The 60,948-nt window shown below is 40.1% G+C and overlaps 1 protein-coding gene across 1 annotated transcript; it reads right to left on the reverse strand.

Moving 5' to 3' along the window:
• Nucleotides 1-7,400: 7,400 nt before the first annotated feature.
• GUCY1B1 (guanylate cyclase 1 soluble subunit beta 1) lies at nucleotides 7,401-60,113 on the reverse strand. Its single transcript, XM_068989533.1, has 14 exons — nucleotides 60,051-60,113; nucleotides 59,349-59,422; nucleotides 41,816-41,916; nucleotides 39,952-40,070; nucleotides 25,964-26,161; nucleotides 21,630-21,860; nucleotides 21,075-21,191; nucleotides 20,216-20,349; nucleotides 16,888-17,085; nucleotides 13,681-13,918; nucleotides 12,516-12,656; nucleotides 10,561-10,715; nucleotides 9,945-10,071; nucleotides 7,401-8,528 (listed from the first exon to the last, which is right to left on the reverse strand). Exons 1-14 carry the CDS (start codon nucleotides 60,051-60,053, stop codon nucleotides 8,505-8,507), a joined length of 1,860 nt encoding a protein of 619 aa, XP_068845634.1. The 5' UTR covers nucleotides 60,054-60,113; the 3' UTR covers nucleotides 7,401-8,504.
• Nucleotides 60,114-60,948: the final 835 nt, after the last annotated feature.

Consider the following 60,948-nt stretch of genomic DNA (forward strand, 5'->3'; position numbering starts at 1 on the left):
AGGGACTCTCAAGAGTCTTCTCCAACACCACAGTTCAAAAGCATCAATTCTTCGGCACTCAGCCTTCTTCACAGTCCAACTCTCACATCCATACATGACCACAGGAAAAACCGGAGCCTTGACTAGACAGACCTTAGTCGGCAAAGTAATGTCTCTGCTTTTGAATATACTATCTAGATTGGTCATAACTTTTCTTCCAAGGAGTAAGCATCTTTTAATTTCATGGCTGCAATCACCAGCTGCAGTGATTTTGGAGCCCCCAAAAATAAAGTCTGACACTGTTTCCACTGTTTCCCCATCTATTTCCCATGAAGTGATGGGACCAGATGCCATGATCTTCATTTTCTGAATGTTGAGCCTTAAGCCAACTCTTTCACTCTCCTCTTTTACTTTCATCGAGAGGCTTTTTAGTTCCTCTTCACTTTCTGCCATAAGGGTGGTGTCATCTGCATATCTGAGGTGATTGATATTTCTCCCGGCAATCTTGATTCCAGCTTGTGTTTCCTCCAGTCCAGCGTTTCTCATGATGTACTCTGCATAGAAGTTAAATAAGCAGGGTGACAATATACAGCCTTGATGTACTCCTTTTCCTATTTGGAAGCAGTCTGTTGTTCCATGTCCAGTTCTAACTGTTGCTTCCTGACCTGCATACAGGTTTCTCAAGAGGCAGGTCAGGTGGTCTAGTATTCCCATCTCTTTCAGAATTTTCCACAGTTGATTGTGATCCACACAGTCAAAGGCTTTGGCATAGTCAATAAAGCAGAAATAGATGTGTATCTGGAACTCTCTTACTTTTTCCATGATCCAGCGGATGTTGGCACTTTGATCTCTGGTTCCTCTGCCTTTTCTTAAACCAGCTTGAACATCAGGGAGTTCACAGTTCACGTATTGCTGAATCCTGGCTTGGAGAATTTTGAGCATTACTTTACTAGCGTGTGAGATGAGTGCAATTGTGTGGTAGTTTGAGCATTCTTTGGCATTGCCTTTCTTTGGGATTGGAATGAAAACTGACCTTTTCCAGTCCTGTGGCCACTGCTGAGTTTTCCAAATTGGCTGGCATATTGAGTGCAGCACTTTCACAGCATCATCTTTCAGGATTTGAAATAGCTCTACTGGAATTCCATCACCTCCACTAGCTTTGTTCGTAGTGATCCATGCAATGTCTATTTTTTAAAAAAATATATTGATAAAATACTGTCACAAGGCATCAACGGTTTAAATTGATGTCTCTGTGTGTACTTATTTTTATACCATCTCCTCTCTAGATTCCTTAATATTGTGCTCAGAATCAAAATGACTCTCAATAAATGGCTATTTACCAAGTGAAAAAAAAATATGAGTTTGTAACTTTTATTATAGTGTTGCTGCTGCTGCTGCTAAATCACTTCAGTCGTGTCCAACTCTGTGCGACCCCATAGACAGCAGCCCACCAGGCTCTGCCGTCCCTGGGATTCTCCAGGCAAGAACACTGGAGTGGGTTGCCATTTGCTTCTCCAATGCATGAAAGTGAAAAGTGAAAGTGAAGTCACTGAGTCGTGTCCAACTCTCAGCGACCCCATGGACTGCAGCCCACCAGGCTCCTCCGTCAATGGGATTTTTCCAGGCAAGAGTACTGGAATGGGGTGCCATTGCTATTTTTAAAAGAATTCCTTTTAAAAGGGCTTTACATATTAGGAAATGCAAAGAGCTGTATTTAAAGAGTTTCTCAACCTCAAAAACTCATACATCAAGAGCAACTTTTTGATGAAAATCCAAGAGAAGGGCTTGTGTCAGTGTGGTAGAGACATTTACTACCACTAAAGTCTGAAGAGTCCCTATGGTTCTGGGACACTTTGCTGAGCACAAGCAAAGTAAAAACTGTTCATGTACATATGTGTGCAAAACATCTATTAGCTGTCTTTTGCCTGATTCATTTTTAGTTAATACTTGGGTAACATTCTTGTCAGTGCAAAAATAGCAGTTTTGGGGAGTTTGAGGTCAGCAGGGAAAGAACCATCTTTAACAGGAATACAAATGAACAGGAGAAATGGAGTGTGGGTGGTTCCCAAGTGATGAACTCGATCTTTATAAAGAGGCTTAGATTTGTCAAAAGATAATAGGTGCTGCTTTGTGCCTCATAATTGCTTCTTATGCAAAAATTTCAAAAGAATGATCATGTGAAAATGAAAGGTCCTTCATCATCTCAAAACATTAAGTTATTAAATGTTAGTAACTTATAAAAAGGTCCAATTTCTTATTGCTTAAATATTTTTCTAAAAATCTCTCAGATAGAACTACTTTTTTCTCATTTTATGTGGACTCTTAAAAATGATACAAATGAACCTATCTATGAAACAGAAAAAAATCAAGGACATAGAGAACGGACTGATGGTTGCCAAAAGGGAGGGATATGGGGGAAGGATGGATTCAGAGTTTGGAGTTAGCAGATGCAAGCTGTTATATATAGAATGAATAAGCAAGGTCCTACTGTATAGCACAGTTCAGTTCAGTCAATCAATCGTGTTCAACTCTTTGTGACTCCATGGACTGCAGCATGCCAGGCTTCCCTGTCCATCACCAACTTCCAGAGCTTGCTCAAATTCAAGTCCATCAAGTTGGTGGTGCCATCCAACCATCTCATCCTCTGTTGTCCCCTTCTCTTCTTGCCTTCAATCTTTCCAAGCATCAGACTCTTTTCCAATGAGTCAGTTCTTTGCATCAGATGGCCAGAGTACTGGAGCTTCAGCTTTAGCATCAGTCCTTCCACTGAATATTCAGGACTGATTTCCTTTGGGATTGACTGGTTTCATCTCCTTGCTGTCCAAGAGACTCTCAACAGTCTTCTCCAACACCACAGTTCAAAAGCATCAATTCTTCAGCGTTCAGCTTTCTTTATAGTCCAACTACATGACTACTGGAAAAACAATAGCTTTGACTAGATAGACCTTTGTTGGCAAAGTAATGTCTCTGCTTTTTAATATGCTGTCTAGGTTGGTTATAACTTTCCTTCCAAGGAGTAAACGTCTTTTAATTTCATGGCTGCAGTCACCATCTGCAGTGATTTTGGAGCTCAAAAAAATAGTCTGTCACTGTTTCCATTGTTTCCCCATCCATTTACTATAAAGTGATGGGACTGGATGCCAAGATCTTAGTTTTTTGAACCTGAGTTTTAAGTCAGCTTTTTCACTCTTCTCTTGCATCAAGAGGCTCTTTAGTTCCTCTTCACTTTCTGCCATAAGGGTAGTGTCATCTGCATATCTGAGGTGATTGATATTTCTCCCAGCAATCTCAATTCCAACTTGTGCTTCATCCAGCCCAGCATTTCTTATGATGTATTCTGAATATAAGTTAAATAAGCAGGGTGACAATATATAGCCTTGACATACTCCCTTCCCAATTTGGAACCAGTCCGTTGTACCATGTCAATTTCTAATTGTTGCTTCTTTACCTGCATATAGATTTCTCAGGAGGCAGGTCAGGTGGTCTGGTATTCCCACCTCTTTAAGAATTTTCCAGTTTGTTGTGATCCACACAGTCAAAGGCTTTAGATTAGTCAATCAAGCAGATGTTTTTCTAGAATTCTCTTGCTTTTTCTATGATTCAACAGATTTTGGCAATTTGATTTCTGATTCCTCTGCCTTTTCTAAATCCAGCTTGAAAATATGGAAGTTCTTGGTTCACGTACCTTTGAAGCCTCACTTGGAGAATTTTGAGCATTACCTTGCTAGTGTGTGAGAGATGAGTACAATTATGTGGTAGTTTGAACAATCTTTGGCATTGCCTTTCTTTGGGATTGGAATAAAAACTGACATTTTACATTTCTGTGGCCACTGACGAATTTTCCAAATTTCATGGCATATTGAGTGCAGCATTTTAACAGCATTATCTTTTAGGATTTTAACTAGCTCAGCTGGGATTCCATCCCCTCCACTAGCTTTGTCTGTAGTGATGTTTTCTAAGGTCCACTTGACTTCACAATCCAGGATGTCTGGCTCTAGGTGAGTGACCATGCCATTGTGGTTATCTGGGTCATTAAGATCTTTTTTGTTTAGTTCCTCTGTGTATTCTTGCCACCTCTTCTCAATATTTTCTGCTTCTGTTAGGTCCATACCATTTCTGTCCTTTATCTCTGCATTAAATATTCCCTTGGTATCTCTAGTTTTCTTGAAGAGATCTCTAGTCTTTCCCATTCTATTGTTTTCCTCTATTTCTTTGCATTGGTCACTGAGGAAGGCTTTCTTGGCTATGGATTTCTTTTTTTTTTTTTTTACTGGGGAATGTTTTGTAAATTAGTATAAAATGGGCAGTAAATATTATTAGTAATAATAAAAACCTCTATATATACCACTCATTGACACTTCTTGTCTTTAATTTTTAAGAGGTTATCTTCTATTCAAAAGGATTTCTGCATGAAATAGAGGTACATTTTCTCCCCTTATATTTAAAGAATCAAAAGTCCAACTCTTTATTAAAGAATTTGAACCTGATTAGGTAAATATTATAGGGCTACCTTATAATAGAAACACATGCATTAATACAAATACACTAATATGACCTAGTCATTGTGATTTTAGCTTGGAGTCAAGTCTTCAGCAGGTGTTTTCCAGAGAGCTGTTTATTTCTTAGAAACTTGCTTTAAAGCCCCCCAGTTGATCTCATTGTTCCTTGACTGTTAAAAAGAGTTCAGTTAAGAATCTGGATTGTTTTTCTGAGAATTCCCCAGCAGTCAGGCCAAAATCACAGCATCCCTGCTCTGGAACTTTCACCAAAGAAATGTTGGAATTTCAGAGCAAGAATCTTCTTTAGACATCATCTTGACCAGCTCTTTTCACAGATCAGGGATTTAAGAAGTTAGAGAATGTGGCAAGGTCACAGGGTTAGCCTTGTATTAACTGGATATGGGCTCTCAACTCTCTGTATAGTGATTTTTGTTTTAGTTTGGTTTTTAAAATCTACCCTATTATATGTCATCTCTCCAATATGGTAGAAGTAGCAAGACGCAATCATTTTAACATGAGCTACATACAACTTAGCTCACCTAAAATGACTCTACGAAATTATAGTTTCTTGAACAAATTGCTTGTTTTAACAAATTTTCACACCTTCCTACAGAATTAGCATGAAAATTGTGGGTGAAATTTCTGACCATGATACGTGTGAATAGATTTCAAGCTACACGAATGGTCATAATCGGGTAAAAACAATTATTTTTATGATATACTTTTGACTGTCGGTAAGGGACGGTGGGAGGGAAAAATTCGAGGATACACACAGGAAGTGCCCTTCAATGCTGAGCCAAGGTGAGCGAGCAGCACTTCCTGTGAGAGACCCTGTGTCCTCACTCCCCTATCCGGCCCTTAGATTCTAAACAGCATCCTCTGCTGCCCTCTAGCGGTTCTGAGAGCCATTAGCGAGGTTGCAAAGGGAAATCAGAGGTGAGCAGAGAATTGGTTCCTTTTTCCCCTTCAACAATCTGCACCCATTTATAATGTGGGGTGTGTTTTCTTCGCACACCACAGAGCAGTTCTCAGAATCCAGCTGGATGTCCTACACTTCAACTCAGTTCTGACCCCGTCGACCCAAAGATAACATCCAATTCCCCAGGTTAACGGCTCAGTACTGCAAGATCATCCCCCACTTCAGAGACCAAGGCAAAGTCACGCTGTCACCTGTGATTCTGACCAACTGGCTATAGGGCCAAGGTTCCCACACTCCCTATTTGGGTTTGATTATTCTGCTAGAGAAAAACAAACTCAGAGAACCATTTTACTAACTAGATGACTGGTTTATCATGAAAGGATGTGATTCAGAAACAGCCTGATGGAAGAGACACAGAGCTTCACACCCACCAGAAATTCCCCTTGCCCACCAGCCCAAAAGCTCTCCAACCTTTGAGGTTTATGGAGGCTTCATCACAGAGGCCTGGCAAGGATTTAAGCTCCAAACCTGCTCCCCTCACAGGGACAGAGGAGCGTGGCAGGCTACAGTCCATGGGGTCACAAAAGAGTAGGACAAGACTTAGCAACTAAATGACAACAACCGTCTCCCCTCCCAGAAAATGGAGATCAGGGTGGGATTCCTAGTCGGCTCACCTGGCAACAGTCACCTTCAGCCCCCACCCCACTGAAGTCCCAGAGTCACTTTATTAATGTAACAATAGGTGCCTTTGTCATTTTTCATCACTTAGGAATTTCCTGTGGTTTTCGGAGCTCTGAGCCAAAAATGAGGATAGGGACTAGGACCAATCATATAGAATTTTTATTACAAATCGCAACGTCACACCCTTCAATGACAAAGAAACAGAACACATCATCTGGTGAATCACAGATGCAAATAAAATGGAATAATGAATTGGTTCCAAAATATATTTGTGTGCGCTTAGTCCATGGGGTCACAAACAGTTGGACACGACTCAGCAACTGAACTGACTGACTGACTGAGTCACTCAGTCGTGTCCAACTCTTTGTGACCTAATGAACATTAACCCACCAGGCTCCTGTCCATGGAATTCTCCAGGCAAGAATACTGCAGTGGGTTGCCATTTTCTCCTCCAGGGGATCTTCCTGATCCAGAGATGGAACCCAAGTCTCCTGCATCTCCTGCATTGGCAGGCGAATTCTTTACCATTGAGCCACCTGGTAAGCTCCCCCACAAAACACACAGACATATATCCTCAGTTCAAAGTGAGGAACTCCTATCTTTACATAACATTTTGGGTCTTGGGGGGAGTTTTTTTGGTGGTACGCAAGAGGTCTGAACAGAAGGAAACCACAGAGAAGGGATGAATTCATTCAGCTTTAGACAAAACCATCACAAAATCCAGCTGGTTCCCTCCTCCTCCCTCTGATCCCTCTTGGTTCTCATTCTCCAAGTATTCTTTCTGTGTCTTGAATATGTTTTATCAATATGAATCATAGACTCAATGGATATGAGTTTGAGCAAGATGGTAAAGGACAGGGAAGCCTGATGTGCCACAGTCCATGGGGTCAAAAAGAGTTGGACATGACTGAGCAACTGAACAATAAAATCACAATGAATATCAAATAGTTACTTAGATACATGTCTTTCACTCCCCAAATGCGGGGAGCTCTTCAAGAGCTGATGTCACTTCCCATGTATCTGTGTATCCACTCCCCCACCACCCAGTGCTGGTCTTGCTGCTGTCACCGTGTTGATCCTAAAAAAAAGATATCATATGGGAACAGTCCTGAGGAATAGGAGCCACCCAGCTTTACCATAACAGCAGGGAATCAAAATGAAAGTCTATCAGAGGCAAAATGATAAGACATTTTCCAAAAATGGCACTAGTCAAAAGACCGATAAGAGCATTCACATCATTTTTATTGAATCAAAAACCATCTAGACAAGTGGAAAAAATAATTTATTACAGGTTCTCTTACACATGAACATAGAATATTTATACAAGTTATCAACGTGCTGATAGGAAATGCTAAATTTAAAGACAAACATTTTTACATAAAAGTAGTGGTCCTGTATTTTATAAAGATAGATATTAATAAATTATCAGAGATAATGAAGAACAACAGGTGATGATTCCAACAGGAATGCATTCTATGTTGAAATTAAAGTAACTTTTCTCAAGATGGCACCCTGGATAGAATCAAGTTCTTGTGAGCTAAGACAAAGCAGCTCATTTCTGGGAAGAAAGGGCCAAGATGGGCTCTGACCAACCGAAACACCCCAGCTGTGCTTCCAGCTTCATCCTTGGATGCAGTTAAGAGTCCATAACGTTTCCTCCAAACTAATGCAATAGCTCATTGTCAAACAGTGCTGCCTTCACCAACAGCTGCATGGGGTTAATGAGATTTATAACGCAAAGGATACAATGCAAAGGATAGCATTTTAGAGGAACTGTAACTGCCACATGATCTGAATGAATAACCTGATAGTTTAATAGCAAAGAAGTATATTCTCTATTTCTGAAGGGAAATTAACATAATTCTAAATAGACACTGTTTTCTTAGCATGATATATTCTTATCTGGGGAGTCTGAAATTATATTGCATTTTTCCCCTAAAATTCTGAATTCACTCCTTTAGAAAACGATTTCTATAATGATATGCACCAACACAATAAAACCTTTTTATATGTTATAGTCATTAAAATATACACATATAGAGACACTGAACAAATATGGAAAACCATGATATATATATATATTTATACACACACATGGCTGAATATCGTTCAGTTTCATTTAATTAAATTCACCAAATATTTATTGGGTGCCCACTACTTGAAAACCACCATCCCAGGTGATGCATAGTCGATCTGAAGACATGTGAAGCTCACATCAGCCACACTTTAAAACTTCAGATAACATACTAAACCTCAAAAATAATCAAAAGCAGAGCTAAAGTTGAATAATGAATAAGGAAAGAGATACACAGGAGTAAGGCTTGGGGAAACAGGAAAAGGACGGAGGGAATCACCGGTCCCAGGCACGGCATCTGTTAGGGGGAGACTGGACCTCAACCTGCGATCTTAACCCCACAGTCCAGGATTCAGTTTTCATCCTGCTCTGCTTCCTTTAAAAAGTGAAGTAAATAGGGGATTAGTTTTCAGTGATAAGAAAGCTTGTAGATAATTCAAAATATTTTCTTTCTTTTTTTTTTAAATAAAATTTGCTCTGCATTCATATCCACCACTTTTTTAAGCCGTTCCCACCATCAGGTTGGCTGAAACAGAGCCACCCAAACAAAAGGAACAACGCTTCAGGCAAACTGATTTATCAGAAGAACATCAGGAAGCATGCTAGTGCCAGAAGTAAATTATTTAAAGTGAAAAGAAGATAAAGATAAATATTTTACAACTTGGCATTTCATTCCTTTTACAACTTCTATTCTAAAAGCATTTTTAGGGACTGTGCACATCCAGGAAAATATATACAGTCGAAGAGTCTCTCCCCCTCTACAGAATCAGTACATCAACAGGGAACAGAGCATCGGGCTTGTTTCTGATGCAGGCCCCTGAAAGAGGGGCAAGGCTGGCAGGACCTTGGTGTCGTGAGCCACAGTGGACCACAGGACCCCCGAGCACACCCCAGTGCTACCCCCCAGCACATGGGTTCTGGCTGGAGTGCAGCCATAGCATGAGCATGAACCTACATCTTCCCTGAGGAAGTATTTAGATTCTGGACATGCATAAATCCCTCTTCTCTCGAGGTCAGCCCTGGTGTTCATTGCAACGGACTGATGCTGAAGCTGAAACTCCAATACTTTGGCCACCTCGTGCAGAGTTGACTCACTGGGAAACACTCTGATGCTAGGAGGGATTGGGAGCAGGAGGAGAAGGGGACGACAGAGGATGAGATGGTTGGATGGCATCATCGACTCGATGGACATGAGTTTGGCTAAACTCCGGGAGTTGGTGATGGACAGGGAGGCCTGGTGTGCTGCGATTCATGGGGTCACAAAGAGTTGGTCACAACTGAGCAACTGAATGGAACTGAACTCCAGGAAAGACTCACCAGGGATTAGTATGTCCAAAGATCCCCAAACACTCCACAAGGCGATGGCATGGCCTTAGAAGGATCTGGAGCTTTGTGGTTAGGAAACCACCCTTGAAGATGGTCGTGTCTCAGCCCTGGCAGTGACCACGTGGCAACCCAAGGCACTGGGGAGGGGGCCAGGGATGCCCCTCACCGCCCACTCACTTGTGGGGTTCCAGCCAGATTATGGCAAAAGAACCAAAACCAGGGCTTCTCTCTCCAGTGCTTTTGGTTTTAATTTCATTAGAGGACAAAACTGTCAGCCATCAGGTCTCCCCTAGAAGCTGCATTGTTCTAACCAGCTCACTAATGGGTCAGCGTTTCCGCTGCTGTACTTACATGTTCATGTAAGCAAGAATTCTTTGCAAATGAAACATATTTTCAGAGATTATGATTTAGCTCCCCATATTCATAGCCTGTCTTAAAAAAGGAATTATACTCTGATGAGTCATACCTCTGTTCCTGTATTTTTTCTGGATAGAAACCAAACTTGCATTGGCTCCTTTTTGCCCTTCATGGACACAGGGCCTCTGTGCTCCAAATGGAATTGCGGGTCTGAATTTTCTGGTGTCATGAGACATCTAAAAGGGGACAGGGAACAGGCAGAGAAGCTTGGTGTACGGTCACACAGAGAAAGTAACATACATCAAAGTTATAAACGGAGACAGGAATGACACACAGTAAATTATTTAAATGTACCTCAAGGCTTTAGTAACAATACCACAGCAGAAATTCCTAAGAGTATGCAGAATCATTTAAAACAGAAATAATGATACAATCTTCTCAAATAAAAAATAAATAATCCAAAGACTTCCCTGGTGGTCCAGTGGTTAAGATTCCACACTCCCAATGCTGGGACCCCAGGTTTGATCCCTGGTTGGGGAACTAAGATCCCACATACCATGGTGTGACCAAAAAAAGAAAAATGCACTATTTTTTTTAATTGAAAAATAATAGTAATCCTAAAAGCAGAGTTGATAACTCTAAAAGGTAATAAAATCACCCAAGGAATTAAAGCAGCTGCAAAGAGACATGTTTTTAGTCAGTAGATCCTAGATGTGTTCTCTGACCTGTATGTATATTCAGACACATTTATTTTCCCTTTTTCTCCAGTGGTTTCTGTCCGGCTTGTGAGGTTGACGGTGTTTCCAAAAAGACAGTAGCGAGGCATCCTTTGTCCTATGACTCCGGTAACTACCTCCCCCGTGTGGATCCCGATCGTTATCTGCAGAATCAAAGCTCTGGTTCAATACATTCAATAATAGGGGTTATTGCTCACGCTAGACTAAAGAATTCAGAGTCATCACATAAAAATCATAAGAACTCTCCAGAACTCCAAACATATTACAGACAAAATCCCTCACACAATCTGGCTTTCAAGAGAAACATTCTTTGAAGCTTTCAAAAGTATGAATCTGGACACTTACTTTAGATTTAGGAAAGAGATTTTAAAAAATAAACCAGAAGGGACAGGGGGTTTTAATCTCATCCTCATGACTTTCAGCACATGGAATAAAGAAGGTAATTTCAAATAGATGGACAGATTTCCCATTTCTATGGAAGAATATAACAGGTTCAATAAAATATTAGTCTTTGTTCATACAGATGCCAAAAGGCACATGAAACAATGCTCAACATCACTAATTATTAGAGAAATGCAAATCAAAACTACAATGAAGTATCACTTCACACTGGTCAGAACAGCCATCATTAAAAAGTCTACAAATAACAATGCTGGAGAGGGTATGGAGAAAATGGAACCCTCATACACTGTTACTGGGAATATAAGTTGGTGCAGCCCCTATGGAGAACAGTATGGAGGTTCCTTAAGAAACAAAAAATAGAACTGCCATATGATCCAGCAATCCCACTGCAGGGCACACATCCAAAGAAAACTTTAATTCAAAAATACACATGCACCCCAATGTTCACAGCAGCACTGTTTACAATAACCAGGACACAGAAGCAACTTAAGCGTCCATTGAGAGATGAATGGATAGGGAAGACATAGTACATATATACAATACAATATTATTCAGCCATAAGAATGAAATAATGCCATTTGCAGCAACATGGAGGGACCAAGCATAGTAAGTGAAGTAAGTCTGCTGCTGCTGCTAAGTCACTTCAGTCGTGTCCGACTCTGTGCGACCCCATAGACGGCAGCCCACCAGGCTCCGCCACCGCTGGGATTCTCCAGGCAAGAACACTGGAGTGGGTTGCTATTTCCTTCTCCAATGCATGAAAGTGAAAAGTGAAAGTGAAGTCGCTCAGTCGTGCCCAACTCTTAGTGACCCCATGGAATGCAGCCTACCAGGTTCCTCCATCCATGGGATTTTCCAGGCAAGAGTACTAGAGTTGGGTGCCATTGCCTTCTCCGGTGAAATAAGTCAGACAAAGACAAATATCATATGATACCGTTTATATGTGGAATCTAAAATTTGACACAAATGAACTTACCCATGAAACAGAAACAGACGCATAGACATAGAGAACAGACCCGTGGTTACCAAAGAGGAAAGGGAGTGGAGGAGGGATAAAATAGGAGTTTGGGATTAGCGATATACCCTACTATAGATAAAACAGATAAACAACAAGGACCCACCGTATAGCACAGAGAACTCTACTCAATATCCTGCATTAAACCATAATGGAAAAGAATATGAAAAAAATGTACATACATATGTATATAACTGAATCATATCGCTGTACAGTAGAAACTAACAGCATTGTAAAATATACTTCAATTAAAACATTAAAAATATTTAATCTTTGTTGTCAAGATGCAATTCCTTATGCATAATTAATGATTAGCTGGTCAAGAATATAAATCAGTCGTACAAAAGGTCTGCTAGCTGCTAAGTCACTTCAGTCGTGTCCAACTCTGTGCGACCCCATAGACAGCAGCCCACTAGGCTTCTCTGTCCCTGGGATTCTCCAAGCAAGAATACTGGAGTGGGTTGCCATTTCCTTCTCCAACAAAAGGCCTACTACTACCATTAAAATATGTGTTTTACCTACTAACCTGAACAGATTCACCATCTACTTGGACCTGGCCAGCAATCTCCATCATATCCAAGGCCAGGTGGCAGATGGACCGTGCGTGGTGGATGCACGGCTCGGGCAGCCCGCTCACCGTCATGTACTTGTCCCCAACAGTCTCCACCTGGTAGGGCACAGACTGGTTAGTACAAGCAGGACTGATTCATGTGCCACCCTTACACAAAACATGCTTTTCCAATTGCCATCAATAACTTTCAACTTTCCTCCCCTGAATCTCTTAAAATTCTAATATATTCGATGCCAAGAAGAAGAAAACTGGTCAGTATTTAAAATGTACACACCTGGCACTTGAAGTCTGATTACAGGCAGGGACAGAACACAGTATTATTTTTCTTTTAGTAAGTCCTAGTTTCTCACCTTAGACATCCTTATGACCCAGCAGAATAATTTACGACCCTATTTCCCCTTAAAACAGTGATGGTTTGATGGGCCCAAGCGCCACTTCCCTAAGTTCAGTGGTTCATCCTGGTCATTAACCATTTATTTTTATGATGTGCTCACACCATGTTACATTGTTCCTCAGGAATGGCCGTAAAAATAAATAGTCCCTGGGGCACTGCTATGACTCCAGATGCCCGGGGATGGTTTTAGATCACATTCTTGCCTTTACTAAGCAATATTCCACTGACTTCATTTTTTCAATGTTTTAATTCTTTTCTAACCGAAACCATGGGCAGAAATGCCTTATGAATGTTTATTTCCAGTTGATGTTATCTAAAAGCAGGTCTGAGTCCCTGGCACCCCTCCTATGCTCCCTGACTTCTCTACTGTGCAAATCATTTATACCTTTCAGTAAAAATATCTCTGGCAGAGCACTGAAACAAATGCTACATTTATATTATATGTGATAAACCACGTGTACAGATTTATTCACGTAAGTGCAAATAAGTTGCTAAATATTTTAACTAGGGAAGCATCTGCTCCATTCATTTGAGGAACAGGGAAGAGACTATTTTAGAACAAGAGGTAATTATTTAAGAAAATGGTAAACAATGAATGCATGAGAGCTGACTGTACCCAGGCTGCAGGGCTACAGTCAGGGACTGTGACTGCCGTGCCATTGGAAGACAGGGTCTGAAAATTCAGAGTAATGAATGGCACTGCATTCAGACAGGGCATGGACTTGCCTTATAAACAAATGGATTTTTCCGGGAGTCCGTCAGAGTGTCAAATCTAGTGTAGAGGTCGTTGAGGAGGTTGACAATCTTCATGGCCCCTTCCCCAGACGCGTGCTTGCTGCAAAAGGCGTTGAAGCCCACAATGCCGCTGAAGAGGATAGTCACGTTGTCATATCTCTTCGCGGGCACCGGACGCTTGTGCCTCAGCTCATTGGCCACAGATGGAGGGAGCACGGAATACAGCAACCTGTCCAGAGGGAGCAGGACAGAGCCAGCATGAGAGCTGCTGAGAGCTGCTTCAGTGCTTCTACTGCCCACTTTAGAGCCTCTGGTGCCGTGTGCACAGTGAAGGCTCTGCTAGGAGCCATCATTAGCCACATTCATAAGTCAAGGCTAGAAAATATAAATAATTGGTTTGTTTTAAACCAATCCAAACCTCTCCCAATCCAAACCAATTCAAAGTATATCAAAATAAGCCACACAAAACAAACAGACAAAACAAAGGACAGACACCAGGAAGCTGAAGTTGTTCTCTGTGCCTTGTGTTTCCACTCCCCATCTGTGATATTCATGGGATGAAAGAAGTCATTCCAGCACTTAGCTCTGTGGTGTGGTGGTGGTGGTGCAGTCGCTAAGTTGTGTCTGACTCTTGCAACACCATGGGCTCCCAGGGACACAGTCACCTCTCAGGGGCAAGCTGTCTGCCTCAACATTTGTCACCTGACATGAAACAGATGTCCCCAACAAGGACCTACTGTACAGCACAGGGAACTATACTCAGCATTTTGTAATAATCTATAAAGAAAAAGAATCTGGAACAGAATATACATGTATAAATGAGTCGCTGTGCTGTACATCCGAAACTAACACAACACTGTAAATCAACTAGACTTCAATAAAAGGAAGGAAGGACAGAAGGAAGAAAGAAAAGAAAACAGGTTTTCCTTCCTGCCTCACTTCTCTGTGGAAGAAACTGATAAAGCAAGTAAGAAACTGGTCTAGAAAAGAAAAGATCTCATTCTCATTGACGATCCTGAGACCAGGCCAATGGCACAAAAAGACACCGGCGTGGGGAGGAGAGGAGCAAGCACACAGGAGGTGAGAGCTGAGACCTGAGAGTCTCCTGGACTAGACAACCAGAGGAGCAAATGACACCTCCCAGCCTATTTCTCCCCAAAGCCAGCTGTCACTCAGGGCTAGGTTTAAGAAGCTGAGGTCACATTTTTTTTTTCTGGCTTCAGTGGAATTTCTTCAGTCTTTCATTCTCACTCTCAAACATAGAACATTTTATAAAATGCTTTAAGGCTATTTTGAATATTACATGTGAACAGTAGCATGACTTCGTTTCAATGAAAATTAGTAGTCAATGTTTATAATTAAATCACTTTGAAAATCAAAGATCAACAAAGAGAGAAACCTGGGTGATTTTCCAATTTAATAGCCGAGCAGGATCTGAGCAACTCAAACTTAACAAATCCAGACAACTTTGAGCCTCAGTTCTAAACACCATCTCACAATGTATTATTTTTCATGAAGGAAGCTGTTCCACATACTAATAAAATATACAATTTTGAGTTGTTTCTTGAGCAGTAGGAGGGATTTTGAGTACCTGCCTCATCCCGTATACTTGTGGAGATTTGAAAAATACCTGGAAAGACTAAGGGGTTAGGGCTTCAAGGAAAGTCAAGTGATCTCAAATAAACTATTATTTTCATCTTCAATTATACAGAGTAGGAGAAGTGAAGGAAGAGGCTAAGGACAAAGATAGACATTCACCTGGATTCTCTATCCATCTATGCTGTTGACAAACAGTTGACATGTTTACCTTGCATCCATCCATGGGCAACAACACATGTATCAGTGCAAGAAAGTCTGATTAGACATCAGACATCACAGGAAATGATTCTGCTACCAATGCTATGGTGTCAAGTAGAGTGAAATAGTCCTACAGGAAGGAAGGTCAGGTCAATTCTCTAAGATTGCTTCCTATTATCCAAATGCTAAAAATGAACACATAAGACCCTGCGTACAATTCTCTTATGCAAGTCAGTGATTTCGTGTATTTAATTAATTTTAATTAATATACTTCTAATATATCTCTATTCCTCAAGCAAGGCCAAGTGGTATGCACAATGTGTATTTGTTTAAATAAATTACCTGAAAATGAAATACGATCTTATATGTTACTTGCCCACTATTTCAAAATTTAAAGCACTGTTCATAGTTTTGTATAGTTTTGTGTTTTGATACTTTTGTTCGTGAATCAAATTACAGATGTAATCGTTGTCATCATAGACGACACTACAGTCTGTCAGATTCATATGTGCCAAATCCTAAAATAATTTGGCATTCAAGAACTCTTTGAAAATATAATGGCCAAATCTAAGCTCAGTGTTCAGTGTACCCCAGCACCTGGCAGCCCTGGCACAGAGAGGATTCTCGGTACACACTCCTGCGTGAAGAAATGGATGAACGGGCAGTCAGACTTGAAACACGCACTTGAGTTATTCTAATGATTTGCAGAGACATGATTTGTCGTATATTCTTTCAGCTTCGTTTGTAAAATTAGAAGACATATCCCCATTACTATTATGACTGATTTCTTTCTGTGTACCTGACAGATTTAAGTGACGCGGAAGAGTTTATTTAGGACTCCGTAACTGCGACAGGTTCCACAACTTGGAGTCTTTGTACAGAGAAGAACCCTTGTATGCTATTACTATTTAATCACTAAAGTGATGTTGCCTTGAAGCCTAAATTATATGTAATGTCCAATCTCTGGGCACTTTGCCTCCCAGGTGATAAGCATTAAGCTAAAATATCTTTATTCAGCTCACAGGAAATGTCCTGACAAGGCCCACCTGTGAGTGGCTGCAGGCAAGAAGAAATTAACACACCCTCTCTGGAGGCTGCTGGGAACCAGGAAACGCTTGGCTTGAGTCCCTCCCCTTTCAGTTAAAAGAGCCTGAATTCTAACTCGGGCAAGACAGGTCTTTGGAACATGAGTTCACCATCTTCTCCATCTGCTGGCTTTCGTAATGAAGTCTCTATTCCTTGCCCAAACACCCCATCTCTGGATTTACTGGCCTATCATGAGGCAAGTAACCTGAGCTTGGACCCAGTCACAGTCTGTCAGCCTTAACTACAGGAGAGCCACTGAATCCACCATGCAGGATAGCCCTGCCTGTCATCTGTAACCAGAGGTTACATTCTTACGTGTCCGTCTTTTTCTTTTCATCTTCCAGGGCTCGTAACGTGAGCTGCAGCCTGTCCGTAAGGATTTCCAGTTCCTGGGTCAGCTTGTACTCCTCTCTGAACTGCTCTCCTAGGAGCACGAGGTCCCGAGTGGCATCGTGCAGAGGGATGTCACTCAGATACAGCCCTCGCCGGGTCAGGTCATCCAGGTTCATGACACTGTCATAAGGAGAAGGACACACAGTCAGACCCCATGCTCCCACGGCAACACCACCCTGGTTTCCATCAAGGAGTCTAATCCTGCCACTGCCTGCCATTCAAAAGGTCAGGCTGAAGAAAACGCAATAAAAGCAAGAGGAATATGACTTCATTCTTCTTAATATGTAAACATCTATCAAAGAGAAGTGAACTTGAAGTGCAGTTTTGCCAAACTGCATTTTTTTATGTCGTCAGCCTAAATTGAAAGATAATGTGAAAAGTTGCTTTATGAAACCCACTCAGGTTTTTATCTCAAGGCTGTTTATATTGCCAGAGGTTTTCCTCACTATAAAAAAATGAAGAAAAAGTTATCTTGGGAATTCCCTGGCAGTCCAGTGGTGAAGACTTCGCCTTCCAGTGCAGGGGTGCGGGTTTGTTGGGAAGCAAAGATCCCACATGCTTTGAGGCCAACAAAACAAAACATAAAACAGAAGCAATGTTGTAACAAATTCAACAAAGACTTTAAAAATGGTCCACATCAAAAACACAGTCTTAAAAAACAGTTATCTTTCCTCTCTTTTACATCCAGGATAATAATGCTGCTTCTACAAAACTAGTTGATTGTCATCGTATGGCATCTACGATTCTTGTAACTAGTTGTTTTCTCTTTCAGACACAATGACTGGAGGTTGACACCAGATTTATGACCCACCTTCAACACGAATTTTCTGTACTCTTGACTTCTAACATGTATTTTTACACACTACTCTAATTTCTGGCTCCACTTTCTTCTGTTACTCTTATTTTCTTTGGCTTATTTGTTTCATCTATTTATTTTTGCTGAATTGTATGCGTCTTTGTGACTTGTCATTTTTAGAAAATGTAATATTTATTGATTCAGTGAAGATCTGGTAAATAAAAATTAGACTGTTTTTTAAAAATTTAGTCTTTGGTTAAAATATCTTAAGGTTACATTACTGGCTTTAATTATTTAAATGCCAAATAACTATTTCCAGTCATTCATAATAATAATTTCTCTAAACCGACATAATTGTGCTGTGAATTTACTAAAGAATTTTGGATTAACAAAATGTCTCCCTGAAATATATTCTCAGAATGTCCATTAAAAAGGCAAAAAATGAGCACACCAATAAAGAAAAATAAAAGAATCAAAGAGGCTATTGTTGACACACACCCCTCAGGAAAGAAGCCAGATCATCCACCAGTGGTTTCAAGACTGGCCAATTAGTAGAGAAAAAAAAAGTCTGTAAGTTTAAACTGAAAATCAATCATTAAAATGCTCATATTGAGAGAGAAAATCAAATCATGTCATTGTTCAAAAAACTTATTATTATCTTAATGAGCTGTGTGCTTAGTTCTTCAGTTGTGTCTAACTCTTTGCAACCTCATGGACTATATGTAGCCTGCCAGGCTCCTCTGTCCATGGGATTCTCTAGGCAAGAATACTGGAGTGGGTTGCCATGCCCTCCTCCAGAGCATCTTTCCGACCCAGGAATCAAACCTGGGTCTCCTGCATTGGAAGCAGATTCTTTATCAGCTAAGCTACCAGGGAAGCCCCAAACTATCCTGTCCTCCTGGAACTATACATTTCACAAGTTAAAGTGCTTTTAGTTGGTATCTTATGGAATGTGAGTACTAATTTTTTTATACACACGAGCAGTTCCCATATAAGAAGACTTCTCAGGTGACTCAGTGGTAAAGACTACACCTGCCAATGCAGGAGATTCAAGAGGCTCAGGTTCAATCCCTGGGTCAGGAAGATCCCCTGGAAGAGAAAATGGCAACCTACTCAAGAATCCCATGAACAGAGGAACCTGGCAGGCTACAGTCTACAGGGTAGGAAGGAGTCAGACATGACTGAGTGAACACACACACACACACACACACAAGTCCTATATAACAACTGGTGATTATATTACTATGTATCCTATTTCTGCATATGATAATTAGCAAGTAGACTCCAAATTTCTGCCTGTACTTCCAAAGAAACCATTCTCTCCCTGAATAAGAACTCTCTCTATTTAAAAGTTATCTTTCTACCAATGCTCAACTTGGAAAAAGGCAGAAGGAAAAGACATTTATTGATAGCAGATGCAGATACAGTTTGATTAATGGAGGTTATTAATAAAAAATATGAGTTTATATTCCCTAATTTTGTCTTTCTTATTTTCATAAAATATTCTCAGGGGAAAAACTCCATCATTAGTCTTATATAATCTTTAATACCAGATTTTTTATTCTAATAATTATTATTATGATATATTAATATATTTATAATAATAATTATTATTAAAATTTTAATAATTTTAAAGAAGGCTGTTACAAAATCCATTAATTTTTTCAGAAATTTTGAAACAATATTTTCAAGTGAAAAGTGATTATTTGGACTTTAAATTTTTAATCAATAGCCCTCCAAAACATGCTTTGTCAACTGTTACTAAATAATATGCATACATTTTGGCTATACAAATTAAAAATGTACAAAATATTACCTAACAACAAGTTTTATAATTATGTTTCTACTGTTCTAACACAAATTTAGACACATTACTTACTCTGAATTCCCACGTATCTTTTAGAAAAGTGCTTTGTCAAACTATAAAAATGCCAGCCTACAGTTGTACTTCCCTCTGATGTTTACTATGTCACATAATTCACATAAATTTTAACTTAATACTGCATTGTTCATAGCGTATCTCAGTTAAAGTAGAAAAATGTTTTTAACATAAAATAGTTTAAATCCAGAAATCATTAGAAAAATAAATTCTTGGTGCCAAATACACCTGTGTATTTATGCCATCATATTATTAATAAATGCTTTGTAGACTTGTTTTCTCCATGATGCCTCTCTGGAAGGTACAAGACTACAGAATTAGCTAACTTCAGATTACATATCCACTGACCTAAGGCATAAACACTCAACAGATTGATTAAGATGTGGCAAAAAAAAGAGAATACATGATTTCTTCTGAGTTATTATACAAGTTCAACAAAATTATCTTTGTTATAGAGAGATGTCTAAGAAGAGTTGTAACATCTAAGTATACTTTGTTATTGAAAATGTTATTGAATTTCCTTTTAGCAAAAGTTGGGTGCTTATATCCATTATAATTCATCTAAAAGTGATTACCTTGGTGAGCACAGGAAAAGTATGCTGTCTGCTTCAGGCAAGTAGATCATCTGACCCTTGAGCCGTAAGCAGCTGATTTCAGTGCCCGTCAGCTCATCCTCACACTCTGATTTCTCTACATCCAACAACCCTTCCTGGAAAAGGTAAGACACACAGTCAACACGTGCATCTCTCCCAAGAAGGGCACAGGGACCTCATTCCCACCAAACCATAAGGGAGAACAGGGACCCAGGCAGAACAGAAGAGGCCTTTCACTGGAGTCTGCCAGGTAACAACCAGACAACCTGACATCACTGCAGAAATGCAAACTGAACCCACGAAGAGAGGAGCTTTGCTACTTTGACATCCTTGTGGCAATACTGTGACTCTCATTTCTCATTTTCCATGGAGCAGATGGTAAAGAACCAGTCTGCAACGTGGGAGACCTGGGTTTGATCCCTGGGTTAGGAAGATCCCCTGGAGAAGGATATAGCAACCTACTCCAGTATTCTTGTCTGAAAAGTCCCATGGACAAAGGAACCCGGCAGGCTACTGTCCACTGGAGTCACAAACAGATGGGTACAACTGAGCAACTAAGCATAACTGGTTCACTCATGTGTGACTGGCCCATCCAGGCAACACATTTTTAAAATTCACTTCTGTTCATTTTGATCCGTGACTAGAATCCCACTGCTCCTCAGACAACCCCCAATTTAGCACCATTGCTTTTGAAACAGGACTCCCTTCGGGGTCTGGTTTTGCTCTCTCTACACCTTCTGAATCTCACAGAATGTTTTTGTAGCTAATTATCCCTGTGGAACACTTCTAAACTGTAACAGACCTTACTTCCTCATACTGAGTGAAATAACATCTTGATTACCTTGCTTCTCAACACGAAGACTGTATTGATGTGTGAGAGGATTCCATGGAAACTGATGTCAATGTGAGGACGGACCAGGGAGAAGACAGACAGGAGGCTGCAGTTCCCAGGCTGGAGCTAAAATGCAGATGAAAAGAAAAGGGCACTTAATTAGTACTTTGGTGTATTTTAAATTCCTTTCTTTTGCCTAAAAGTGTCAACTGATTTTCAACATTATTTTCAGACAGCAGATAAACAGTGGCTATTTGCTCAATGATGAACTAAGTGAAAGCTGATTGTTACTGGAAAGTCATTTTCTCATGAAAACAAGACCACTATTTCTGTAAAATTCTCCCACTGCTCTTGTGATTAAAAGAGAAAAAAAAGTAGCTGTCCTAGGCAAAGTTGCAGTATGCGCAAACATACTGAGTTTACAGTTACAGTACTTCTGTGATATACCAAGTGCTCCATGTTCCCTGACAGATAAACATAGGTTAAGTGAATCAGTGGCACGTATAACAGGAACATTTCAGTGGCCTTTCATCTCAGGCTCCCAGGGAATGTAATGTCCTTTACCTGGGGAAGGACTCTGTAGATGGCGTTGCCACATTGAGTGACCACAAGATCCCTGTCAAATATGATGTGAAAGGGAAACGCTTTGCAGAACGTATATGGGCTGATGCGTGATTCCTGGGTACCGTTTTCTTCAAATCTGTCAAGATCTTCATAAAAATCCTCTTCTTTTGACTCTTTTTCTTCAATCAAAAATTGAGTATGATCACATTCTTCATTTCTTTGTTGAATAACCTGGATGCCAAAGAGGGAAATGGTGTTAACTGTCCTGGCATTTCCATTTGGTTGCAATATTTAAATACCTAAGAAACTGGTAATGAGAACCACATTTAGAAGGTTAATTTTAAAATGTTTAAATATGCAAATACTGGTGGTGATTTAGTCGCTAAGTCGTGTCTGACTCTTGCGACCCCATGGACTGTAGCCTGCCAGATTCCTCTGTCCATGGGATTCTCCAGGTAAGAATACTGGAGTGGGTTGCCATTTCCTTCTCCAGGGGATCTTCCCAACTCAGGAGTCGAACCCAGGTCTCCTGCACTGCAGGCAGATTCTTTACCAACTGAGCTATGAGAGAAGCCCAATGCAAATACTATATATGCCTAATATAGAAAACTATTTTTGAATACTGATTTAGGAAATTTGAAGACAATAATTATTCACAGTAAAACTGCAAATCTGGTAGGAGTTCCCTAGTGGTCCATGCAGCATCTTTGGTAGAATCTGGAGTAAAGCACCTCCTGTCCCCACAGACTCAGCAACCCTCAAGCCAGGCACACACGTACGGTAAATGATGGACACATCAGACAGAGCAGTACTGTTTAATATGATAAAAAATGCTGCGTGGAAACAGAGGAAAACTAAATGACAGAAACACATATCTTAAAATATATGTGATGTCTTTTTTATCTATCAACTAGCAAGCATATAAAACTATAGTGCCATATTAGGTAGGATACAGAAAAAAAAAGAGTCATTTCATATATCACTAATGGAAGGGTATTCTGATTAATCTTTCTGAAGGACAGATTGACAATATGCATAAAAATCCCCCTCCCCAAGTTATATTCTTGATTTAATTCTAAATCTAGAAGTTTATTTTATGGGAGTTATCCTGATATGAGCGAAACTCTCTAATTTAAAAAATAACTACATTTCTAAATATTATTCACAAGCAAATACATGCTTAAGGTATAAAAAAGATTTTTTCCTTTGGGTTTAAGAAACTGCAACCAACATGTCCTCTTAAAAAGGGAAAAACATCTCGAGTTGCAGCCAGATCAAAATGGGAGGCAGTTGGGAGAGTATTTCTTCAGTTGCAGCTAAATAAGGGCAAAGCACTGCTCTTTCCCCCCCTTTTTCCTTAGTTCACTGCACCAAACTCTGACACTGAGGAACAAATAGCAATTAATATGGACTCTTATATACATATTCCCACATATTGTTTGATGGTAAAATCAGGGTATTACTATTAAAACTTCCACATCAATCTACACTGGTTAAAGATCAGTAGTCTCATTTACGATGGGAAAATTTTGCCCCAAGAAGACTCACTCCCTAAAGTCTCCAAAGCAACACAAGGCAATCTAAAAATTTTGATGTTTTACTCTGTCCATTTCAGCTAGAAGAACTGGATTATATGCAAGCCAAGTTTACGAATTCCTCAATTCTACTCTTCTGCTTTGCTTAAATTTGCAAGACAGCTTTTCTGATTATATTTGTAACCTCTCCTTCATTTATCACTTTATGACATGGTCTACTATTTCTTAAGTAGTTAAATTATCTGGTAGCTCCAGACTTACGAGACTTACAGACTTAAGCATACCTCAGGATGGTGGATGAACCTAGAACCTATTATACCGAGTGAAGTGAGTCAGAAAGAGAAAGATAAATACCATATTCTAACACATATATATGGAATCTAGAAAAATGGTGCTGAAGAATTTATTTATAGGGCAACAATGGGAGAAACAGACATAGAGAATAGACTTATGGACATGGGGAGAGGGGAGGAGAGGGTGAGCTGTATGGAGAGAGTAACATGGAAACTTACAGTACCATATGTAAAACAGATGGCCAATGGGGATTTGGTGTATGGCTCAGGAAACTCAAATAGGGGCTCTGTATCAACCTAGAGGGGTGGGATGAGGAGGGAGATGGGAGGAAGTTTCAAAAGGGAGGGGATATATGTATACCTATGGCTGATTCATGTTGAGGTTTGACAGAAAACAGCAAAATTCTGTAAAGCAATGACCCTTCAATAAAAAATTAATTAATTAAAAAAAGAATACCTCAGGAAATTAAAACATTGCCCTTGAAAAAACTAAATACACCAAATATAAATACCAACTACAAATATTTTAGACATCTATTTTGGAGTACTGGAATCAATGAACAACCCATATTGTATAGTGTCTATAGGTGATTACCACGACTAAGTAAAAGCTTGAATTGTATATAGAGTGCTTCTGCTGTCAACCTTCCAAGCAAAGACTCTATAATCACCATGGCAATTGCAGTTTCCAAGTGCGCACCAGTTAATGTTTCTTTCCAGAAGTTTCTATGTACCTGTTTCTTGCTTGGCTTGGCTAAGTAATTAACAAACCAAGAGCAGACCAGTGTTTCACAACCCCCTTGACACAGGCTCCCTCACTCAAGATGAGGCGTTAGTTTGGTGTTAGAATCCAAAGTTGGAAATGAAACGCATGTTGAATTTTAATTGATTTCCAGTGAGATTCCTAATCATGGATGAATTTCAATCCTTTACCTAAGTTTTTAATTTTTAAATGTCTCTGGATTTGATAACGTCATGTTCCATGTTTCCTACTTTCCAGTTGTAAGAAAACAGAGAATGCACCTGGGGATCATGTCAGAATTAACAGAAACTCCAGAAAAGGAAAAAAAATTGAAATGTAATGCAACGTTACTAGATTAAATATGCAGGTTACTTTCCTAATATAATCAACCTAAATGCTACAAGTTTTATTTGTGTAATACTATACTTAAAGTTTGGGCTTCCCACATATGTTAGAATGTAACTGTATATGCAAGAAAGTACACTGACTATTAGACTTTCCATAAAGAAAGAATGACAGTTTAAAAAAAAGGTAAGGAAACTAGAAGAAAGTAGCTGGATTTACTGCACGCTGTGCAACAGCCAGTACTATCTTGAACTAATATACCCAGGTCTATGAAAATACTGTGGAGTAAGTCTAGGAAGGATGGCTTTTGTGAATAAACACAATCAGAGCACAGGCTTTAAATTGTCAGAATGTGATGGGGAGCCTTTTCCAAGTAAAAGTCAAGAGAAAGTTAAGAATCAGTCTCAGTGATTTATTTATACCACTTCTTGCCGTCATTTTGAAACTGTTCAACTAGGCCCAGTTCAGAAAGTGAACCTGAAGCTTCTGCAGGAGATGGAGTCGCATTTGTGCTCTGGTGAGACCATCTCTGCTGGAGAACATGACATTTCTTTAAAAAGCAAAAGGCTCGTAGGTTTTGCCTTTTTACTTTGTATTTATATTTAAAGTTGCACTTGTTCACCTACCAGTGTTTATAAAATCCTATATTGGGGATGTTTTTCTATAATAAAATGTTATCATTTGTGAAAAAACTAAACAGTAATAGGGTACCCCTTTCCCCACTTTTGTCAAATTTAGGGCCACTAAAAAATGGCTCTTGTGTTTAAATATGAAGACACACAAAACACAGCTGCCTGGGAGCAACTCTCTGGGTCAGAAATATAGAAAAAACAATGGTTCCTTTTACTGCACAGTTATTGTATCAATACCTTAAAATCATCACTCAAAACAGTGGATATCATCAATAACAAAGCAAGTATGAGACCGGGCTTTTACAAAACAGTCTAATTAAAAAAAAAAAAAAAAAAAGGCGAAACTTCTGGCTCACAAAATGAGACATTATAACCACATTTCAGGGATAGACCCAAAAAAAATCCACAAAGAAGCCATGAACAGTGAAATAATGCTTCATATTATTTTAGACTGTGTCCATGGGTTTTTGTATTCTGAAAGCCGCAGCTAAGCCAGTCACGGACTCTACTGCTTCCCAGCAAGTGTGATTCCCAGGAATCGCAAATTAAATTTCTCATTGCCTTAAGCAATGTATAAATGGAAAGAAAAATCTGCTCCCACAAGGAAAACTCTCCTGTATAATGCATTCCAAGGCCAAGCGTAGAAGATCGCCTGTGTCACCACTGTTATGGCTGATCTACACCTCTGCTGAGGTCCACTAAGAGCGATGTCCAAGGGCAAATTGGGAGTCTTTCTAACACTCCACATGTCACCTGTGTTCAGAGCAGCCCCCCTTATTGCCATTACCTTCATGTCTATTTCAGTGCCATGTATCTGCTGAGCTACTGTCTTGATGATTCCAATGACAATATCCTGCAGCCCTTCTCTCTCTGAGTAGTAGTGCAGGATGAGTCCTTTGCCTTTCTCCGCATCAGTGCACCGAAAAGAAGGTGCCCGCATGCCTGGGTAGATGGTAGCAAGGTGGTCGTGCAGAGCATCAAGGTTCTGCGGGGAAGAGGAAACGGTGATGAGTAAATCCTGCTTCTGAGCGGCAGTCACTCTCAGGAGAGCAGGCTGAGAGAGCAGACAGACTCAGAGCTGAGTCTAGGGGCAGATGGACGGGTCATATGAATGCTCCCAGGGCACACCCTTCCCTGGATGCATCCTGACAAGGCCAGAACCCAGAGAGCCTGAAACTAAGGTAATGCAATTAAGAAAAGCATCTGTGTGAATGAATGAAGAAGATGGGGTACATATGGAATGGAATACTACTCAGCCTTTGTAGCAACATGGATGGACATAGAGATAGTCACACTAACTGAAGATAGACAGAAAGACAAATACATGATTTCATTTAAATGTGGAATCCAATCTATGTCACAAACTAACTTACCTACAAAACAAAAACAAACAGAGACATAGAGAACAGATTTGTGGTTAACAAGGGGGAAGAGAGTGGGAGAGAGATGAATGGGGAATTTGGGATTAGCAGATGCAAATTATTATATACAGAATGGATAACCAACAAAGTGCTACTATATAATAAAATAGGGAACTATGTTCAATATCCTGTGATAAACCATAATGAAAAAGAATATATATATATGTATAACAGAATCACTTTGCTGTACAGCAGAAATTAACACATTGTGAATCAACTGTACTTCAACAAAGTAGATTTTAAAAAAAGAAAAACATCTTGATTGTTACAGTAGAAATATTTTAAGGAAGGGTACACAAACAAGGGGGATATAAAAGGATGCCTGAAGCAGAAAAAAAAAAAAACATTTATGAGCTAAAGCAAAGATATGCATATTTACAGGAGTTTGAACAGCTGTATATTTATGTTATGATAAATAGTACGGAATTCTCAAAGTGATCACATATTACCATTTGTTTCTCTAACAATACTAAACCTTAACTATTAATTCAAAAAACTATATCAGAATTATAAGCATATGAAAATGTTAGTATATTCTTTTGTGAAATAATATTTTAGTAATTAAAATCACTTTGGAAATTAAATCAGTCTAATTTCTTCAGAGTTTCCAATCAAGGTACAGCCTCACAGCGAACCTGTGAAACTGAACCTTTCAGAACTGAAGTCTTGGAAAACTAATAAATCTGCAAATAAATATTTTCTATTCTTATAGCTTTGTGATTAATTCAGAACATACCAAATTCCCACTATCTAGTATCACCCTCTAATATTTAAAAAAAAAAAATTTGCTTAAAGATCACCAGAAGAAATGATGCCAACTATACTTTTGACTTGGCTTTTCAGCACGTTCGTAACTTAGTGTGTGTGTGTGTATGTGCTACACACATATAGTAGACACACACAGCACAGCACAGTGTTGGAGTCACAGGGAACGTGGCGTTAGAATCAAGCAGACTTGGATTCAAATCATGCCACTGTCATCTCAGTAGTCATGTTCAGATGTGAGTGTTGAACCATAAAGAAGGCCGAGTGCCGAAGAATTAATGCTTTTGAACTTTGGTACTGGAGAAGACTCTTGAGATTCCCTTGGACTGCAAGGAGATCAAACCAGTCAGTCCTAAAGGAAATCTACCCTGAGCATTCACTGGAAGGACTGATGCTTAAGCTGAAGCTCCAATACTTCAGCCACCTGATGCAAAGAGCTGACTCACTGGAAAAGACCCCAGTGCTGGGAAAGATTGAGGGCAGGGAGAGAAGGAGGCAACAGAGGATGAGATGGTTGCATGGCATCATCCAATCAATGGAGATGAGTTTGAGCAAACTCTGGGAGATAGTGAAGGACAGGGAAGCCTGGCATGCTGCAGTCCATGGAGTCGCAGATTCGGACGCGACTGAGCGACTGAACAAGTGTCATCTCGTGATAATGTGGCCAATTTACCACTTGATTTCCTCTGATAAAAGAGAAAGAACTAAAATGATGTACATAAAACACTAGCACGCTCAGGTGTAGTAGGCAAAATAATGTTGGCCCAAAGATTTCCAGACCTAGTCTCTCTGAATATGTTACCTCATGTGGCAAAGTGGGGTTGGGAAGTTGAGAAGATTATCCTGGATTACCAGGGTGGACAGAGCCTAATCCCATAAGTGACTGAGTCTTAGATGCCAAGAACGTTTCCTGGTTATAAGGAGGGAAGAAAGCTGAGAAGGAAGCAGGATTTGAGATGCAGGACACCCTGTGCAGGGCCTTGGGGGGTGGCGCTCTGGGGACCTGCTCAGCACCCCGTGACAGCCAGTAAGAAAACTGGTCCGCGGGTCTATGTGTGGTTACATGGAGCTGAATTCTGCCAACACCCGAATAAGCAAGGAAATGCCACCTCTACCCCAGTCCTGCTGGTATCTACATTACAATCCAGGGAGACCCCTTTTAGACTTCCAACCTAGGAAACTATAGGATAATAAATCTGTGTTCTTTTAAGCACTTAGGCATGTGGTAATTTGTTACTGTAACAATAAAAAAGCTACTTCACTGATCAAATAGTAATCTATCAACAACTGGTGGTTATTGCTAAAGAGAATAGGAAAAGCAAATGATCTCAGAATACCAAAGGCCTCAGGAGCACATCTAATACCCCAACAGACTCCTCTCACCTCTGCAAGGGGCCAATTCAGAGGGGAATATAGGGACAGGATTCTGTGCTGGGGTCTTTTTGACAGAAGGCAGCAAGCTGGACCTGTCTTCAGAGTTATTTCCCCTCTGAGTTACAGCTTGAAAATGATTTTTCAATAAGAAATAAAATATCAAATTTTCAGATTTTCTCTTAAAAAGACAGAACAATTTTAAAATGAAAAGGCATTTAAAACTAGGATTAAATACCAGAAATAAAGATAAAGAACATGTTTGGGAAAAATAATATGATTTCATATATATTTCACATATAAGTATTACTCAGTATGCAGAGATTTCAAACTCATATTTAAATAGTTTGTAAATTTCATAATAGAGTTGATTTCAGTAAGAAATGTGATACTTAAGTACAATTTTGCAATAAAGATTTGTTATGGTGTTCTTGGGGCATCCCAAGTGGCACTAAAGGTAAAGAACCCATCTGCCAATGCAGGAGACATAAGAGATTCAGGTTTGATCCCTGGATGGGGAAGATCCCCTGGGGGAGGGTATGGCAACCCACTGCAGTATTCTTGCCTGGAGAATCCCATGGACAGAGGAGCCTGATGGGCTACAATCCATAGGTCACAAAGAGTCAGACGCAACTGCAGCGGTTTAGCATGCATGGTGTTCTCGGGGGAAGAAAAGGAGCACATCTGAAAAGGAGGTGCTGGAGAGGGGCTAAAACTGAAGGATGGTTTGCATTCTGAACATTGCAAAGGGGGCAGGTTAGGGAAACAGGATCCAGTAAGACATCAGAAAGGAGGTGGAGCGAGTATGGTACAAGGTGGCTCCATCAGGGCACTGCAGCCTGGCCCCCGCCACATGCTCATCCCATCTACTCACTGTATGTGCACCACATGTCCACTGTATAAAGCATGTGTATGCATGTCTTACAGGGTGTGGGGTGCAGGCGGGGGCAGGGTACAGAGCTAGATCAGATCCGCAGGACGCAGTCCCTGACTGCAAGCAGTTTGTGGTTTAAATCACCCAACAATGTTCAGAGTGGCTTTGGGTGCATGAAAGGGAGCAACACCTCAGAGTGAAGCCAGGATCCAAAGACGCAGAGCACAGGTGAGAGCTGAGGCCTCAGAGACTGGCATTCTGACTCGGATGAACATCTTGTCTCCTCAACTGGTGACCCTGGTTTCTTTTTGAAATGCATTCACGCTTAGTGCTAAGATCATGTTTTCTTCCCTCAATTTACACCTCTTCTAATTAAGCCAGGCCAATTCTTAACTCAAATACCAAGTGGCCCTGACTCCGCCAGAGGCTGCTGCTGCCATGAGAAAGGAACTCCATGTGGCAGGCATTGTGGATGGTCAGTTTACAGAAGCCTCAAGTCACTTTCAGAGAAGGCAATGGCAACCCACTCCAGTACTCTTGCCTGGAAAATTCCATGGACGGAGGAGCCTGGTAGGCTGCAGTCCACAGGGTTGCTGAGTCAGACACAACTGAGTGACTTCACTTTCACTTTTCACTTTCATGCATTGGAGAAGGAAATGGCAACCCACTCCAGTGTTCTTGCCTGGAGAATCCCAGGGACGGGGCAGTCTGCTGGGCTGCCATCTATGGGGTCCTGCAGTCGGACACAACTGAAGTGACTTAGCAGCAGCAGCAGTAGCAAGTCACTTTACTTGGTAAGTAACACAGCGGGGTTTCCTATGACAAGTTCTTCCCCTGGGAATCCTTTCCTGGGAAGGGAAGACATGAGGCCTGCTCTTCATAACCCTGCCAGACCCCTCACACCCCTCTGCTGATGCTGCAAAAATCTGGTGAGAAAGGAAATCACCAGAAGGGTTTTATACAGATCTCTGTTTCCCACAAAGTCAAAATTCAGCTTGTTGCTGCTAAATTGAACTGTTGTTCTTGTTTCTTCAGAAATTTCCTAATGTAGTCAGGCTCAGGTACTGGATTGTGGCTCATTTTACAGAAAAAAATTTCAAATGAGTCAAACGCTAACTTGAAATATACATATTAATTCTTTCCTACTTTTTCTTCTATGAAATATTCAAATACAGTGTATCTTAGGTCAATATGCCCATATCACTTTCACACTTATCTATTTTTCATCTTCAGTCATATTACATGTGCACATTTCTATGTGCAGCTAAGCAGACGGCAGGAGGCGGTTACCATGGTACCATTTACTTTCTCTGCCTCACTGATGCTAAAGAAAGTGAGAGATGGGCCAGAACAGCCCAGAACTCAGGTCAGGAGTCACACAAGGACTGGCACTGCTCCCTAAATGTGGAGCCATTTTAATTTAAATAATTTAATTACCTAAAGACCTTTTAATTTAACATTTACTTTAAATAAAGTTATTGATGGTACTGAAGTATTAATAACAAAACATTACTTAAATTTATCAAGTCAAAGCAAGTGGGAAACCAAAACGCAGGAAGTCAAATGTTAACCTTTTAAGTCTTTGCAGTAACCAATTCTCCAGAGACTGACTGTTTTGTTGAATTTGCTGTTAATTAAATGGACAACTAAAGTGCTTTCTTGGAGCATAAAAGATTTAACACCACTTAATGTAATATTGATTTTCTTTAGATAGTATCTAACCATAAAAATACTCTTGGGATTTCTTTAGTTACAGCTTCCCTTACGGGGTTTTAATCTCTCAAAATTAAAGCTATTACCACTGCCTATCTATCATGAAAAATAGAATTTATGATTAGAAATAAATTATTTCCAACTGAGTACATTAGTATTGCCAAAAATGTGCTTTTTTCACAGACTCCAACTGTCTGCAGCAACCTCAAAAGTCACAGAAAAGACACTCAAAATAGCCAAGAGAAAACCTTGTCTGTCTACATTTTATAATACCATCCATACAAAGCTAATTATTCATCCACATGGTTGTAGCAATATATTCTGAAGAACAAGAGTTCATATTGAAACTGGTATTCTTCAATTTCTAAATATAACCAGGGAGGTGGGTATACAAAGAAAAGAGCTGAATGGTAACACATGTATTTCAGCACAAGTAGATTCCCAGGAAACGGTGCAGCCAACCTCAAATATGCTTTCACATCATTCTTCTTAGCTTTATGACACGAGAAAACAGGAAGGGAATAAGAGGAGCTTTGTTCATCTATTTTGCCTCAATATATTAAAAGACTGGTCTGAGGTTTTCATTTCATTTCTCTTAATGTTCTGATATAATTTTACCATTTTTTCTACATGCAAGATGAGAGAACTGTTTCTCAGGAACTCATCTACTCTAAGTCTCCTAGGTTTGTCATTTATAGAAGAAAAACTAATGCTAGCATCCTAGGAAACAATTTCTACATTTAGTACAAACCACAGATTTAGGACACAAAAGAGATTTACTAGTCCTTTGAGAAATACTCCAAAGATTCATATTTTTAAAGATTTTGGAATGTTTCAAAATAAGTGCAAATTTTCTCTTTCTAATATGGTAAACATAAGCATTATATATATATATGTACAGAGGGAAGTTTCTTAGAATTAAATACCTTATTCCCCTGCTTCCAGGGTATCTAATTAAAACTTCCTAAATGATGCACATAAATAGGCGTAGTAAGGCCTTGCCTTAGACGTTTTGAAAAAAGAGATTTTTCAGTCTTCAGAAACCCTTAGGACTTCCCTGGTGGTCCAGGGGTTAAGAATCTGCCTGCTAATGCAGGAGAGAGGGTTCATTCAATTCCTGGTCCAGGAAGATTCCACTTGCAACTAAGCCCGTGAGCCATAACTATGGAAGCCCACGAGCCCTAGAGAGACTGTGCTGTGCGACAAGAGAAGCCCCTACAATGAGAAGCCCATCACTGCAACAAAAGAGTAGCCCCTGCTTGCCACAACTGAAGAAAGCTGTTGCAGCAGCAGCCAAAGATAGAAATAAACAAGTAAATAATTTTTTTAAAGAATCCTTATTCTAAGGAGTCCCCTTAGTGATGGTTAAGCTCAGCCTAGTGGTTAGGATTCCAGGCTTTATCTGCTGTGGCCCCAGGTTGAATCCCTGGGGTCAGGAAACTGAGATCCACAAGCCAAGCAGCACAGCCCCTCCCAAAATTAATTAATTTTTAAAATAAATCTTTATTCTAGTGGATGGAGAGAAGGGAGCCATTTGTGTTATTTGAGAGCGTTACTAAAGTTTAATATCAGGAAAAAGCCTTAAAAATCAATCATTGCAAATCTCTCTCTGCTTAAGGAAAGGAATGAGGCATGGTATTTCCTTTCTTTTGATTCCTCACACATCTGAAAAGCAAGCCCAACAACAGTATTTACTTGTGAAAGTCACGTAATTTGAAAATCATTTTTCAAGTTTTTAAGAAAGATGTCATGTCAGAATTTTAATGTGAAAAACTGAAGCAAGCAGGACCTATGTAAAGCAGAAACTCACCCCCAGTGATGGGAAACGCCAAGGTCAGGGTGTGAGGGGTATGAGGTCAGAACAAGTCAGACTCAATATTTAATGATACTTTTGTCTTTTCTACTTCAAGCAACTCCTTGAGAAGTAGCTTTCCAACTGAAAAGATACAGAGACTCTCTTCTAAAATAAATAATGTAAAGGTGGCGCTAATGGTAAAGAACTTGCCTGCCAGTACCGAAGATGTAACAGTCACAGGTTTGATCCCTGGGTCAGGAAGATCTCCTGGAGGAGGGCAAGGCAACCCACTCCAGTATTCATGCTGGGAAAATTCCATGGCGCATGGTGGGCTACAGTCCATGGGTTCACAATGTCTGACATGACTGAATCAACTTAACAAAAGGATTTATTTAAAAAGAAATTATACTTGAGTCACTAAAATTATTTAAACAGTATTTTTAAAACTACCTATTATTACTATCATCTGGAGAGAAATTTTAATCAAATAAAAAAATGAAAATAGTCATAAAATTACCTGTGTAAACTATTTCACTTATTATACTGCTTTTAAATTCATGTTAAAAATTTTTGTTTATATTCATTTGACTGTATTTTGCAAAACTGTGAAAATATATACATTATTCAAAGAAAAATTCTTAAAATTCCAAAATATTATCTTCCTTTAAAAATTCTAACTTATCAAATTTTAAAATTTCAGGTGCCAATTAAGGAATGCCACTTGCCACTGTGTTCTATAAGAATTTAGTCCCTGAGCCCTTGTAGCCGCTGACCTTCAACACCCCCCAGAAAGAAGTCAGGATGAGGATGAAGAATGAGGGGAACTGCTAGAACAGGCCCTCAGATATTTTCAGAAGAAAATTTTCATGAACCTGGCTTCTTGCATCTTCCACACTTAGAGAATCACTAAAAACATTAACTATGATACCTGCTCTTTGTGACCAGCAGCAGCTTTGTACGGAGATGTGTGATTGACTGCATGCCCCTCTCTGCCAATATCACACACACACTGACTTCCACCCTCAGGTCTTTGGGATAGTTTCTCAGAGGCTCCTGAAACGCTGTCTCCCCGGCCATAGTCCTCAGTAAGACACTGATTAAACTCACCTCTTGGCTCTCACATTCTGCATGTTCTTCAAGTAGATACAGATTACAGAAACTGGCATGTGGATGTTGAGAAAAGTTCCTTTTGAAATTCAAAAGTTAAAAATAAAATGAATGGTGCATTTTTTTCTAAAAAATATTATAAATAATTTAGGGAAGTATTAGAATTTCACAGCTGTTCAGGAAAAAACCTCAGCTTTCCCAAAATAACACTTTGCACAAACATTTAAGAATTTTAGATGGGCCATCAATCCCAGATTGCTCCTAGCAGGCTGGCCAAATTACAGTGTTGTCTGTTAGAAGCCAAAACCTGGAGCCAACACAGATTTAAGGAAATCCCATTACAGGCTGAACACAGGCCCTGGCAGAAGACTCTGATATATATGAATTGGGAGAGTGAGTGAAACAGCCCCAAACCCACAGTAAAAGTGGAAGAAGCTGAGGTTTCCAGCTAATGATTGGAGAGTATTGGCTTGCTTTTCTACTGAGATTCCTATGCTATTTAAGCAGGTTCATAATTTAAATCCTAACTGGCCTCTAAGATTATATATAACTCCTTTATTTTTCAGTAGTCAACTTGACAGCCTTCCACACTCACCTAGCTTCATTTTATGTCTGTAAAATTACTGAGGAGGTGAAGAATATCTTACATGAAAATAACATAACACCACTGAAAGTGGATCAGTAGCCCAACTGTGAACTGACTTGGATTACAGTCCCAGAGGCCATATACAATCTTATCTTTTCAAACTCAGATTAATCAAAGCTCAACCTCTCTGTAAATATGTGTACATATGGACACATATTTATCCACATATCAAAGCACCTCAGACTTATTTGCTTAACACAATGATATTATTCTCATGTTTTTATGGGTTATCTGGACTCAGTGGGAAGTTCTCAGAGTGGAGTGACATGGAAGTTTGCCATGGAGTCACTATAATGCTCCACCAGGCTGATTCCCAAGATGGGTCACCCAGACACCCGAGGGCTCAGCCAGCAGCACCGCTGCTGTGGTTGAAGCATCTCATTTCATGGTGGGTACCTCCAGGGAACATCCCAAGAGCAAGTGCTTCAAGATACTCATGGGAATTTCAAGAGTTCTTATGAACTAGCCTAGGAAGTATTAAGAATGTTCCTTCTGCTATACTCTTCTGATCAAATAATCACTAAAGTCACCCCAGATCCAAGGGATGGGAGCTCTACCTTGTCATAGGGAACATGGGCGAGCTCTAACTTTTCATGGGGGAGAAGTACAATCATATTGCAGCAATTTTGGGAAAAGATAGCCTGCAATAATGCAATAGGATATCAAAAGCCAAGGTGAGCATGGATTAAAGTGGAATACCATCAGATTGGACATTCCTTACCAGCATTTTATTGAACTTTCAAATCTGATATATTCTCTGCACTATTTTAACCAATACACTAGAAGTTTCACATAGAAATTTACTACAGAAGCAGCATGAAACCACATTTTATTCCTAATTCAGAATAAGAAAGTGGCAAAATAGAGAAAAAAATTCTTGTGAAATACAGTCTAACCTTTAAGACAAGAAATCCAGAAAAAAAATCTATAAAATCCAAAAACCTAAATCAAAATGTCTCTCTACTTTTTTTTATCTTTTTATAATAAATCATATTTCTGGTTACTACATCAGGAAAAGGATAATAATTAATTGCAAGGATTATCTATTTTTATCAACAGTCCTCAAACTGATGGTTTCACAGAACATTTAGGAAAAATCAATTCCAAATTGTGTAATGTATAGAGAAGAGTAATTTTCTAAAAAGCTTCCTATAAAAATGTTTCTTATATTTTATTACTTTACCTACTTAGAATTTTTAGCTATTTTTTGTGAAAGTCTTGAGGTAGATTAAAAATAGGCATGATGTAAAAATTCTTAAATTGACTTTGAAAACACAAGGGAGATTGGGTAAACAGAACCAGGAATTTTATATTGGCAGCAAAACCTTTCAAAGGAGAATTGTCCATTATTTAAGCTGTTTAAATTGTCAAATTGTTTAAATACACGAATCAAAGGAAACGACAAAAGCTAAATGAGAAACAAATATTTTTCTGGAATGAACTACAGATATTATCTACACAGCATATACTTGATTATAAAATTTTTATAAAGGAATAGTGTTATTAACCAGATAAAATAGCCTATTAATGGCCAAATAAAATATATATATACATATAACTCAGAATTAACTAATTCTATCATTCAAAGACTCTTTACTGATCGCCCATTATATACTATGCCTGGTACTCAGAAAACATAAAAATTATTTCAAGAAAAGCAGAAAATATGTATTTTAATACAGTAGTTCTTAATAATGTATCCAACTGAGAGGCTGGGAGAGACACCCCCAAGGAAGGCCCCCTAGAAGGATGCAAGTGAACAGAGGTGCCCGGCCCAGGGCATGGGCAGTGGTCTCCCATGTTAGAATTTCAGTAGCTATTTTATTGTTACCTGAGAGCATCGGATGGAAATGTCAGGGTAAACATTTTGAAAATTTCAAGAGAAATAAGTAATGTCAGTTGCATATTAATTAATAAACAGTAATCTGCCATATCCATATGAAAAGGAAATTGGTCTAGAGTATGTCTACTCTTCCATACTTCAATCTATAATCAATCTCTTAGTAAAGTTATATAGTCTCACTCAAAACGAATTTTTTTTACCCTTAATAGAATTAATCTTGAGCTATTGGGGTATTTGCTTCCTATTTTTGTATAAACAGCAACTATTCATTTTTAAAATGTTTTTTTCATTCCCAGATATTATCTGTGATGATACTATCATTAAGGGACTACACACAACCCCCAGCCTCATGGGATTTACATTCCAGTCCCACACAGGAAATGATCTACAGTGAGAACTCCTGTGGGTAGGGAGATACACACACTGTGAAAACATGAGAAATGTCAGTTCCCTGACTCCAAGTGGAACCTTCCCGGAAGAAGTAATCTGACCAGCAGGATGAAGATCAGTCTAGGTGAAAAGGAGCAGGAAGACTGTCCAGACAAAGGGAACAGCAGGTGCAAAAGCTCAGAAGGTGGAGAAAGCTAGTTAGCAAAAAATATGCTCTGAAAGAAATTCTGTTTGGCTGGGCTGCAGGAGAGGAAGAGAGACAGACGGGGGTGTAAGTAGTTTCAATTATTTTAATTGCTTTTTACATTTCCAAGGAGCAACTGGGAATCACTGAAGGGTTTAAGCAAGTAAATGATGGAATGAAATATATTTGCTTTTAAGAAAAATCACTAGTTACAGAAGGGCGAGGAGATGGAGGAGTCATGCAGAGAGATGAGGAAACCTATGTATTCTGTAGAAAATGGTGGACTGTTCCACGGAAGGCTAGGGGAAATGAAGACAAGTGGTAGGATTCTGAAAAATTCAGTTTTTAGGAAACAGACTCTAAGGATTTAATGATTAGTTAAAACCAAGTGGTGAAAGACACAAATAAATCTTTTAAATATCTTTAAAATAAGGCCTAGTTTATCCTACTCTTTTACAAAGGATTGCTGTCTACCATAAAGAATGTTTTATTATTTTATGTAATGAAAAGTGTCGATTTTTATATGTGAGCTAGAACCTTAAAAAACTTTATGAAAATCAGTTGCTTTATTTCATAGGCACTTTTTTTTAAAAGTCCATTTAATTTATTTGAAATTAGCCTACTCATACCATAAATATCTACTTTTCAGGAAAGCAATATGTTAATACAACCAGTTTGCCATCAAGATATTCAATTTCAAAACCAGAAAGAAATTCAAACAAAAACAATATTAATGAAAACTTTATAGTATTCTAACTTTCCAATTTCCTCACTGTTCATACTTGCACCAAAAAATAATAATAATAATAAAATTGCATGCAATTTTAAAACTGCCTGTTGACTTTGATGAAAATGGACCCAGAACTATTTAAAACAATGCTGTCCAGTGAAAATAAAAGGCTTTAGGAGCCATTAAAGCAAGTCACAAACATCAGTCATATATGTTAAATTTTCTAGTAGGCACATTTTAAAAAGGAAAAAGAACCAGGTGAAATTGATGTTTATGATACATTTTTATATAACTCAGTATTCCCAAAACATTATCATTTTACCATGTAATCAAATATTAAACACACCCAAGCTATTTGCATTCTCTTTGAAGCCCAGTGTGCATTTTACCCTAGAGGCAAGCCTGCAGGCAGGACACCTCTAGAACCAGGAGAAACCACCAGGAGTCGCCAGTCCTCAACTGAGCCACTGGACACTTAGCAGACAGTCACAATGAGTAAAGGTAAAAGTAAACTATTTGCATGATTGTGTTGTCAGCACAGATGTGACCACTGAGAGAGAACGATAAAATTAAGAGAAAGGAGCTGCAACTGGAACTTAGTTGAGAAAGTGACCAGGAGTCAACAGAAATATTAAAAATGGGAATGTATTCTAACCCCCCAAATCTCAAAATATTTTTTTTCAGTGAAGTCCAATTTATGTTTTTTTGTTTTTTTGTTTTTTTACTTTACAATATTGTATTGGTTTTGCCATACATCAACATGAATCCGCCACGGATGTCTATGGGTTCCCAATCTTGAACCCCTCTCCCACCTCCCTCCCCATATCTCAAACTTTAATCCATGTAAAATAATTCATTTAAATACAGCCTGTTAAACATTAATTTAAGTATCTCCTGGCAGCAACTTCATTTGGAAGTGGCAGCTTTTTTGGACACCAGTAGTTTGGTAAATCCATGGCAGAGACTGGAAACCGGTTTCCATCTTGATTTAATGCTGTTTTAAGTTTATAAGAAAAATGTCACTATATAAACAACAGACATTTTGATTAAACACTCAAGTTCTTATTTTGGCTGTTAAATCAATAACGCAGCTGGACTGAAAGTCGTTTACATTCCCTCCAAGCTGGGCTCCAGTTCAGCTGGTCTTGCACTGACATCATTTTCCAGCAAGATCTGGCTGCTCTCAGCGGCCAGTTTAGAAATATCCTTTACAGACAACCACATAATGTTCAATGTTAGCACATTTTAAGATGAGAGTCTCAAAAATGCCCGTGCTTAAAATAGGACAGTTGATCCCAAAATAGTCTCCCACCTGATCTGTCATTCACTAGTAAAAAGAAAAAAATTAAGTAGTTTAACAAGAAAACAAAAGCCTTTGGTGATATTATTTATCTTGACTTCACCTGAGACTGACTCTGGAAGAGTTCCTATTTTCCTCTCCAGAGTAGATTAACTAATATGTAACTCAGAGCAATGATTCTCAAATGTGTTTTGGTGGCAGGCTCTTTCCCTGAAACAATGAGCTTCAGGTAGAACTTTACAGATACTGATGAATTATTTAATTACTTAAAGTCAGAATGACTTAGAAATAGAAAACAAGCCCAGGTTATATACATAAAAAAGCACAGCTACTAACACAAAAACTTATTTTTTAAAAAGCAGTTGAATGGATCACAACACGTTGAGTCTTTCAGAGACCACTAGCTTAGAACTTGAATGTTTAGTGTCAGAACCAAAAATTAAAGAAAAAATATGAAGGAAAAATGCTAAAATGTACTCAAGACCATCTAATAATTCTTATTTTACGTGAATTAGGGAAAATGCCCCTATGATTTCATTTCAGCAGCCAACTCATCCAGCCAACTGAACAACACTAGAGCCTACGTGCGAGAATAAGAAAATCAGAACTTTTAGACCAGGACCTCAAACTGCTCACCTGCAGAAATTCTCTGACGTTAGATCCCAGGACACGCAGGATTGTATCATAACCAGATTCTTGACAGAAGACGAAGAACATCTTCCCAAACATTTGGAGGATTTCTCCAGCATTGAGATCTGGTTTATAGATTTGAGAGGCAACAACAGAAACAAAATGTATTAGAGGTAGAAAATCATTAGAGGCAGGAATAAAGATAAGTGCATGACAAAAATATTTAATATCCTCAATTTCTTTGCACAGTGAACAGATCACAGGAAAAATATCTGGCCAGGAAAATACAATGAAATCTGAGGAGAGGGCATTTGACATGTTAACAGTTTAAGTCTGTACTTAAAAGCAAAGCAACCAGTTTCTTAGGTTCTGTGACAAAATTTTGAGCTTTTTCAAACTTGTATGTAAGGTATAGCTTACTTTTTCTGAAAAATAAGAGGAAGATCTTTAAAATCATCAAGAATGCACATGAAGATGAAAAGCGAAAGTGAAAGTGTTAGTCGCTCAGTTGTATCTTTTTGTGACCCCATGGACTATAGCCTGCCAGGCTCCTCTGTCCACGGACTTCTCAGGCAAGAATAGTGGAGTGTGAAGCCATTCTCTTCTCCAGCGTATCTTCCCAACCTAGGGATTGAACCCAAATCTTCCACATTGGCAGGCAGATTCTTTACCGTCTGAGCCACCAGGCAGATATTTGGGTGCAAAATCATTTTTCTTTATAAAAATATGCATATTTAATAACCAGGTTACAAATGATATATAGCCTAAAATCCTGCCTTTTTCTTAATATTCAATTACTGTTATTTCCTAAGATTAAAATTTTTCTTAATATCAATTTTAATCAGTCTTATTTAACATAGATATGCAACGATTCATTTCACCAATGCCCACTTGCTCAAAACGCAGGCTTTTCCAACTTTTGAAAATATAAGTAACTCTGAAATGAAAATACACATACACCTTAATGCAAATAATTCTATTTCTTTATGAAAATTTTCTAAATATTTCTAAAATTTGAACATTTTTAAACAGACTTTGACTGATGATGCAAAATTATTCTCCAAAACAGTTTATTTTCCCATCAGATTTAAAATGTGTATGATTTCCCCTTTAACTCTACCCTTGACTACACTAGATTTTTAATTTTTTAATTGCCAAACTTATATAAAAATTATTTCACATTTGTGTCAATTTTGATTACTAGTGATGCTGGATATTTTTCTTATTAACAATTTACCATACTTTTATGATAATTCTTGTATTTTAAAAAAGGTAGCCTTTTCTCTTCTAGCTATTTTGACAAAGCTAAAAAGCATCCATCTAGTCTATGCAAACTGTAGCCTCACTATAAATTAAGTACTACAGTGATAATAGATACTACTTTGAGAACAACTTTTTTCCAATGAAGCATTTTTTTTTCTACTTTGCCTTCTTTGCATGAGTTTTGCCTCATGTAGATCTCAGTTTCTTGTTTCTTTTACCATTACCTAACAAAACTTGTGATCACAAAAGAGATTTGGAGATAAGATTTTCTACATAATACATTTTTGTAATTACTGTGATGTTGACACTGCAACATTAAGTTATTATTACATTATTAACTTATTACATTAAGTATCAACAATTTTTTGCTTCCTCAATGCATGGCTTTTTGTGGGGAGGGGCAGAGAGCTCCTCTATTCTCTAAAAGGTTTGTAAAAAGAATAACACAACTTAGTGTAGCCTGAGCCTAATACTATATGTGACTGTCCTCCCATCAGGGTTGTACAGTGCACAACCTGTGCAACTATACAATGCGACCTTGGACCATGCATGCCCTTGGACATCAACGTGCAGCTTAGCCAAAGAAAGAAAGTTGCATTCAACTTACTGAGGACCTTGCTTGCAGCAGCAACCAAATCATATGTTTTAGAATCATCATAAATTATTCGGACAAGAAACTGTCCTTCTTCATCTAATTGTGCCTCTTTTCTAGAAAACAAAAACAAGGCAGACAGGGTGAAAAGTTGAAAGGAAAGAACAGATACTATACCTACAATGATCATATAAAAATGATTTTTTACTTGAAAGAGAATTCACTTTTAGCAAATTTGTTTAAATCAATTTCACGTACCTATCCAAAAAAAAAATCTTATTTCACATCTCCCTTTCCAAATTAAAAATAATATATTTAAGTAATTTTAACAAGAATAACATTTGTATAGTACTCTAATGCCCAAAACTATACCCAATAATGAATATAATCAAGAAATAGCTTTTGATTAAGTGAACAGTCAGCAAATATATGTTGAGTCCCTATGTGTCCCAGGCACAGTTAGAAGCCCTAGAGATTCACCCTTTAGTGGAATAAGTAGGGAGCTCTTGGGACAAATGTATTCTAGAACAGGGGACAGAAGAGGCATAAAGCTAAGATAAATATTAGATAGATAGGTCCACTTCAATTCAGTTGCTCAGCTGTGTCCAACTCTTTGAAAGCCTGAACTGTAGATGGACAGATACACAGATGATAGATGGATAGATGATAGCTAGATAGATACATAGATGATAAATAACGGTAACTAGTTTGGAGAAAAATAAAGCTGGTCAAGGTGGTGGGGGCCGGGGGCTCAAGTACAAAACCAGAAGCATCATGGAGAAGCTGGCAGTGGAGTCAGCTGTGAAGCATCTCTGCAGGGAGCCCTGAGAGGCCTGGGAAGCTCGCAGGTGCAAAGCACTAGCAGGGTGCAGGAGGAACAACGGAGGCCTCAATGAGGGGATGGACCCTCCAGCTGCACTGGGCATGGACTAAAGGCGTATAAAATGGAGCAAGGTCAGAACAAGGACAGAGCAAAGTCAGAGCAAGGTCAGAGAAGGACGGGGCAATTTCATATCAGAGACAGAGCAAGGTCATAGCAAGGTCAGTGCAAGACACAGTAAGGTCATAACAAGGTCATAGCAATGTAATAGCAAAGACAGAGCAAGGTCAGAGAAAGGACAGAGAAAGAACAGAGCAGGGACAGAGGAGGAGACCAGCTAGGAGGCCACTGGGACATTCAGGTGAGAAAGGCTGATGACAGGACTCAGGGTGTAAGCAGTGGAGGGAACAGTGACCCCGACCCCAGCTAATCTGAAGACAGCTTCCACACGTTCCTGCTGAACTGGACACAGGATGAAAGGGAAGGACACCAGAGGACACAGGTTTTGGCTGGAGCAGCTGAAGGTAGCAGTCACCAGGAGCTGAAATAGGACAGACAGTGGGATCCAGACCAAGAGATAAGATCCAGAGCTTCGTATTAAACATGTGAGTCTGAGGTGCCCAGTGGAGAGATGATATCTTCCATCACATCCGCCGCATAACAAATGCAGCAGCTCAAAATGCACATGGGGTGAGTGAAAGGAAATCAGAATTATCATTTGACGAGCGGTCAAATGATTGTATATTTATTTTGATAGGGCTGGGGTTATTTTTCTCAAGTGAAGTGGAGTGTTAGTCACTCAGTCGTGTTTGACCCTTTTCAATCCCATAGACTGTAGCCTACCAGGCTCCTCTGTCCATGGGATTCTCCAGGCAAGGATAGCGGAGTGGGTTCCCATTTCCTACTCCATGGGATCTTCCCAACCCAGGGATCAAACCCAGGTCTTCTGCATTGCAGAAGGATTCTTTACCATTTAAGTCAACACGGAAGCCCATTTTTCTCAAACCAGCATCTAAAGAGGAGGAAAAATCCATCGTTCAAAACACTGCCTGAGGTGTCAGACACCTTGTCTGGGTGAGACGCACAAACACAGGCAGAGTGCACATCTGCACCTCTGATGCCCAACCCAGCTGTCTCAGCCCCGAAGCTCCGGGAGAAGGAAACTGGGTGAACTGTCACCTCAGGAGCTGGGACGGCTCCTCCATGCCACCCCGCAGCCTCACTGCCTTCTCCTCCTCGAAGCAGGGCTGTCACAGCAGCCACCTGTGGCCATGACACTGTATGTGCTCCAAACAGCAGGACAGCTGATATTCAGGTAGGATGGAGATGCCCCCAGACACTGTGTGTTCTACAGAGTGGACCATGTATACACCTGCAGTTCCACATAACAGTACATGTAGGGCGAAATGCATGATTTTGGTGGGCACGGAGATATGAATTTCAGAGCCCAGGACTTACCTGTCAAATGAACAAATCACAGAAAGCACGTGAGCATCTCTCTCCAGGGAGGGATGGAGTTTGCGATTAGCAGATGCAAACTATTTTATACAGAATGGATAAACAACAAGGTCCTATTGTACAGCACAGGTAACTGTGCTACATAGCTTGTGACAAACCAGAATGGAAATTATATACATATATTATATATATATATATAAATAACTGCTGTATAGAAGAAATTAACACAACATTGTAACTCAACTATACTTCAATATAATAAATTTTTAAAAACCCCTCTCTTCCAAAATGAAACCAATAATATAACCCTCCTTCCACAGCTGTAGAGAGGGTATGAAAGTATGTTCTAAGCTCCTGAAGCATTATGTGTCTACATTGCCAATAATGAAGAAGGAAAAGGCAACCTACTCCAGTGTTCTTGCCTGGGGAATCCCATGGACAGAGGAGCCTGGCAGGCTATATAGTCTATGGCATCACAGAGTTGCCACAACTGAGCAACTATCACTCACTCACTCACTGCTAATATTATATTCAAGTTGTTTATGCTTGAAAATAATTGTATATAATATATACCAGATCATACAGTTTTTAAACCTCCTTTTTGACTTACTATTTGATGGACATCCTTTCATGTCAATCAATATATTTCTATACCTTGACTACATAAAATTGCTTTGGTTAGGCATGTTGAAGTTTTAGTCGATATTAAATACTTTTTTTCCACAAGTCCAAACAAAATCTTGCAATCAATATCTTTGTAGCTAATACTTAAATTTCTCTATGAAAATTCTAGAGTTAGAATTAAATTAAATTCTAATTTATTCTAGAATAAATTCCTAGAAATGGAATTGCTGATTTTCAGGATATATAGAGTCTAATTTTTCTCATTTTACAACTAACATTTTATTATGAAACAGCATTGGACAACACACTGGAATTCTGAAGACTCTGATTTAGGGTATTTAATAAAATATAAAAATTTTTAAATTAAATATATAATAAAGAACAAATTAGCTCATGCTCTCACTATGCCCTACTTTTTTTCTTCCAACTGGAATAAATCAAACAACATAAATTTTTGTAATGCACTTAGATTTTCAGAAACAGTCATCAATTCATAACTGTTAAACAGAATACAAAATTCTGCATAAAGCAGAGAAATGGCCATTTCCCTAGAAATCCCCTAACCATGAGTCAATGCATCCCTCTTCTTTCTCTTGCTTCAATAAAATAAGTGCCCTTATCTTTTAAGCTTTACTTCCTGGAATAATCAGCCCAACATGCTCCCTGAAGGAAGCCTAAAGTATAAAGAGTAGTACATGAAAGGAAATAATCGCCCTCTCAAAAATTTCACACTGAATTCCGATAAATTATTCAATAAGCTTAGTTAGTATTCTTTATTTGTTTTCGTCTCAGAAATCTTTGGGTCACCCTTTAATTATTCTTTTTTTCCCCTGGGGGAGAAGTCTTGCTACAAATAACTGAATATCTATTATGCTCCATGCACTCTTCTGAGCATGTTTAATGTATCAATAAATGAAACATAAAGATCCCTGCCCTCCTAGAGTTTACACTTTAGCTGGTGGAAACAAACAATAAGCATATGTTATTAAGGTCATATATTATTACAATCTGTATAAATTATTATGTTTATATAATATATATGCAAATTTTATAATTTATTATGAGATCAGCATGAAGGGACAAGTGGGGATGTAGGAGGAGGGGCAGGATGCAAGGGTATGTAGTGACCACACGAGGCATCCGGAAGTTATGTCCGAGCAGAGGCTCGAGGAGACCATATAGGTCTAGGACCTAATCTCTCTGGACCCAACTCAATTCTTTCTGTAGCCCATTCTTCAAATTCTTCCCTTTTCGGAGTAAAAGCTAATTGAGGATATTACAAACATTTCATTGATAATTGGTTTCCTCCATTATACTGAGCAGGAGAATTTACAGTGCAAAAGAAGTAAATATCCAAAAAATTACTCTCCAGCAACTTGGCCACTGGAGCCAGTAGACATTTTGAGAGAATGTCTCAATTCTCAACACTGCTTTTCTTCTAACCTAAAGGTAAATTTAGGCTTGTTCAGACTCTATGCTGCCAAACATTTTGGCCTCCAGAGAGCACAGATGTGATAACAACAATCCTTCAAATGTACCTGATCTCTGAGGGAAGAAAATGTGTTTTCACCAGCTACCCATAATCACAGAGGGTGACCAACAAATGCAGGCAAAGTTGGGATGTGAACTACTATTCAGATCACATGAACAACGTCCATAATCCAGGTAATATCACCTTATAATTCTCTATCCTTCACTTTCTCATCCCACAACTTTCAAGTGTTTTTCTCATTAAAAGCAAAGGATCAATCAAATATACAGATACATCATTTCTAACAATATTTGATTTATTTTTTACACGTAGAGTTCCTTTTGTGCTTAAATTACCCAAATTCAGCCATATACCTTGACCAAGTTTTCTAGACTCATTCATTATTCAGAATATATTTTTGCGCACCAATTTTGTTTTATATGTTAATACATTTTAAAGCATGCTTTTTTTACATGTGAGGAAAACACAGTCTTCTCTGAGAAATATGATAGAAAATTTTCCTGAAAATGAAAGACTTTTTTTCCTCCAATGATTTTCAGGTGACAAAAAAGTGCCATATCAAGCCATAGGCAAATTGGATTAAAATGTAGTCAATACTGTTCATCTATCAAATGGCAACCAATGAAACTGCTATCATCAAACGATCTGGGTTTGTGTTATTACATTCTGTTGTTTCCGATTATAATTATAAAAATCCCTTGGATAAACCCAAACAAATATAGGTTTCCACAGTTTCCAGTGTGACTAACAGCAGGGTGTGTTATCTTTACCTGTATACTTAACAATTGTTCCGGGGTTAAGCATTAGCTCTTTCTGGTTGGTGCATTATTCTATGAAAGGAATCTGCAGGCAGTGATAAATATTTAGAGAGAGCTTTGTTTTAAGTTGGCCTAAGTAAGTCCAGATGAGGTAAAAGGGCATTTTCTTCAACCAAGTAAACCCAGATAGAAAGATGTTGACCTGGTTTCATCCACATCTCAGGTCACAGCCTTCCCTTGCACAGCAGGGGCAAGAAGGACCAGGCTCACCCCATGTCCCCAGAGGATGCGCAAGCTCACTCCTCACAGGCAGAACTGAGCAACAGCAGCACAACCCATCTAGGGAGAGGGCTCCTCACACACTCAACACCCCAAACATCTAACTGGCAAGAGTCAGAAGGTGGGGAAGACGGAGGGGGGAGCAGGAGGAGGACAAGGAAACAGCTAGTGGAAGAAGGGGGGAGGGTCCACTCAGCATCCAAACCATTAAACCAAAGCTGTACTCAATCTGTCATTAGCTGACAGAATGCATGACTTCAGGCAGCCAAAACAAAGCACGCTCCATCTCTCCAAAGAGCTTTAAAAATAAAGTCCTGAATTTCACCTGGAGACAAAACAGGAAACAATTCTATTCATTTGCGGCCATAAAAAGTATCTGAAAATTGAGCCTGTAGCCATGAAAAATTTTCCCAGTAGCAACTGATTTCCTACTTACTTTTAGAGATGGCTATTTGCTGGAATTTAAATTGATCATTTACTTACACCAATTACCTTTTCCCACAAGGGCATGTTTATTATGGTAGGATTTTTTTGGTTTTGTGGTTTGGGTTTTGTTTTTTAATCACTAATGTCCAAACACAGGTGCCTAGATTAAAGTATGCACTCAGTGAATGCGTGCATGTTTTAAAAGAAATGAATTAATTAAATATCCTTCACACATTTCCAAACTTCCTACCAAAAATCAAACAATCAAACATTACTGGCAGAAGTCCAATTTATTCTCAAACTGAGGAATGTCTTTACTATTTATCTTTTTTAAGTAGGTACAAAAGCTGTGAGAAATATCCAGGAAGCATTTCTCAGAACTCATACCTAAGGGATTTTCCTTGCCTAAGGGATGTGAATGGACAGAAACTGAATTCATATTCTGACGCTGAGTTCCTGCTATTATGAACCTTTCAGGTAAGTTGAGTATACTACAGAAACTGCTGGCTAGCAGGCAAAGAAGCTTCCTAAGAAGGTGTGAGAACAGGAATTCTAATACCGGAGAGGCTAAACACAGGCGTCTTGAATACAGGAGTCTCAAAGTCTGGTCTCAGGCAGAAAAATCAGCTTATATCAATCAGCCCAACTCATGACAGCTCCCAGGGCTGCTGATCCTGTAAACACTGTTACCCTACCACAAGCTGTATTTAAAGACAGTATGCAGAGTCTTGACAATAAATCCCAGGATGGTCTGTCTAATTTACAGAGAGGTAAGGACATCCTCAAGGCTGGGTTGTGTCCAATCATTAAAATTAAAACCTCCCACCATGAAACATAATAACTACTTATGTCATTTACAAATTAAAAATCTACATAGCTTTTTTAGGAGCGGTTATGAAAGCATTAACAGCCCCTCGATTTTCAACAGCATGATCTGAAGATTCCCAGAAAGTCTGAGTCCCTAAAGAAGACACTAATTTGGAGGGATTTGGAGGAGAGGCCTTATGCTCTGACCGCTCACCAGATGGTGAAGGTCAGTCCTCCAAGGCCAGTGTCTTCATTCATCCAAGTCCTGTAAGTGGTGACAGTCATCCTTTCACAGGTAACACGGGTTTAACCAAAGACCCACTCTGGATACATAACAGTATTTTTTCTGACTGTGTCCAGTGGTGGCACAAGACATTCTCATAAGTAAATTGTCCCAGTTCTGAAAACACAATCGCAAACATTTCAAAGGAGCCCTGTTCAGCAGCTTCATAAAACAAATGACTCCCTCAGCCCTGTGTGTCCTTCATCCTGAACTCTCCTCACAAGCACCACAGCTCAGAGTGTTTCCAAAACCACACAAGCTGCTCAAAAGTCCTGAGTCCCTGATATTCTTTGTAGATGTAGACGTTCTATTTCTGAGTAAGTGCTAAGTCGCTTCAATCGGGTCCGACTCTTTGTGACCCTATGCACTGTAGCCTGCCAGGCTCCTCTGTTCATGAGGATTCTCCAGGCAAAAACACTGCAGTGGGTTGCCATGCCCTCCTCCAGAAGATCTTCCCAACCCAGGGATCAAACCCAAGTCTCTTACGTCTCCTGCATAGGTGGGTTCTTTACCACTAGTGCCACCTGGGAAGCCCTATTTCTGAGTAAAACCACCTTTAAAAATGTAACAGCCACATGTACCTGGACAAGCGCGTGAAAAGTATAGGAAAACAAAAACAAAGACAGTAGCAGTAACACACATGTATGCTGCCCATCCTCATGCTAAATCATCTTTGAAAAAGAGAAGTTTGTTGAGTCCTTTGTGTTTATGGGAAAGCACATAATACTATCATTACAAGCCCACCTGTGCCCCAATCTCTGCTCTGATGATGAAGACATGGGTGGCTTGAGGTAGGAGTTAGTCATGAAGCCTCAGTTCCCTCATTTCTAAAATAAGAATAAAGAACAAATCTGTCCTCTAGGGTGGGCATGAGGATTATGTGAGTTAACAAGAACAAAGCCTAAAAAGGACCACGACTGCGGAACACGTGGTGAGTGTCCTACGTACAGGAGCTGTTACAGTCAATATTGCAGGTCCTGGGGAGCATCCTCATCTGGCTTCAAAATTTACTTTCAGCATCATAAACATCTACCTACAGTCTGAAAGTGAAAGCAAAAGTCGCTCAGTCGTGTCCGACTCTTTGCGACCCCATGGACTAGATAGTCCATGGAATTCTAGGCCAGAATACTGGAGTGGGTAACCTTTCCCTTCTCCAGGGGATCTTCCCAACCCAGGGATCGAACCCAGGTCTCCCGCATTGCAGGAGGATTCTTTACCAGCTGAGCCACCAGGGAAGCCCATCTACAGTCTAGACATGGCCTTTAAACAGCACCACACAGGCCTGCCTTTGAGTCACTTGCTAAAGGAGTCAGTCTTGTCCTGAATCCAACCCAGTGTCTTGAAGGTTTATGCAACTGGTAATCCAAAAGCAGTGTTCTTAATCCTTTTATTATATCCATGTGTGAACTCTGACCCTTCCAAACAGAGATGTTATAATTTACTGCTATATCTTCTGCTATTGCTTATATAAGAAATGCCCATTTCAACAGAGCTTATATTTTATTAAATAGAAGCTGAAGATGTCACCATTCTGACATAATAAATCCTTGTTACAGAAAAGAAATATGTGTGATACATACAGACGTGCTCTATTCTCTGAAAATCAGAAAGATAATTAATGCAAATATATTATACACACACATACACACAGAGGCTTTCTGCTAGCTAAAGATGCTACAGTTTAGTGAGATAAGACAGAGAGCAATCAAATAACAGTACAAATAAGTAATTATAAACTTGTGCATGTACTACGAAGGAAAAGTACAGTTCTGGAGGTGAAAGAAGCCGTACCTTAAGTAAGATTTGTAGAGGTGGCGCTAGTGGTAAAAGAATCTGCCTGCAATGTGGGAGACCCAGGTTCAATCCCTGGGTCGGGAAGATCTCCTGAAGTAGAAAATGGCAACCGACTCCAGTATTCTTGCCTGGAAAATCCCATGGACAGAGAAGCCTGGCGGGCTACCGTCCATGGGGTCGCAAAAGAGTCGAACATGACTGAGCACACACACAGACATATAGAACAGACATGTGGACATGGGTTGGGGGTGATGGACGAATTGAAACAGTAGGATTGACTTATCTCCACCAATATATGTAAACCACAGCCAGTGGGAAGCTGCTGTACAACACAGGGAGCCCAGCCTGGCACTCTGCAATGAGATGGCAGGGGTCAGGGGGCGAAGGAGGCTCAGGAGAGAGGGGATGCATGTATACATATGGCTGGTTCACTTATTGTACAGCAGAAACCAACACAACATTGTAAAGCAACTATGCCTCAATTTTAAAAATAAAAATGCAAAAAATAAAAAAGTAAGATTTTTTCTCACCTTCTTAAGGCTGGGAAATATTTTCATTTGGAGGCAGGAGTGGGGAGCATGGAGTGAGCACAGGTGTCACCCTCCCTGGATGGGAAAGGTCAGCCTAGTTGAGGAACTTGAAAACTGGCTTGAAAACTTGCCCATGAGAAGAGGGTGCTGAGAGCAAGAGGGGTTTGAGGGCTGAACGTTCCCATGTTGGCTGATTTGAAGAATGACCACAAAGAATCTCAACAGAGGAGCAAGGTAGTGTTTAATGACTCAACATAAGTGGCAACTGATCAGACTCTCCGGCACAACCAAATGCAGTAAAAAAAAAAGGAACAATAAACACGTCAGAATGTTTCCCTTTCCAGGTTATAAAGGACAACATGAGGGATCCTTGCAGTGATAGAAATGTTCTGTATCTTGACTGTGGTTGTGGATATGTGAACCTGTGCATGTGATAAAATCGAACAGATATACAGAAAGGGTTTTAAGTAAAACTGAAAAATATGAATAAGCTAGATGTATTAATGTCATTATACTACAGTTTGAAACATACTAGGGGAAAGAAGGTCAAGGTTCACGGCTTCTGTCCATCCATTCTTAGTACTGCATTTGAATCCATAATTATCTCAGTAATTTCAATGAAATTAACTTTGAATTAATTTCAACTTTGAATTAATTTCATTAATAAACTTTCAGTGAAAAATCTGTCAGACCTCTGAAGAAATACTGATCTGTTTCCTTTTAAAATGCTTGTTAGATCACCTCTTCTTTGTTGTGTCTTATATTTCTCTGAAACACCTTTTAAAACCTGTATACAAATAAACAGTTCTCTATCTTTGATTAGTTTCACTGTTCCTACCACTTTGCTATTATAAGGGGCTGTGTTCAACATCATTATGGTTAAATCTTTCTATATACCTTAAATTACTCTTCAAGCTACATTCCTATAAGAAAAGTTTCTGTATCACAATAAAATTTCTTACAGATTAAAAAAAAAGTTCCCCTTTTTCATATAGTAGACACCTCTAATCTCAGTATCAATATAGAAAAAGCCACTCCACTTGGCCAGACATAAACAGAGACACTGTTTCCCCTGTTTTCTGTTGAATGAACAAAGAAAGCAATGATGGAAAAGCCCCCCGGCCCTATGTCCTGGCAGTCATCAGCCTCTGAGTGGGGCCGGTTCTAGAGTTTTCCTTAAGTGTGCTTTCCTGGTGATGTCTGCACAGTATAAACTATGACCATCACTTTCCAACATGCTGACGAGAAACATCTGCAAGACCATCTCACTCTGGAGAGCAGCAAGGGCAGGAAGGACATTGTCTGTGGGGACCAGGTCCAGGGGCAGTCAGTGTTCATCCACGCAGGTCTGGGAATGAGAGGGGAATACAGATCCTCAGGCCACTCCTCAGCCGCACATGTTAATGGACAAAGCTCCTCCTCTGACACGTAATTAAGTAATATGCATCTAAGATTTTTTTTCAGTTTCACAAAGATGACAGATGTAAGGAAAGCAAAAACCCAGATTGTTTGGCTGGGAGATACTTCAAACCATCAAAGAAAAGCCCTGAGATAAGGACCTCGGGTTCCCTAGGGGGTCATGAGAAGGGGTCTGCCCTAAGCACCCAGTTCCACAGGCATAGGTGGCTTCCAGTGGATGCATTGGGCCTCCCTCCACCTTCCAGGTTGACCAGCAGGTCTTTCTAAAGAAAAAGGTCCTGATTGTAACAATTACCTAGTTCACCTATTTTTTAAATCAATGTATTCATGTATTTGTACTGAGGAAGTTTGGGGGGATGGAATGAATATGGCTTCATGTTTGTATGTCACTTCATTAGCTCCTGTTTTGATATTGTGCCCGTGGATCAGACAGTAAAGAATCTGCCTTCAAAGCAGGACACACAGGTTCGATCCCTGGGTTGAGAAGATCCCCTGGAGAAGGAAATGGCAACCCACTCCAGTATTCTTGTCTGGAGAATTCCATGGACAGAGGAGACTGGTGGGCTATAGTCCATGGGGTCACAAAGAGTCAGACATGACTAAGCAACTAACACTTCCACACTTTCTATCTTAAAAGGAGCAGCAGATCTGCCATTAGAAGAGCAGAGCCTGGTCTGAGTCTACAGCTTTCTGACATCATTCCTTAGACAGTCATTCCACCTCCTGAGACTCAACTTTATCATTAAACAAAGAGCACTGAGCTCACTTATATATGTAGAAAGTAAAACAGACAAACTGAGAGAAACAGTGTAGAGTGGTCAGTAGGGTTGGAAGTGGGAAAACAGGGAGGTGTTGCTCCAAGAGTACAGACAACCAGTTACAAGATGAACAGGTCTGGGGATCAGTGCACAGCTTGGTGATTACCGCTAACACTGTATCACAGACTTAAACGCTGCTAAGAGGGTAGGTTTTAAACCTTCTCACAAAAAATAGTCACTATGCCACAGGATGGAAGTTTTAGTGAATATTATGGTGAGAATTGTTCTGCAATTTACAAATGTGTCTAAACCATACATAAAACACCTTAAACTTACACCATGTTATGTGCCAATTATATCTCAATAAAGTTGGGGAAAAAAATGAGCTAGAAAGGCCTTTCTTACTTCAAATGGGTATTGTGGCACTCATGAGAAATTAGTGAGGAAAGGACTTCAGAAATTTTAAACAGGTTTTATAATAAAAAAGGACTTAATATTTTAAAACCCACTTGAGCAAGAATACAGGAAGGTATAAAATTTTAATTATATTGCCACAGGAATATGAAAATCTGATTAAAACAAGGCAAAGTGTGGTACTCGATTTGGTTTTGTTTTGATAAAATGAATACTAAGAGCATATGAGGACTTCCTTGGCAGTCCCGTGTTTAAGACTCCACACCCCCAATGCAGAGGGCACAGGTTCAATTCCTGGTAGGGAAACTAAGATCCTGCATGCTCCATGGTACAGTCTAAAATACAAAACAAAATCAAAAAAGAGCATATAGAAACAACCTAAGTGTCCATCAACGGATGAATAAAGAAGATGCAATACATATACAATGGGATATTACTAGCCATAAAAATGAATAACATTCTGCCATTTGCAATAATATGGATGAACTGGAGGGGATGATGCTCAGTGAAATGTCAGACAAAGAAAGTCAAATACTGTGAGTTATGACTTACACATGGGATCCAAAATATTAAAAACTAATGAATTAAAAAAAAAAAGAGAAAGAACATACACTGCATCTTCAAATAACAGATAGAGACTGGGAGGTAGAAGAATATAATGTAGGATTGATTCCAAAGTAAAGCTTCAGCAGAAAAACAACATCATGAGATTAAGTCTTCCCATAATGCACAGAAGGGGTAGAAATGGGACCAGTCGGATGCAGAAAACTCGATGGGGACCATCATAGTAAGAAGGGAAAGTGCTCAGAGCTGGGAAGGAGAAGATGAGCATTTCAGAGCACCTCAAATCCAAAGGGCAGGTACCAGCTGCATGAGATGGAGAAAGGGAAAGAGAAAGTGAAATGACAAGAAGTCACTACCTGTCCTAGAGCAATGAGTGCACACTTAAACAGGTATAGTATGGGGAATCAATCAATTATTGTCATGTAAGGGTGCTTCTTATCTTTCAGGGGAGCTGGAAAGGGAAAACCTGAAAACTCTGGTTCTAGAGTAACACAAGTAACAGCTACCATTTACTAAGCACTTATTCATCAAGAACTGTGTTAAGCACTTTGCAGACATCATTCAATATAAAACCCCATGAAGTAGTTATTATCTGTTTCCTTATAGAGTTTAGTCTTGGGAAGTTTATGCAACTGGGAAAGTCATATATAACTAGCCTACAGCCAAGCATCTGCTTACATGAACCATAATGATTAATTCGTGATTAGCAAATTCACCAAGGAGCATTATTTTCAAAACTGGAAGATCAGAATATATTATCCAACAGCCAATGTTTCCACATTTGAGTTACAGGCAAAAAAATCAAGATATAATAAGATTAGAAACAGTCTAATATCTCTAGACTGTATTTGAAAGCAAGGATTACATCATACACATTTTGGAGAAAGCTTTCCAATTCAACACGGGTTTCCTTTGTGAAAAAAAGAAGATAAAAAAGAAAGATAGAGCACAGGAAACTATACTCAGTATTTTATAATAACTTGTAAGAAAAAAAGTATCTGAAAATGAATATATACATACACACATTATATATATATATATAAATGAATTACTGTGCTATACACCTGAAATCAACATGAGACTGTAAATCAACTATACTGCAATTTAAAAATGCTAAGAAAAGAAAAACCAAAATAAACAAAAACTAATACATAAAACATGGAAGTCCTGCCACTCTTTATTCTCAGTTGCTATTTGGAGGTGATTCTATGCACTTTTTTTAAAATTATTTTTTATTGGAATATAAATGATCTTGTTTGCAAAGCAGAAACAGACAGATGTAGAAAACAACTGCATGAATACCAAGGGGGAGAAAGAGGGTGGAAATAATTGGGAAATTGGGATTGACCTATATACACTATTGATAGTATGCATAAAATAGATAACTAATGAAAACCTATTGTACAGCGCAGGGAACTCTACTCAGTGCTCTGTGGTGACCTAAATGGAAAGGAAATCCAAAAAAGAGGGGATAGATGTATATGTATAGTTAATTTACTTTGCTGTACAGTAGAAACTAACATATCATAAACTTTCTATCCTCATTACTCAAACACTTGACTATGCTCCTTAAAAATAAGCTTAACTAGAGAATGGAAGAAGACTTGAGTCAATGAATGAAAAAAGTATGCTGCCCTGTATAGGTAAATCACATAAAAACATACCAAATATATATGCATTCTTTACACAGGGGAGTCATCTTCCTGACAATCTTCTAGGGGAACTCACTCCAATACTTATCAACTAACAGAGCCATTAGTTTATTTCCAAATCTCATACCAAGATTCTGAACCCAGTAGTTTGAATCAATGTTAGTCTAGCCAGGGCCAATGGCAGGGTGACAGAAATGGTTATTAAATTACATATTTAGGGGCTTTGCTAATATATACATATATATTAGATATATACACACATTTATACACACATATATCCTGGCTTCATGTTTTCCTGAAACAATGATTGATATTTCTCATCACTTAGAAAGCATGGCTTCCAGAAAGGGCCATCTCAAAACCGAAAGGAAACCAATAAAACAGGATCTGAGGTAAATTCAGAAGTCTCTCTGGCTTTTTTAAATGCAGTTATGATCTAGATCAGAGGGGCAAATGACAATCCGTAAGTCAAGTCCCACCCACTGCCAGTTTTTGCCACTTTGGGATCTAAGAATGGCTTTTACATTTTTTAATGGCTACATTTTAAAGATGATGCACATAATATCTTCAACATTTACTCTTAGCCTGCAACACTTATAATATTTACTATCTAGCCCTTTAAGATTGGAGAAGGAAATGGCAACCCACTCCAGCATTCTTGCCTGGAGAATCCCAGGGACAGCAGAGCCTGGTGGGCTGCCCTCTACGGGGCCGCACAGAGTCGGACACGACTGAAGCGACTTAGCAGCAGCAGCAGCAGCCCTTTAAGAGAAAGTTTGCTGACCCTCAGTCTTGACAATCTTTCTTTTTCTTTAACAGGATTGGGTGGTGGATTCATGTTGATGTATGGCAAAACCAATACAGTATTGTAAAGTAAAATAAAAAAATAAACAGTGGAATTTAAAACTCTTGTGAAATGGTTATATTGTTGGTAAGAGTGTAAGTGGATAGGGAGTTTACAATGAAGCATTTCTGGCTCTTACCATTTAGGATTTTCTGTCTAGAATCTGTTACTTTGGATTTTACTTGTCATTAAATGTTTGGCATCCTTTCTGAAGGAGGATGGATGGCCATTTCCTCCTAAACCAAAAGAGTATGATATGAAATTTTAAAAACATCAATTTAGATAGCTTTTCACAGTGCAAAAAGGAAGCTAGAGGAGTTTGGTATTTACTGAGATTAAAAAAAAATGTTTTTCATATATTCAGTTTTCATTAAAAGGTACAACTGAAAGTATCTTGGACCCATGACTACAGAGATCCTCCCTGGAGTAGGTGGTGAGGTCAGAGAACTCAGAATCTCCCAGGGAGCATTTCAAAGTTAAACCCTGCCAAAGTCTTCCATCCTGGCCCAGGCAGTGAGGATCTCTGAGGCTCTAAGCAAATACTCTTCCAGGGATCCCTCAGGGGTCCCAACAGTGAACTGTTCTAAGGCCCTCCATGCAGAAAAGTCAGCAAGGTTCTCTCATCCAGATACTAAATTGTATCCAAGACAAAATGGGCTCTATCAAGGGGGATGCTGAAACCAAAAAAAAAATTGTCAAACTTAATACCTGAATTGCAAACACCAGTAAAACTAATAGCATTTCTCTTGCACGGGCACATAATCCTTGAAAAAGATTCATATGATTTGCTCCATTTTACCAGAAAAAAAAAAGTTTCATCTGATTTAAATTATTAGCACTTAAACAGATGAAGAATACTGTTTGATGCAACTTAAAAATAAATTCATGAGTTAGAAGATATTTATCTTTAACTAAAATTAATACATTTGTAAGAAGAATGCAACAACATTCTTAGTGTGACTTGGCAGAGTTAAGGTTTCACATCAAGGGAATTTGTAAATCGTTAGATATTTCTGACCACCTCTGTGGAAAATATGCCCAGTATAAATGAAGCATTTGATAATTTCATTTCTAAATTTCCTACACTTTTCTCCATGAGGTACAAATTTTCATTTCTGTATTTGACATCATCGAAATCTATGATGGGGAAGACACATGTTCTAAATCCAGTTATGCATGACTGTTTAACCACAAGAGCCATCCTGTGCTCTGAAAATTCTGAATATGTTCATTGTCATCACACATCCACTAGGAAATTTGGGAATTTCTATCCTATGGATGAGAAATTACCACATGGTTGGTATACATGATGCCTTCATAAATTCACAAAGAAAATGACTTTAAAGTAGTCTTACACATAGGTTACATTGTGAAAAATCTTTCTCTTGATCCCTGCCTCTCTGTAACTATCTGCCAAGCAAAACAAAAATTACGAAGGTATTAATAAGGTAGATAGAGAGTTCAAGTCCCAAAGTAAGCTTTCGTGCCTAGGTTCTTATTTGATTGACCCCCATAATCACAAAACCCCTACTTCTCTTTATAGCATGCGGATGTACTCCGTGGTAACATAAACTGCTCAGGGAACACGAAATAATGCTCAAGGATACTGACTCAAGGGAAGGAGAAGTTGCAGTCTACTGCTCTATATTTAATTCTGGTAATTTCCATGGAAACAGATCTGTGTAAGAAATCACTGTGGTGGAACTTCATAATAGAGCCTGTTAGAATTCACCGCCACTAACTGTAATATATTTAGGGAAAAAAAACATGAAAGTATCACCTACTTGATACAACAAAATGAAATCAGTGAGCACAGGGAAAGACAGTAAATAATAACAGTGTGTTCTCTGTCCACCCGGGTACCAGTCTCTGTCCCTCTAATTGAACATGACAGTTACAGTGTTGTCCCAAAATGCAAGTCCACATAATGGTGGCTTTTAATGTGGCTGCTCGGTTGTGGTCAACCGTACAAGTGAAAGGCAAATTCTACCAGAGTGAGAGAGAGAAAAAGATCTATGTTGGACTGAAATGCTCAAGGTGTTCAGAGAGCTGGTGACCGTCACTGCAGCAGGTTGAAACCCCCAGTGGCTGCGGTATTTCCGTTCACATCCCAAGCACTGGGCTCATAGCTCCAGACGAAAACTAGGATACCCTCCTGCCTCACCACAGTAATAGAAACCAAAAATAAACGGGGCGGGGGATTCACTTTATTTCAGACGAATAAACGAGGTCGATTCACAGTTGCTCGATAGGAAGTCTCAAAAGTGAGTTTCAGCAGACCGAAAAGGCTTCCCTATTTATCTATCGTACAAGTCTGCAAAATGCGTGAACGACCAGCAAGCCGTCTTCATTCGTTCCTGCGGAGGCCTCTGCGGTCCCCGGGGCCCCTGCGCGTGGGAGCCTCCCGGGCTCGGAGCCTGGGAGCCGCCAGGGCGCGGGCAGCGCGTTCCCACGCTCGGCCGGGTTGAGAGGCCGCGGTGACCCTGGGGATCCTTCCCCCAGGGCCGCCCCGCCCCACCCCGCCACCCCCGGCCGGTCTCGGGAGCGTGGGAGCGCGGCTACGCCGAGGATGCGCGCCTCGGGCAGGAAGTGGGGGCGCGGCGGGGCGCGGGGACCCTACACTTACTTGATGTCTTCCCACACCTCAGGGCCGTAGTTGCGGATCACCAGCAGCTCCAGCGCGTGATTCACGAATCCATACTGCGGGACAGGAAGACCCGAGCGTCAGGGACTGGCTGCGGTGGGAAGGGGACTGGGGGCCAGGCCGCCGCAGCTGCCGCCACGGCGCCAGGGAACCTAGTACCCTGCCCCCTGCTTCCGCTCTATTTGGGGTCCGGGTGCTAAGGAGGGGTAGTACAGGGGCGCAACCTCCGCCCCATTCAGGGGCAGCTTGTCTCCGTCACTGTCCGCCCCATCCCCAGGCCACCCCTCCCACGCTCACCTGTACCCGCGCCAAGGCAGGTTGCGCCCCAGGAGAGCCCGGCGGAGGGGGCGCGAGCCCGACGCCTCTCCGGCCGCAGCGCCCAGACCCACACACGCGGGCCGGCCGTGGCCCGGCGCCCCTGCGCCTCGGCCGCTCGTCCCCTTCCCGAGCTCGGGAAGGCGCGCGCCGTGCGGACACCCGGGAAGCCAGGCACCAACCGCCCCCGCAGCTAACCCCCGACGTTCCCGTCTCCCCGCTCTGGATGCAGGCGAAACGCAGGGCCGCCCCGCGGCCAGCGCTGCGCTCCCGGAGCCCCCAGCGCGCTTCCTCGGCGCTCGGCCGGTTCCCTCGGGCAGCCAGGCCCCGCTGGCGGGAGGCGCGGTCCGAGCAGCCGAGACCACTCACCATGGTGTCAGCGCCGGCTCGGCCGAGGGACCCAGGCGGCGGCGGCGACCCCGCACCCAGCCCGCGCCCCCGGCCCGGCGCGCCCTGATGGCCACCTCCCTGCAGCTACCGCAAACCGAGCCGAGGGGCTGCCACCGCCTCCCGGCTCCTGACCAATCGGCGGCCGAGGAGGGAATTCGGATGCTCCGGTGCCGCCGCGCTCCCGCGCCTGCCCGCCCCCGCCTCCGTGACGAGGATTGAGGCCGCAGCAGTGACGGTGGAGAGGCCGCAGCCGGGCTCGGGCACCGATTCTGGGGCGGGGAGAACGCAGATGCTGTGGTCTCACCAAATGTATTGTTACGCGAAGATATGCCCTCGGGGAAGCACATACTAAGGAGGGGGGTGTGTGTGTCGTTTGCAACGCGTGTGTGTGTCGTTTGCAACGTGTGTGCGTGTGTCGTTTGCAACGCACAAGCCTTAAAAGGAATATGCCCTCGTGGTCGGCATCCTCCTCCTTTTTATCATCTTGCTGCAGATGAACATTTCCTTTGTGGCTTGTTCCCTCAACAGTTTATGGCAAGCTGAAAGCTAATAATACTCCGCTTAGCACATTTCACTTTTCGTCAATGAGACGAGCTGAGTGAGCCAACTAAAATTTTCAGTACTATTGTTTGGGTGAGCGCCTGTCTAAATCAGTTCTGCCGTTCTCTCAACTGCCTGCCAGGTCCAGGGGCTCCATCCTGATGGAACACCTGACCCCACTGCACAGCAGGGAGCCGCGACTCAGAGAGTCCCAAGTTGGCCGGTCATAATTTGGCCTCTGTTGCTGTTTCTCAGAGGGAACTGCTGAACTGGAAAAGGCCCAGTACCGAAGGAACAGACTTTTAATTATATAGCTCGTCATCTCCTTTCTTCCAGG

This window comes from Capricornis sumatraensis, chromosome 17 (assembly GCF_032405125.1).
Source record: "Capricornis sumatraensis isolate serow.1 chromosome 17, serow.2, whole genome shotgun sequence".
Lineage (NCBI taxonomy): Eukaryota > Metazoa > Chordata > Mammalia > Artiodactyla > Bovidae > Capricornis > Capricornis sumatraensis.

Bases quoted from the DNA above. Each gene is read 5' to 3' on its own strand.
- GUCY1B1 (XM_068989533.1), bottom strand. The intron at 21,861-25,963 runs GTAATGGCAATA...TTTGGCATCCAG, and splicing joins GCACTGAAATAGACATGAAG to GTTATTCAACAAAGAAATGA. The intron at 12,657-13,680 runs GCAAGTCCATGC...GTGCCCTACCAG, and splicing joins AAAATCCATTTGTTTATAAG to GTGGAGACTGTTGGGGACAA.